Source organism: Neltuma alba, unplaced genomic scaffold (assembly GCF_004799145.2).
Source record: "Neltuma alba isolate B1F8T4 unplaced genomic scaffold, ASM479914v2 tig00008091_pilon, whole genome shotgun sequence".
NCBI lineage: Eukaryota > Viridiplantae > Streptophyta > Magnoliopsida > Fabales > Fabaceae > Neltuma > Neltuma alba.
Window position 1 is genome coordinate 6284 of NW_021634944.1, and position 72089 is coordinate 78372.

The window sequence follows — 72089 nt, forward strand, 5'->3', positions numbered from 1 at the left end:
GTTAACCAATTTCAAATAACATATCCCATTTAAAATGCAAATTACAACCTGAATCACGGCAAAGAAGCTTAAGGATACTTCTATTGCTGACACTAAGTTTTGACAATCACAAAATTGGAGGTTTATAAACAAGTGATCCAAGAGACCAGAATCCAATTTCCTTGCAAACCCAGAAAGCTATTTATCAGAGGTTAAGTGAGTGAAAAAAGAGTCCATTTAAGAACATCGCAGGCCATAACTTTAGAATTGGAAGAATCAAAAATAAGGGAAATATTTATGAATCTCCAGTACTGTTGAAAAAATGGACACTACTCCATTCAAATTTTGACAGGCAAGCAATCCAAGCCTAATATATAGCTTCCAATTCAATGTAAGATGTAAAACTAAACCACATGGACCCATAGAAAAGGCAGTAGAACCCCAAATAGGAAACTCAATCAAAATTTGAGCAAGTTTATCACCAGCATCAACCTAACAAACTGATCACTGTTCTATAAGAGCATATTATATCACGCCAATGAAGAAGGAGGCGAGCATATATGGATATTGAAGAAACAGAAGAGAAAATTGACCAGAAAAATTGGAGGAATTAACATGAGCAACTGGCTTCACGCAGGAGTTGCCCATGTTGAAAGGGTCTTCAACTCCTCCTTCTCCTTGGTATTTAGACCAAACCAACGAAACCCAATGAGGAAAATCGGAGAAGGAAGCCAAAGATGAAAGAAACAAGTCTCTAAATGAGATTGAGAAGTGTTGATGTGAGCAAGAAAATGAGGCGAAATTGTCCGCAACAGGGCCATAAATATTGCACCGAAGTCGCTCACTGAAGAGGAAGCGTGGCCGGTGCGGGGAAAGTTCAAGCCGTTGAATGAAAATAATAATAATAATAATAATTTAGTCGCCTCTCTCTTTTGATCCTCAAAGTTCCAGTAATACCGGCCAAACTCATTACCACGTTTGGATTGAAGAAAATGAAGCAAGAGATAAAAAGAGTACAAATGGTTGATTCTTTGCCTATCAATACAAACATGGCATCGATAAAAGAAGGGAAAAAAAATTGAGATGGGTCCTACCTGAGCGTGATTAATAGAAATTGTGGAAAGAGACTCCATTGCCATCTTCAACCCAGTGACGTGGGGCAATGAAAAATCAAAGCTTGCTTAGAGATTAGGAATATTGTTTTTGTCTGCTTTTGATAATTGAGATTTGAGAATCAGTGAACTATGCTGGAGGCGGCGGCTGCAAAAGCTTTCAAGGGGATTTCGAGTTTCCGCCCTCCTTCCGGGCAACCAACAAAGCTTATCTCTCTCAATAGTTTTCAAGTTTGAACTTTGAAGCTCCTCAGTCCTCACGTGCGAGTAAAATTCTGATGGTTAAACAAAATACAGCAAGATTTTTTTCCTGGAAAAATTATTATTCTGAAAAAAAAAATCAAAAGTTTTTAACTTCAACGCATTTCTAAAAAATATTCTATCACTCATAAATCCCGAAATTAGTGATAAAGATAATTCGGTTATCGCGATAATAATTTCTTATTTTGGTTTTTCAACATGATTTTTCTGTTTTTCCCCCTTTTTTTTCCCTCAGCCAACTTCTTTTTCCTTCTTAGAATTCATTCTCATCTTGCCCACTTTAGGGGCAATGAAGTCTTGATAAACCTTGAGAACTAAAAATGATAGAGTATAAAAGTACTAACCGCATGATTCAATTAACAAGAGAGATATACACGTTTTTAATCAGATGCCTCAAAGTTTGAATATGAGAATGCAGTCATATTTTTTCTTATTTTATACTCTTCGGGTTTTTAATATAAAACATATTTAACTAATTTGATGAGATTAAAGAAGTTAGGTAAGTTAGTTAGTTACAAAAAATATGATGGATTTTTTTCTAAAATACCATAATCATCTTCCTTAATATTCTCTCTCCTTCTTCTATTTGATTATGGTTGAAGGAGTATTCATAGAAGTAATTTAGAAAAAACTGATAAATACGAAAAATAGGTCTTATATTTAAGACCAAAGTCAACTCAATAATTAGGTCGTATATTAAAAATAGGAGGAGTATAATTTAAACATACACATATAATGTGAACATCATACTCGAATTTGAAGCCGCGTCTAATAAGCATGATGAGATGTATTATCATTGGGATGTAATTAGCGATTCACGTGATCAAATCATATTAAATACTACCGATTATTAATATAAGATCTTATTTGAATTTTATTTTAATCCTAATTATAAAACTTCAATCCACTTTTTCTTTCATATTTATATATTTTTTTCCAAGGTAATTCTTCTAATAATAGTAGTTCTAATTAATACATTTGATTAGTAAGAATATTTTAGGAAAGATAATACTTATTTATTAAAAATAATTAATTTAACTTATTTCCTTAATCTTCTCAAATTAGTCAACTAGTTCTTATAACTAGAACCAAAAATAGTATTTATTAAAAAAAATAAAAATGAAATAAAATATAGACGCACGGCCTAGCCCTGTCTGGACTTGCCAACGCCGCCATAAGCCCATAATAAGATTAATTAAAAATTTTGTTTAATCATCTCTTTTCTTTCGTCAATCCTACCACGACCAATATTAAGATATACCTTTTGCTTACTCTCAATCTTCTACATTATTTTATTTGGCAAAACAATTTCAAAAATTATTTCCACATGGCTCATAATATATATATATATATATGATGTGGTTGATCTGCTGTTGAGTTGGATATAAAATTTTATGTGTTGAGTTTTCATTTATAATGCAAAGCGTCAACAACAAAAAAATACACACAAAAAAAATTATTAAAATAAAATAAATTAATGAAAAGACCAACATTATTGTGTGGAATCTTTTCATAGCGTATAATGTAAATTTAAGACTTCGCAAGGCAGAAATTCTTGCCACTGAGACAATTGGTCATTGATATTTTGTGGACTTGACTTCTATTCACAATGGAATAGACCTCTTCACATTCTATGTCTTGACTGATTCTAGCTTCATCACTCTTTTTCCCCAATCCAGCCCATTATTATTATCAGCTTGGATGCATATTAAATTGGGAAGACAAAGTCAGTTTACATAGCTTGGATAGATTTATTTATAGTCATCCTGCTACTCACCATCAAAGCCTCATCTGCTAACTATCTGTCAAGCTTAACAAGTACTACATCTAGTCTTTAATATAATGATTAACTAATTAATTTAGAGATATTAAGAAAGTTATTAAATTACTTAATTATAACATATACGAGATAATCTCTTTAAAATACTTATATGTATCATTAGATTATATATTAATTTATAAGAGTGATAAATTAGCTAGTTTGGAGGAAAACAATAAATATGAATATTTTAAGATAATTTAGTAACTTTTTTTAATATTTATAAATAAATCAATTGAGTCTTATATTAAGCGCGAGAGTTGATATACCAACCTCACAACATATCATGTGTCTAAATTTCTTGAGTCAATAATGCATACTTCCCAATTCGAGTCACAATAACAATCAAATTTTGCTATGATGATCCTTATAATTTGAAATTTTAAAATTCTGTCACTATAATTCTAAACCATTTTAAGATAAGTCCCTTTGATTTTCCAACATTGACAAGTTACTCCATGATTGGAGAAGTATCTATATTTTGTGTCAAGAGATTAATCCTTTTCACTAAATGAAAAAATTCTCCTGTCAAAGAAAAGAATTAATCCACATTGAGTCAATATCGCCAAACATTTTTTTTAAATTCTTTGGAATTTGACATGGCTAATAAGCAACAACATAATAACAATATGCTCAAAATTGATAAGAAAAAGTTAAAATAAATTGATCAAGAGCCAACATTTAATAGTAGTGTGGAATTGGACCATCCCCCACATCGGCTAGACTTTCAATTTCCCTGCTTAGACTAATTCTTCATTTCTTTTCTATTGTCAATATCAATTACTACGGTGTTTAAATAAAAACCAAACCATAATTTTAAAAGTAATTTTACAGTACACAAAGTAAGTATGACCTTCGGTCCTAATTATAAGAACTAGTTGACTAATTTGAGAAGATTAAGAAAGTAAGTTGAGATAGTTATTTGTTCTAAATAAGTGTTGTCATTCCTAAAATATTTTTACTAATCAAGTGTATTGGTTAGAACTATTATTGTTAGAAAGACTACTTTAAAAAATATATATATAAATATGAGAAACAAAGTGGATTGAGATCTTATATTTAAGATCAAAATAAAAGTCAAACAAGGTCTTATATTAAGTATGAGAAAAATTTTATCCTGACTTGTCCGAAAATATTTTTTTTATTTTAAAAAAATTTTAGGGTGTCCTCTCAAGAAAATGAAACAATATAATAAATTTTATTTTATATTTGGATCGATTAGATATTATAATTTCCTTAAATTATATCCTATTTAAAATTCTTGACATGAACTTGAAAACAAATGCATTTATCCAATTTTTATGGCAAAATATGCCAATCATAAGTTATAGATAATCTAATCTGTTTTAGACTTATATCTAATTGTGTAAAACATATGAAACTATATTTTAACAACCAAACGAATATTCTCTTATATTTATTTATATGGAGTCTCAAGCAAATTGCATAATGTTTTGACTCTAATGAATAAGGTAGGTATACCTTTTTTTTTTTTTTTGACCAAGAATAAGGTAGGTATACCTTAAATAATGCTACTTCTAGTCTTAAATATAATACGCTTCCTTAGTAATTAAATGCTTTTTTAAATAAATAAATAAAAAGATACCGCTTTCATTAGATAAAGAATGGGGGGGAAAATTTAAATGTATAATAAGAGATGCCAATCATCAATTAGGGGAAGATTTAACAGTAATAAACTCTGTGATAGTTTAACTAATTTTATTAGGATGAGATGAGATTGTATATTTAACCGAAGATCATAGATTTCATTTTGATATTTTACGTTACAATCATTAATTGTTTTGAATGACTCCTCTAGTCCTATTTTATAAGACAGAGAGAAATTTTTTTTTAATTTTATTTATAAATCATTTCATTAAATTTTTAGTATAAATATGCTATTTTGTTATTTATTTATTATAGTGTACATAGTTTTTTTAAAAGGTGTGCATGTTAAATAGAGATAATGTTAAAAAGTTATTATATTTTAATGAAAAGTTAATACAGTTTAAATTTTTTCTTAATATGAGTAAAATATACTAAAAATGTTTTATAAATAAGACTTCAAAAGTATTTTAAAGAGTATTACATCTCATTGACTTTTTCATTTTCTTATGACTAATGCGTGTCTCAATGTTGTCTAAATTAGGACAACCAAATGAGTTGAATTCATATTTTTCAAACACCATTATTATTGGATGGGACAAGACTTAGATGAAACTAGAAATTTCTCTGCCGTGTGATGCACGGACTAAAATATTTAATTAATTTTAAATTCTAATAAATTGTATTATTTAAGATAACTCAAGATTTATTTTTTATAGAAGTGTGTTTTTTTTTTATTTCTTCAGATTGTATTTGAATTAAAGATGTGAAATTTAGGGGAAATATATGAAAATTTAAAATTATTTATTTATCTCTCCATTTAAACCCCAATTGACATATTATTTTATGATACTTCTCATTTAATTTAATATATTCAAATCCCAATTAAAATATTATTAAAATTCAAAATTAATTATTAATTTCTTCATTTGAGCCTCCATTAAAATCTCATTTAATAATGATACTTCTCATTTAATTCAATATACCCAAATCCCAATCAAAATATTATTCAGATTTTATTATTAATTGAATATATTCAGATCTTATAATATCATACCCGACCCGTTTTAAACGAATCGGGTATTACAAGTTTTTAAGAATATAATTGATTGATTGATTGATTGATGATGATTGATTGATGTATTTTAATTATTAGGGAAAATCCCAAAAAAGGTCCTTGGAATATAGGAAATACCAGATTGGGTCCTTAAATTTCGAAAATGACAGAATGGGTCATTGACCCAATCTGTCATTTGTGAAATTCAGGTGAATTGACAATTTTGCCCTCATTTATTCATTCACTATAATGATTCAAGGAATCACTATAATAGTTTAGGTGTTACCTAGATTCATATAGCGAATAACTATTCACTTTTTCATAGTCAGGTGTCTTGTTATTAACTACAACTAATGCTGTAATCACTAGAACAATGTAAGCATTACCTAGATTTGTATAGAGAATAACTACTCATTTTTTCATAATCAAGTATCTTATTATTGTCAGGTACCTTATTATTAACTACAACGAATCTTGTAATCACTAGAACAGTGTAAGCGTTACCTAGATTTGTTTAGAGAATAACTACTCACTTTTGCTCAGGGGCAAAAATGTCAATTCGCCTGAATTTCACAAATGACATATTGGGTCAATGACCCAATCTGTCATTTTCGAAATTTAAGGGCCCAATCTGGGATTTGGCATATTCCAAGGGCTTTTTCTGGAATTTTCCCTAATTATTATGTCAAATTAATACTTAAAATATTATATTGTTTTTATTTTGTTCTCTGGAATTTAAAACTAATAATTTTTTTTCATGAAATTTGATTTTCTTTTGGTCTGCCTAAATACTTTTAGTCCTTAAAGTAATGTTTTTTCCCCCTAAGCCTGTTTCAAATTTGTTAATAAAGACATTTTGCTATTAAAAAACAGTTCTTTTAGTCCCTGAAATCACTCATTTTCAATTTCAAATATTAAAACTAAAATAGAATCAAATTTTAAAAACTAAAAATAATATTAACTCCTGTTTTTATATGAATTTAGGATTAAATGATCATAAGAAAAAAAAAATAGGACAAATAACAAACTGTGATTAAGAACTTGACAGTCCCAATAAACTTGATTTAAGTTCTACCCTATACGATATCAAATTAAAATACATGAGTTTGGCCGAAAAGACAATTAAAATACACAATATTTTATTATTGGTCAAATTCAATCATGTTTAACAAGTAAGTGTTTAAATCAGCCCACCATTTACGGAGCCGCCGGCTTAATTAGGATAATGGAATGAATTAGTCTCATTCCCTAAATCTTTAAATTAATAATAAATATTATTGCATTACTTACAAGCCATATCTCCATATAAATACCTGAAGAAAATCTTCTGATATCATGTCCCATTAGCTAAATTAAGACATCCCAATGAGCTGAATTTAATTTTCAAACTCAATCATTCAATGTGAAATTAAATATACAGGCATTTATCGGTCAAACTCAAACAGTCCAACTTATTTAATTCGATTGAGCAGCCATGAATTCATAGCAAATAGCAATCATCTTTACATATATATTTTAATCTATCTCTATACAAGATAGAAATCTCAATAAGTCAGCCTATATTTATGAATCATATAATCTAATTTTTAAATTTCTAGCATGTACAGATTTTTATATAAGAAAAAATTAATCTGAACTTAATAATCAATTAGTAGTACCATACTGAATCCACTCGTTCTTTTTAAATCTTATCCCTAGCATAAAAAAATTTTTATAAAAAAATGAGTAGTGCTTATTATAAATTGTTAATTGAATCATTAATAATATCATTTTTTTAAGATTGTTCCTATTCAAAATTTCGTGTAATTTTAATTCATGGTTAGAGTATGAATAAATTTGAATTTTTTTAAGTTAAATGACTTAATTACCTCTCCTTAATCATAGGTGAGATAATTGAAGGTTGACTTCCAAAATAAATTGCTTATCAATGGTATAGTTTTGATTGAAGACACTATCCATGTTCTTCAAAATTATGCTTATGTGTGAACATGATGTGCTCAAACTAACTAAATTATCATTTTGTGGGAGATTCTTTAGTTTAATCCTAAAAAAATGGCATGTGCTATATGATATGTTACATGGTTAATATAAAAATGAATAAATTTATCCATCTTTAATAGTCATGCATGATGTAACAAGACTTTTTGACAAATGAAAGAACCTTTCTTGACAAAAACAAAAGCCTTTCCATAGGATTGAATTGAATAAATAGAAATCAACTGGAGTTGGTATACACGTACAACTTGAAAATAAGCGAAATCAAATCCGCGATCTCTCACTTATTGAAAAACTTTTTCATTTCATTAAATCATAAAGTTATTAGCATTTAGACAATAAATTAAATTAGTTTCACATTATATGGGGCTTATGAGCCATATTATTCATAACTTGTATATATATGGTATAATTTGGTGCATATTTTACATAATATTTTGTATTAATATGATATTTATATTCATTATTCGTAAGCATAAAATTATGTAGAAATAAAAAAAATTAAGAACTAATAAATATCTGAGATACGTACTATTTTGGGACAATGATAAAAAAAAAAAGAAGTTGGAATTTTGTAAATGCCAAACAAGGAATATCAATAAAAATTTGTTGTCATTTGTAAATTCAGACTTGTCAATACTAAATAAAATTGCATTACCAAATCTGATTTGGAGTTTATAATTTTTAGCTTCTTTTTCTGTCATTCTCCCTACTATTTTTAAGTGACGAAATTCTTCTTGGAAAAAAAGAATGTAAAATAAACCTAATGGCATATGAATTATCAGTCATAATAGACCAATGAGACAAAGGTGATTAGCTATAACTAAAATTTTTGGTTTAGGCATTTGTGTTAGCCAAAGAGCACTTTCATTTAGAGCTGACTGTTCCATAAGCACGCGCCAGGAGGACCCTATGTGATATGGACCGCTTTTGGTGTAGCCCATAAAATGAAGCAAGAAATTCAATTAATGGCCCACAGGCCCCATGACAATTATTATTATTATTATTTGAAAATTTAAAGACCTAAAAATATTATTTATAATTGAAAAACCAAAAATTTCAAAAGTGGACCAAGGTTTTTGGTTGAAATTAATTTTTTTTAATTATTTTTCATCAATGGATTTTTATTTTCTTTACATGTTGAGCTTTGATTTTTTTTTTGGGGTAATTATCATCCAATATTTTCAATGCCGAAGTTGGATATTTTCATTAATTATTTTTAATATTTTCAGAATTAACAAATTAAAAAAAGTTTTAAAAATATCAGAAATTAGTTTTGAAAAAATCAAAGCAAAAAATTGAATGAAAATGAGTACTACAAATTAGTAAACATTAATTTTGGGAAGATCAAAATTGAGTATCAAAATATTAAAAAGTGTTACTGAAATCCAGAAAATTTTTAATCTCAACAAGAAACCTTGATATTTTTAAAAATTTCTAAAATACACTGCCTTAAATAATAATTAGTATATTTAGAAATTATCAAACATCAGTTTCCAAATTTGTTTTTATATATGGCTCTTATTTTGGGTCACCCATCATGTTTCTTTCTGCGGTTCATATTTATACAAAAATCACAGACCAAATTGACAAAGGACATGTACTGAACTTGATAGCCCACAATTATTTATGTCCTTTGTGAATGATTAAGAAAGGATTGCGGAAAGTAGATATAGTTAAAAGGGAAAAAAAAAAAACATGTTTAAGGTACGAGATAATGATTCTTTTGTTATTTGTGGCCATAAGAAAGAAAGAGACGAAAAAGTAAAAAAAAAAATGTGAGAATGATTTGTAAATTTAAAAATTGGGATCATTCAAAGTTGAAATGGCACATGATATAACAATTCAAAACAAATTAGGGTTAAGTATTTCCATTAATCTTAAATTACACAAAACCAAAATTTTGAAATTATTAAAAAAAATGGAAGAGAAACTACCATTCCACACAAACATTTAAAATTCACAACTTGAAATTAAAGTTTTTAATTGAAATGTGAATGCCGACAACTTAACTTTTTCTTAAAAAATTCTAAAAAAAATAAGAACCTGACTACAATAATGGAGGCAGACGAAAGAACCTGACTACAATATGATATGTTACATGGTTAATATAAAAATGAATAAATTTATCCATCTTTAATAGTCATGCATGATGTAACAAGACTTTTTGACAAATGAAAGAACCTTTCTTGACAAAAACAAAAGCCTTTCCATAGGATTGAATTGAATAAATAGAAATCAACTGGAGTTGGTATACACGTACAACTTGAAAATAAGCGAAATCAAATCCGCAATCTCTCACTTATTGAAAAACTTTTTCATTTCATTAAATCATAAAGTCATTAGCATTTAAAAAATAAGTTAAATTAGTTTCACCATGTATTATGTGGAGTTTATATGAGCCATATTATTCATAACTTGTATGTATATAGTATAATTTGGTATATATTTTACATAATATATTATATTAATATGATATTTATATTCATTATTCGTAAGCATAAAATTATGTAGAAATTAAAAAAAATTAAGAATTAATAAATATCTGAGATACATGCTATTTTTAAGTGACGAAATAAACAGAAATGACACATCTTCTTGGGGAAAAAAAAAAGAATGTAAAATAGACCTAATGGCATATGAATTATTAATCATAGTAGACCAATGAGACTAAGGTGATTAGCTATAACTAAGATTTTTGGTTTGGGGATTTGTGTTAGCTAGAGAGCACTTTCATTTGGAGCTGACTATTCCATGAGCACGCGCCAGGAGGGCCCTATGTGATATGGACCACTTTGGTGTAGCCCATAAAATGAAGCAAGAAATTCAATTAATGGCCCACAGGCCCCATGACAATTAGTATTATTATTTGAAAATTTAAAGACCTAAAAAATATTATTTATAATTGAAAAAACCAAACATTTTTGAAATTTCAAAATTGGACCAAGGTTTTTGGTTGATATTAATTTTTTTAATTAGTTTTCATCATTGGATTTTTATTTTCTTTACATGTTGAGCTTTGATTTTTTTTTTGGGGTAATTATCATTCAACATTTTCAATACTTATTTTTAATATTTTCAGCATTAAAAAAATTTAAAAATTCATAAAAATATCAGAAATTAGTATTGAAAAAATCAAAGCGAAAAATTGAATGAAAATAAGTACAAAAATTAGTAAACTTGAATTTTGGGAAGATCAAATTTGATTATTAAAATATTAAAAATTATTACTGAGATCCAGAAAAATTCTAATCCGAAAAAAAAACCTTGATATTTTTAAAAATTTCTAAAATAAACTGCCTTAAATAATAATTAGTTTTTTTAGAAATCATCAAACATCACTTTCCAAATTTATTTTTATATATGGCTCTTATTTTGGGTCACCCATCATGTTTCTTTCTGCGGTTCATATTTATACAAAAATCACAGACCAAATTGACAAAGGACATGTACTGAACTTGATAGCCCACAATTATTTATGTCTTTTGTGAATGATTAAGAAAGGATTGCGGAAAGTAGATATAGTTAAAAGAAGGAAAAAAAAACATGTTTAAGGTACGAGATAATGATTCTTTTGTTATTTGTGGCCATAAGAAAGAAAGAGACGAAAAACTAAAAAAAATGTGAGAATGATTTGTAAATTTAAAAATTGGGATCATTCAAAGTTGAAATGGCACGTCATATAACAATTCAAAACAAATTAGGGTTAAGTATTTCCATTAATCTTAAATTACACAAAACAAAAATTTTGAAATTATTAAAAAAAATGGAAGAGAAACTACCATTCCACACAAACATTTAAAATTCACAACTCGAAATTAAAGTTTTTTAATTGAAATGTGAATGCCGACAACTTAATTTTTTTTTTTTAATTCTAAAAAAAATAAGAACCTGACTAAAATAATGGGGGCAGACGAAAGAACGATATTGAATTAGTTTCCTTTTCCTTTTGGTGTGTCCCACTCACTCCAAGCTGAAAACATTAAATACCCAAACTTGTGACTTCTTTTGTCCTTACAGTCCACCAATGCAGGATGCCATGAACAAATTTCCTCTAGCAGTGTGACTAATGCTTCGTCAAAAATCAACATTGTTGAGGCAATCAGCATCTTTTTTTCTTTTTCTTTTTTTTTTTAAGCTGAGTTGAAGCAATCAACTTGACCTCTAGAAGTTGTGATGATGATCATAATCGTTCATGACTTGAAACTTCTTATTAACAGGAATTGGCAAGTTATTTTTTGTCATGTTTATAAAAACTCAACTCTCTAACTAGTTATTTAGTGCGACTTTCACATAGGTTTGATGTTAATTTTTATATCCTTGATCAGTGATCACCCCTCTCCTTTTTCATAGGAGGCAGACGGTAATAAAAGAGTTCAGGCTTTTATTTTTTTTGGTTTATTCCGTTTTGAATTTATCTAGTTACAATTATTGTCATTAAAAAAAAAATCAACACTATTGGGATCAAAACTTATATCTTAAGCAAGTCAAAAACATAAGTATTGAATTGCAATGAATTGTACTTAAGACACCATGTTATAAATAAGTTAAAATTATAAGAATTAAAATAAGCAACTCAACCGACAAATTTGTTTATCACTCTAAAAACAGTCTAAAATATTAGTTTTGTCCCTCATGATAAAGTCTCTCATATCTTATCCTTGTTAGATAAATGTTCGGCATTAAGAAGTTATATATAGATATATGCAACACCAAGGTTATGATAATTCTTTAGCACCACTTGTGTTGTGATTTTACTAGCCACTTGGTAAAATTTTGTATTTCAAATTGAACGAATGGTTTCCTGTTAAGTGTACATAAAATATAAATAAAATTATCCGTAACATCTAATGGAAATAAATATATAACAAAAGCGAGAGACAGAGGATATAAATTAAAAAATACATATAGTTATACATTGTAGTGAACAAAGATGAAATCAAGAAATTGACTATAAAGGTTGCATTGTTATGGAAGCATAGAGGAAAAATCCCTAAAAGAATACCTTAAAAATATTAAAATCACAAATCAATGAATCCAATTTTAGTAATCCTAAATTAATTTCCATGCATTGAAATGAAATTTTGAAATGATATATTTCTACCATAATTCTCCTCACTTTAAAAAAACAAAAACAAAAACAAAAATGTCACCTCAACACTGTTGCTGGTGGCCTGCAGCTAGAGCTTTGACACAGTAGCTAAGATTTTTTCAATAAAGTTGGCTAATAAAATATAGTAAATAACTAATAAATTGTAGGAAATAGTTAATTATTTGTTGTAAGTATTTAAATGTGACATTTGTTAATAAAGTGTAGTAAATAATTAATAAAATGTGGTAAATTTCTATATGTGGCATTTGCTAATCAAGTGTAATAAATATTTTGTTTATATATCATAAGCTAGTGACTACATTTCATTAGCTATATATTACACTTCATTTGCAACGGAGCTCCAGCAACTAGCTGCTAAAGCGAGTGTTGAGGTGCCTCCTTTTTTTTTTTTTTGGAAAATAAGTAAGAAGCAATAAGGTGAAAAGAACAACATTTCAAAATTCCATTTGAATACATTAGAGCTAATTTGGGGTTATTGAAACTGGAGCCACTGACTTGTCATTTAGATGTTTTGAAGGTTTGTTTTTTTGGGGGGATTTTTTCTAAATCAAAGTTTCCAAAAGAAGCAAAAGATTATGCATTAAACTAGAACACAAAAGGGTAATATTACCTCCGGTTCTTAATATATGACCTTGTGTGACTTTTATTTTGATTCTAAATATAAGACTCCAATCCACTTTGTCTCTCATATTTATGTATTTTTTTCTTAAGGTAGTCCTTCTAACAATTGTAGTTCTAGCCAATACACTTGATTAGTAAGGATGTTTTAGGAAAAGACATCACCTATTTATTACAAATAACTAACTTAACTTCTTTTCTTAATCTCATCAAATTAGTCAACCAACTCTTATAATTAGGACCAAAGATAGTATAATATAATATGTAGTATTTATATATTATGAATGATATAATTGGTTTACTTTTTCATACAAGGTAACATCTTATGGTTTAGCTATAAAACTTGATCGATATATACCATAAGAATAAAGAAAAACATCATTTTTATCAAATATAAAGGGAGAAGTATTATGCTATATAATGATTATGACAATAAAAAATTTAAAAAAAAAAAATAGAACCAAATTATATTTTATTCTTTGACTGCCAAATCCAAATTGCCAGTCCCACCAATCATAAAACGTTATTAGCTGTACCTCCCATTCTGGGCCATGAGATTTGTAGGAAGGCTGTTAGCTAAAGGGCACTGTCAAGCAGGTAAGAGTGTCCCAAGAAGTACATGTTGGGCCCAAGCAAATAATGGACAGTTTTAGTATGGCCCATGAAAGAAGTAGCCAAGTAAAGTGGGCCACAGGCCCAGTAGAAATTATCATTTCAAAGAGAAAATTATTAGGTAGAAATTATCATATTTAGTACCCAATATTGTCTCTTACATGTGTCTAGCCAAAAAAAAAAAGTAAATCCCTTGTAGTTTTTTTAAAAAATTGAGTCTTTATAATTTTCTTAATTATTGGTACTCATGATTTGTTAATTTGTAAGCAAAACGATGTTGATGACATGGTCTTCGCTCAACATACTCCTGGTTTAACTTTACCTCATGAATCTACATAAAGTCAAAATCAACCAATTTACAGATTATATATAGATGCAAGGAGATGATTACCAGGATAATAATTTTTTGTATTAATAATAAATTAATTTAATTTCATGGTTTAATTTTTAAAATTCTCTTTTTTATTTTGTATTTTGTGACAACTTACATTTCTCTTGTAAGTCAATATTTACATTAGTCGCATACACAAGTGTCTATGATTGAAAAAATTGTAAGGATCCAATTATTAAAAAAAAAACTTAAAGGATCTGTTTGAAAAAATCACAAATATAACAACCCATGAATTAAATTTTTTTTTTTTAGTTTGAAAAAAGGGAAATCAAATGTTTTTTTTTTGGGTTATGCGGCTCTTATTACTATGTGTTCTAGAGGTTGTTCCTTTTTGAGCCCATATATGGCAAAAATCAGAGGCCAGTTTGATAAGGACATGTACTGAACCTGATGGTACACAATTTGTCTCTTGTGATTGATTGAGAAAGGAGTGCGGAAAACAGAGAACAAAGAAAAGACATTGAATAAAAAGGCGTGTTTGTATTAAGGTACAAAGATTCTTCTCTTTGTGGCCTTGTGAGAGGAAAAAGCAGAATATGCTTTAAGAGCATCACCGTCCGAAGCCTAAATTGGAAGAAACTTGTGCCTCAAAATATTTTCATTTTAGCACTGTACTGAAAGATTTACGGGGTGTTTTAGATTATATTAGAAGTACTTTTTAAAAATATTTTTTTTATAAATTGAGATAAATTTATTCATATATTTACTTCATATACCATAAAAATATTTTTAGAACTATGATTTTGTTTCTATCCAAATACTCCATAAATTAAGAGTGTCTCTATATGCCTGCACAAAATTTGAGGAAAGAAGGACAACATGAGCCATAATATTTAGAGTCGGTAATATGGGTTGAGCCTAAAGGTCAACCCGTCAACCCACCAAGAAGTAACAGGTTAGGTTGATAAAAATCAAACTCGTTTTAAAATGGATCTTTTGAGTCTGTAACCGTTAAGACCAAACCTGCGGCGGGCTAACCTGCAGGGTTGGTCGGTTGGCCGGTTTTATTTTTTATTTTTTTAAAAAAAATTTCTCCCTCAAATATAATTATGTTTACTCCTTGGGTCCTTTATCTCATTTTTATTATTTAAAATTACCATAATGTGATATATTTTTTACTTTATATTATAAATTTTACTTGTGGCAAAATTAGTTGAGCAAAAAAAATGTGATTATAATTATGAAGCTTAACAAACTAATTTTACATCTTCCTATCATTATTCGAACTATATCAATATTGAATAGTAGTTCATGGTTGAGCGCTTGATAGTGATTTGTAATATTGTGTTTGTATTATTATAAATTTAGATTTGTTATGTTTTAATTTGGGATGTATGTTTAATCATTTATGATAATAAATCATGTATGCTTATAGTAGTATTTTGAAATGTTTGGAACTTTGGATTTCATATTTTATTTATGATAATTTCTATATACATATTTTATTTTAAGTGTTTAAGAATTAGAATAAATTTTATTAAAAGAAAATAGAATGCACAAAAAAATTTTTTTAAAAAAAGTGACAGGTTGGCGGGTTAGTCTTGACGAGTTGGGTTGAAAAATTATCAGCCCGCTAGAAATCGGTCTTTTTAGGACCAGCCCATAGGTCTTTAAGCCTACCACAGGTCAACCCATAACTGGCAGGTTGGCCCATATTGCCGGCTCTAATAATATTCATATATTATGATTAGTATAATTTATTAAATATTTTATTTTACTAGCTGGTTCTATTATGGTATTGTACAGAGGTTGAAAAATGAACCGTGATCTTTGTAATTTGTAAATATAGTACCACTTGTTATAGATATAATATTTATTATATTAAATGAATTTATAGGTATTACAAAAATTTTGAAAATGAGTCACACCATTTGTCATATTTTATAAATAACGTGGATTGATATGAACCTTATACTTCATAAATGGTTGGTTGGCATTGATACTGATTTTTCATTTTAAGTTTTGAATTGTAGTTCTTATGTGTAACAATATTTTGGGTCCTTTAATTTTTTAGGACAATTTAAACTTTAAGATTTTTTAAGGAAACATGTTCAATGTGAGATAATCTCAAATCCTCAATTTTTGTGATATTGAAGATAGTGAAAGAAGAAAGGAGATAATAATAATGATGATGGTGATGTTTTTTGTTGTTATGTGACAAAAATCAACCATAACTGCCGTATTAAAATAGTGCAGAGGGTAAAAGTTCCTTTAAGCGGGACCAATTGATTACGGATAGGCAGTTCTGGGGTAAGAGGAAGTTAATAATTTTAAGCTAAAAATAAACAGATGACAATTTTTTAGGTAAAAAGTAGACAATGTTGACTCTCAATATGCTCCCTCTAAGCTGAATTTAGTAATTAATTTGTAAATATTAAAAAATTAATTATGTTAGTTATTTTTAATAAATATATATTGACATTTTAAAAAGATTCTATTTAATTGGGTGTAGTATGACTAGCCCTTATGAAAATTTTTCTGTACAATCAACATGAATATTTTGAAAAGAAATTATAAATTTAAAAAGTAAAATTGGGTGATGGGTTATATTTAAAACCAAAATAAATTTCCTGTCAAGCTCCTATTTTCAGAACTGAGGGCAAGTAAATCAAGAACATAATACAAGTTAGAATGAATTTGGTGTAAGAATTTATTATTCCTCAGTTCACGAGTGTATGAAATAAGACGCCTGAGCTTCCTCCTCTATCTGTTATTACAATATTATAAGTTTATAATAAATAATATTGTTCATAAGTTATAGATAATGCAATTCATCTGGGGATCCTTGCAATACCAAAAAAAAATGTCTTGTTTCAAAAATACATCTAATTATTTTTTGGGAAAATTTAAAAAAAGAAAGTCCTAAAATTATCCTTTTTCAATTCAGCCGCTTAAGAATTGAAAATGACATAGAAGGAAATGGTGCCTGATATAGTATTTTGTAAATATAGTTAAATGATTAAAATATCTTTGTATTATATTTGGAAAAAAATACTATCAAACTTGTCATTGCTAGTATATTTTTTGTCATTGTTTGTTCAACACTTATTATTACTAATTCATAACTTACTAATAAATAACTTTTTATTGCCAGCATATTTATTGTCATTTGGCTGTTTAACACTTATCATTACCAATTTAAAATTTATTAATAAAATTTTTAATATAATGATATTTTAGTTATTTAATTATATTTACAAAATACCATATTAGGTACCACTTCTTTCTCTGTCATTTTTAACTTTTAAGTACTTGATTTAGAATATTATATTTTCTAACTTCTTTATTTATCATTTTCCCTTATTCTTTTCGCTTCTAAAATTTTCCCAATTTTCTAAGATTTGGTGGAAGATCCAACAGCATAAGCTATCAAAGATTATGGTTTTTTAATTTTTTATTTTGGGTCAAATAAAAAATGGTGGTTCCACCAAATATAAAGTTGTTAATGTCGAAGTATGGGCACCAAATGAACTTTTGATAAAAAATAAATTATTGATTTTTTACAAAATTTTTTCTTTTCTTAAAAAATTAAAAGGGTCCCCACAACAAAATATTTGTTGGTATTATTTCAATTAAAAATAATGTTTGAATAATTAAACGGCTATGATCAATTCTTCGAAGACCAAATTGAGAGGGCTGTATATGCAAGTTCAATAAAATTGAAACATTTATGTAATTTGCAGTTTTTTTTAATGAACCACAAGAAATTGCACTTTGTGGTCAATTTCATCGCTTATATAATAAGTCTTCATATATAATTTTTGGCCAGCAAGTCTTCCTGTGTTTGGTGGCTACTGACAACATATATTAATATGAATTCTTGTTCAGATTTGTTTACTTACCAATTATACTAATTAAATATGCTATTAAATTTATTACAATCTAAAAAAAAATGCTATTAAAAATTTATAATATTGGGACCACGTGAAAAATGAAACATGGGTCACTATCAGTAATTTGGCATTTAACCCAAAAGGATTCCTGTCATGTGATAATTACAGCTAATCCAAAACATATTACAGATAATTACAAAATATAGAAACTCATTATGGTAGGGTTATCACGTGACTTTAATTTATCACTAAAAAAAAAAAAGACCCACCTAATAAGTTCTTATTAATCCTTCGTTTGAGATTTTCATAAGGTACATTTAATTAAATTTTTTCGATTTATCAGGTGTTTTCTGCCCAATTTTCAATTTTTTAACTAATAATAATACTATAAATCTGAGAAATGAATTAAGGGTTTTACGTAATGAGATAAATTAGTCAATATGATGCATGCTTATTTTATTTTGAATTTTGTGGATTTTAATGTATTATTTTTAAAACCATGTATTTAGTTAGTTTGCATATTTTACATAATTTTAATTAATAATATTAAACATTTTATTACTTAAACAAAATTTTTCATGATGTTAAAATTAGGCTAAAATGTGGGTTTTGAGAACAAAAGGAGCTCTACGTAATAACTTTTGGCAAACCTAAAGCAAAGTCATTGTATTTTACTCTATATATGGTTAAAAACAAAAATAGCGACATATAAGAATCAAATAACTAAGCTATAGATATTAAAAAATTATTTAAATTAGTAATTTGTAATAAATATATTAATTTTTTAAAAATATTTTTTATAATCATGTGCATTGTAATTACTTCTCAATAGATACCTCTTAATATATGCAGTCAATGGGATTCTTTACCCAAAAAAAATTATAAATTTATGAGACAAAGTGAATTTATATTTAGAATTAAAACAAATCCCTTATAATATTTCTATATTTAAAACTTAAGATAGTATTTTAGTTTAAATTTAAAATCTTTACTTGATGTACTGTCTATTAACATAAATTTTTTTAGTTAATATTTATTAAGTTCAATGAAAAAAATGTATCCCTTTTTATTTTTATATTTTAAAACAATACATGTTTATACATTTAAGTCTAAAAAAGAATAGGTTATATTATAACAATTAAAATCAAGTCTATATATATAATATATTTTTTCTTAAACTCAGATTATTTTGGAACCTCGGGGCATCAACATGTGACTAATTGGACCACAATTGGGAAAAGGAGAATCATTGACTTTAATGGGGCAATATGAAACTACGAATAGGAAAATATTAGGACCACAATTACATAAGTTTTTTTAATGAATGTTTCTATTGTTTAAAAACATTGCATGTGGAACAGATTAATATCTTTTTTTTTTTTATATTCATACATTTGCACAGGTCCATTTAAAACCTTTTTTTGGGGGCAAAAAAAGGCTTAAAATTATTTTGGGAGAATGGCATTTGAATACCCCTTTAAGGGAATAAAAACCTCCTTTAACATGTGTAGTTCATAACAAAAGGTTTGGGGAAAAAAACTATAAAGTTAGGGACGAAATAGATAAATACCTTACATTTAGAAGCAAAACAAAGTGCCCAACTAGTTTTTATACTTAAAATTTGAAGAAAAATAAAACGTCGAAAATAGATTGGAAATACATGGAATGTCAATGGGGAAATTGAGATAGCCTAGTTTGAAACAAAGGGACATTTTAGTTAACTCAATTTATTTTAAACTTCAATGGACAAAAAAAGCATGCATTTTTACAGTAATTTTAATAATTCGTGGTCATTATATGTAATAAACTCTCTCATACGTGTCTTCAAATGTTAATTTAGCAATACATGGTTGGAAGGGTCATTTTGATGTGATGAGAGATCATATTAATTCGTCTGTAATCCTCAAAATCTATCTTCTAACACAAGGCAATGTCTTAATCTTTAAGGATTTAACAATTCATATTTGTAGTTTTCACCTTAAAAAGACATCACAAAAAATATCTTGTTTCACAATATCATATAAGATTTTCAAATATATAATAAAGTAATCCCAACTTGACAAAAAGATTAACACATTTTAATTTACTGTTATTTTTTAAACTGTAATTTTAATTTAATTTAATGTGCATGTTGTTGATTAATTTATTCTCAGGTGGCCAAGGAAAGTGACACGTTAAGAATTTTTGCTCTGTTGTATAGTGAATAAGACATATTTTCTTTTTCTTTTCTTTTTAACCATCATAACACAATTTCAAATCAATTACACTGCGTTTCCTACACATAAATATATCACACATTTATAACGTTCCTATAATTGTGCGTTGAGACATTTTCAGGGTTAATAGATAATGTTTGATACGTTGTATTATTCCACAAATAATAATATAATCATGATATTAAAACAACTTAAGTTGACTAGTCAACACACCAATGAACCAATCCTCTAAGGTTAATTAGATCAAAAGTTTTGGATATCATTTTGAGTTAAAAAAATAGCAATCCATGATGTTTATCATTTAGTGAACTTTGTTTTGTGGCATTATACATTATTTGTTTAGGCGTCCTTAACATAAGACATTGTCTGACTTTTATTTTAGTTCTAAATAAAATACTTCAATTCATTTTGTCTATCATATTTATGCTTTTTTTAAAGTAGTCCTTGTAATAATAGTATTCTAGCTAATATACTTAATTAGTAAAGATATTTTAAGAAAGACAACACCTATTTATTACAAATAACTAACTTAATTTATTTCCTTAATCTCTTCAAATTAGTCAATGAGCTCTTATAATTAGGACCGAATGTAGTATATAATTTTTTAATATATTTTAATTAAATTATATTATTTTAAATATAATTGGATTGATTCCGATTCAACTATAATTAGACCACTATCTCTTAAATCACTATCTTTGGCCAATTTAGTAAGCTGTTTTGTCATTTTTTAACCCAAAAAAAGAAAACAAAGGTGCCAAATGTCAAATCTGATGGCTTTTTTAGTACTTTGAATATAAGTATTTTTCATTTGTGGTTCTTATTTAGAGTTTCTTCTTTCTTTAGGCCAGTGGTTCTTCTATGAAGTTTCAGTATTATAAACTAATACCTATGCTGATCATGTTACGTACGTACCCATAGTTTGACAGCGATCCATATTATTTACAGGTTCTTTTATAATTTTAGATGACGTGCATAAACATAGGCGTTAAAATTAGATCTAAGTCTTGCTTCCATAGTTAGTTCATCAGTATCTAATTTGCTGAGAAATTTCATAGAATATGATCACTTTGATAATGGATTAAGAAAAATAAATTAACAAATTAGATGGATTAATGGTTCGACTAGTTCAAGTTTTTTTTTAACTTTTACATTTTTTCTAAATTTTTTTAATGATGTTACTGATGTATAAACAAACTTAATACTGTTAACTTCGAATCTATGTTTATTAAATTGCTGAGACTAATGGTGTCCACAGAATAAAATTGTTTGAAACTATTGGCAACAGAAATAAAATCAAAATACTAACAAGGTGTTGGTTAATATAGTAAGTAGTCTCATATCAATAAAGAGAACTCAAATCTGAATCTTAGGAAGTGTACTTGTTGGAAAAACTTTAATTGTAATACTTCCAACCCGACAGAGTTATAAAAAAATCCAGCTTAAAGTGGCTTGAGGATATGCTTAGCTATTAAAAAAAAAAAAGAACCAAAATGAAAATAAATTATAAGAAACAAATAGTATACTAACCCCTTTTTTGTGACAAAATTTTAGGAAGGAAATTAGGCTCACCCATGAGTTAAAGGCAGAAAAACTAAGAACCTATTTGGTTCAACCCCATTACAGGTGTGCAATGGTAATTTTTATTACATTACCATAAATGACTTGTTTGGTTGGATTTAATGATGGTAGAAAAGATTACACATTTTTTGGTAATATCTATTCATAAGGGAGATCCTATGGATGCTCATTGCAGATTTGCAGTTTTTATGAAATGTCTATTCTGTCCTCAATAACTTATGTAAAAAGACAATATTTGCCCTTCAAAAACAAATCTCATTTATCCACAGAATCTCTCACCACGAGTTGCAACTTCGTCTTATGAGATGTCCTCCTAATCGATGATTATTTCTTTCCCTCTGGATCTGATGAGTCCCTACAATTCTTTACTAGATATCGTTCTCATCAAAGCATCGCTACCAAGAGAGTGTATTTTGTGAATTCAGTAGTGTTCAATAGAACCTACCTTCTAATTCAAGAATCTAAACCCCGCTCCATAAATCAAGCAAAATTATGATTGAATTCATATAATTGAATATTATCAGCGGTCTGCAAATTTGGATTAAAAAAATTAAAGTCATACAAAAATCTAAACTTTCTGTGAATATATTTTTTTCTCAGCGCCTAAGGGATAGGTATTATATTCCAGGAGCTAATCATATTGAAATCAATTCAATCCAATAGTTTTTTTTTCCAAAATTTACTCATTTATTTAATAATCATTAGAATAATGAAACCTTCAATCATGGCGTGCCACATCGGTATTGCAAAATAGCTTTGATGGTGGAACAAGACTAGAAGAGAAACGTAAGCGCCATGGTTTAAAGACGAGGATGCTGATGTGAATGAGCATAATGAGGATATAATAGTCTTTCCGTTATATATTAATTTTACATAATTATTAAAATTAACTTTATTGCACCTCTCTTTAAAGAAAATACCAAATGCTGTTTTTGTAATTCATATTACATTGCATTCCCATTACATTACACTGCACCTCACTTCATGATATAATGGAGTTGAACCAAACGGGTCCTAACTCTTGACTGCAGTCATACATAGCGTTTTAGTTTAAACCAGAAGTGGTAGATGTGGAGAATCATTACATATTCTGGTTTCAAATATGCCTCCCCACATTCCTCAATGACCTCAGGAATCAAACCCCCTCCCTTCTTGATGAGAGTGTTTACCCTTTGACTACTAAATCCATGCTACAATGGGTTATACTAACCCTAATTTAACTAAGTTTTAATATCTTTAAATTAAAACATGAGGTAGTAATAAAATTTTCCGAAGAGGAGCTTTTTATTTATTTATTTTTTCTTCTATGGTTATATGGGGGCATATTTGAACCCGATTTTTTTGGTCAAATATTTGAACCCGATTAAACGGCATGGTAAAATAAGGAAAACCAAAGCAAAGTCCCAATTCGAGCCATTGACATTATTTGACAATGTTGGAGGTCAACCTCCGCGAGCAGTGAATCATTACTTCCACGTGAGGGAAAAAAGTAATAAATGCAAGAACTTGACCTGGCGATTGGAGCTTGGATATAAAATCTCCCCCAAAATCACGGAAGCTTCCAGAACCTTAATCATTTTTACCCGCTTTCCAACCTCATTTATTTTCTGTCTGCCTCGTCAACTGCTCCCATTTATGCCATTCTTCAATTATTGGTTATATTACATTCACTCTTATCCACATCCCTGTGTCACCATCAAATATCAAATAAATATTACCCTACTTATTGAAAATTTTGGTTTAATTCTGTCATATTAATTATGCTTTAAATTATTTTTATTTAATGCATTATCTTCCCAAATTTAAATGATTGAAAGTTAATAATTCAAATAACCCAATTTGGTAAATTAAAAAATCAGTTAAAATTAATTGAAAATAATAAATATGTTAAAATATATAATTTTGTAGATATATTTTTATTTATAAAGATGTAAGTAAGAAAAAATAAGTAAGAGAAATATGCAAAAGACAATGTATAAGATAAAGATGCATATAATTAATTTTTAATAAAAATAAAAAATTATACATTCAGATATTTTCAAATGTAGCTCGTAAATAGAAGTGAATAGAGTATCATAAATTGTTGACGCATTAATTATAGAAAATTCACTTAACTCTTTTTTTAAATTTTTATGGATTACATTAAAGAAGTCTTTTATGTTTAAGTAAGAGGGGTTACTGTTGGCCAAAAAAAATGTTAGAGAGGCTACTATATAGTTCGAGGAAAAAAAGAGTAATATATAAAAATAAATTATTCATCAGCAGGGGTGAGATTTAGTGCCAACGAGATTTTTAATGAGATTTTTTTAAAGTGTTGGCAAAGAAAATGAGATTATTTCAAGTGCAGCCTCTTGTCATTACAATATTTATTTGGAGATTTTATTATGTTTTGTGTGTAACTTTTTTTCTTCTTCTTGTATATAACTTTTTTATCGCTTAGATATTTTTTGGTATCTTTTTCAAGATGTGAATGATATTCCAGAGAATTTTAGATTATTATTTTTCAAATACATTTCATGGAAAAAACTATTTGATATACCACTATTTCAATATTAGATATATTTATAAATTTGAGAGATAAAGTGTATTAAAGTCTTACATTTAATTAGGATCAAGGCAAATTCTTCTGTTAGTTTTTAAATTTAAAACAAGATTAGGGGGATTGCAAGTCTTAGAGAAAATCATTATGAAATTCACAAGAAAAAATATAATTATAAAAAAATCTTAATGACATGTGAAAAATATGAATCTTATTGTTATTTATTGTATTAGAACTTATCATTCAATTATTATGAATTTTTTTATAATTACATTGTTTTTTAAAATCACACCATGATTTTTTTCCTAATTTTTATTATTAGATGGACATCCCAATCACCGTATGTATTTTATAGAGTTTAAAAATGATTTAGTGCTTGTTTGGAGGGGTTTATCAAAAGCACATTTACGTGAAGCAAAATTTTTCACATATTTGCCTCATACACTTTTAATTATGATTAAAAAATTTCTTACACAGTCCATTCTTTATTAATTTTTTTCTTCCTTTGAGTTTTGGCTTTATTTTAAAAACATTTTATGGAAGCTTTGTTTTTATTAAATTTAAGAAGCATGGGTCTCTCTGCCATGGGCATGAATGTCTAGCCAATAAATGAAGAATTTATTACAAAAAGAAAAAGACAAAATGTAAGAGACAGATTATTTTATGACATTGAAAAAGTTAAAAAATATTATATTTCACGCTCTTTTCTCCAACAATTATATATCTTGTTTCTGCTGTCATAATGCCTTTTGCCATCAGTAAATTAAATGGCCCTGAAATTTATTTATTTATTTTGGTAAGGAATGGCCCTGAAATTTTAATGAATGTCACTTTCGTATTGTTTTTCCCCATAAAATATTTCAAAACAGTAGAGAATTTTGTTTCACATGTCTTGTAGTTTTCCTGATTAAAAAAAGCCTATCGTTTTTTTTTTCTTGTTTTTTTTTTGTCAAACTTTAAATCCGGGTTTTTAGCAAAAATGCATCTTTATCTTTTAGTTTCACACCAGCTTTGATTTGATCTTTTAATTTTATAAAGTGGTTTTTTATCCTCTAATTTTGACACCATTAGTTTTTTAACAAAAAATACCGCCATTGAAATTTTAAATATTGACAAATAGTATTTTAAATGTTGACATGTCAAATTTAACTTTTAAAAGTGTGTCATATTTCTTAAAATTAACTAATTTATTAAAATTTTTTAATCTAATCAAATTAGTTAAACATGTTTTATATTAAAAACATAATGAGTATTATCAATAGTAAAAAAAGAAATAAAATATTATTATTTGAAACTAATGTTATTAGAGTTAGATGATTGAAAATATACTTTGTGAAACGAAGAGAATAAACAGATATTTTGTCTAAGATGAGAGGACCAAAAATATATTTTTTTTGGTCAAAGATTTTTTAATTGTTGCTCACTTACTCTTTTAAAATAACATTCAAATCGCTGACATTTCATTTTCTTTCTATCATTTAAATACAATTTTTTACTATCTTAAATATTCTGAAAAATAAATCCAAATATCAAAAGATAAATTTGAACTTCGAAGAAGTAACATTAAAAATTGAAAATTAATCAATATATCAATAAAATATATTAATTTCTAAACAAAACAATGTACAGGAAAAGAAGTTATTATTATTATTATAATAAAATACAAATAAAATTTAGAATAAATTATTCAATTACGTATGCCGCAATGCCTATTCTAAGACGCGTAAAAATTTTAAAAGTTATCTTTTGTTATTATTATTATTATTATTATTTTTGGCTTACCAAAGTAAAATGTCAAGAAGAGTTCAGATAAAGCGACTTTCCATAAAGCCAAAGCCAAGGTAAAAACCTAAAAGTCAAAAGCATTGTTAAAATTGTCATAAACAATTCATTGTTAACAAAACGTGTCATGTTAAGACTGGATCGGACGCAAATAATGGAATGTCATCGTGCAATTAATCTTTTGTTGAACTTAATAATTAATTATTAATAGTTTATATATTTTAAAATGAATTTTAATAAAAAAATGTGTGAGTTGCTTCTCTCATGATCAGCCACTTTACTTTAATCTACTTTTAGTTGCTTCAGATTTTAACCCGTGTTGGATTTTAAAAGTGAGATCACAAAATATGCTATGCCAAACAAATCAAAAGATTTGAAGCTGCCTTTTAATATTCAAAAATATTTTACATATTTCTATGATTATGATTCCAAACAAACTTCAAAACACATCAAAGTAGGTACACAACTTTATTATTAAAATACATTTATAGCAATATTTAGATATAACTAACTACCAACAAATCCACAATTCAACACTAAAATTCATAGCTACTATGCTTTTTATGGGATATATGATACCACTTCCAATCCTTAATGTAAAAACTCGTTTGGCTTTTATATTTGATCATAAATATAAGATCTCAACCCACTTTATTTCTCATATTTATTTATTTTTTTAAGATATTCCTTGTAATAATAGTAGTCTTAGCTACTACACTTAATTTGTAAGGATATTTTATGACAAATAATATATTTATTACAAATAATTAAATTAATTTTTTTAATCTACTTAAATTAATCAGTTAACTCTTATATTAAAGACTCAAGGTCGTATCAGTTCTTTGCCAAACTGAACTAACAACATAAAAGACATATGAGAGAGTATCTTGTTTGGGTAACAAGGTCCAATAGCAAATAAGCAAAGAGGTGGGATAACTTTTTGGCCACTTGAGAGGAATATGCTCTTATAATAGCAATCTTGTACGCATTAGATGCCATCCAAGTGATGGGTCAATTGTAAGCAATAGTGGGGAATGTAACTACATGTGTTCACATATTATGGGCAAATTCCTAACTTTCTCATCATACTCTTCCCTTTCCTTTTGGCCTCATCCCTTTTCATCCCAACATTAATTTCATCCAATTAATTATTATAATCTATTTGTGAATCTAATATTTAGATTTAAATTTAAATATATAACATCATTATGCCCTATTTATATAGAGAGACATAAACACGTATATAAAAGTATGCCTGCTAGTAAGGTTCAAAATATATAAAACTATTCATATATAATCGTGAGATGAGTAATATTTAAACAAAAAGGACATTAATCCACAGATGAATGAAACGTTTATGTTTCATTTTAAATTTTAACACAAAATGACGTTGTTTCATAGTTAATAAAAAGAAAAAACGAATCAATTTGATTAACCAGTTCAAAAACTCTTGATCGAGCCAATCAAAAAAGTCAACTCATTAGTTTTTGGCTGACCCAAGTTAAGTTTTAAGATAATGTATGCTTTCTCCGTCCTTTATTATAAGATCCAATTTTTCAATAGGTCAATTTCCTTATATAAGATTCTCTTTGGGTTTGTTTGAGCATTTAATGCATTATTACCTATTTACCCCTAACTTAATATATTTAATATATTATCTTTCTTCATTTATCTCACTATTACTATCTCACATATACCTATTTATATATCAGGGTATATTTGGAAAAAAATTATATTTGTTACATATTAATTGTTTTAAACTAATTTTAAGTGTTACTGTACAATTTAGTTGAAAAGATCTTATAACAAAAGACGAAATAGTATAAGAGAATAACGAAGTTTTAGACTTAGTAATTAAAAAGAGAAACGGAGACGCAATCAAGTTGCGTTTGGTAGCCAAAGAAGATGTTCTTGTGTGGCAAAAGGTTCAGAAACGTTTGATGGGAGAAGATTTTTTTTCCAATTAACTACTCATGAATTTTATTGCTTTAAAAGTGCGGATGATTCGTATTTAGTTAAAATTAAATTTGAAATATATAATTATCTATTTTTTTCCCTTCTCAATATTTTTTTAATTATAACAAATTTAGATCTTTTAAATTTAATCAGAAATGTTAAAATCAGACGTGCATTGTACACGCATGTCCGGTTAGAGTTACAAGAGATTCCAATTTTCTTTCAATCTTAACGAATTGGCTGAAAAAGAAATAGAGACAATTCGTAAAACAAAAATCATTTACGTCAATTTTGTTTTCGTCCTCATGAAAGCAGAATAAATTATTTTTTTTATAACAAATAGTTTTTTTTAAAAAAAGATATTGATGTCATATTTTGTATTTTTTATTTTTATGTAATTTTTTTATTATCTAAATTCCGTTTTTCCTTCCATTATTCCCAAAAAAACTCGATGAAATACCTTTTTTTTTAATCAATAGTTTAAACTTTAAATTATTCATATATCTTACCCTACCTTTATTGCTATTACTAGAAATCTTGGCTTTGCATGAAAATTTAACTTTTATAAATCATATGAAGTGAAATAATTTAATCATGTGAATGGATAATAAAAATAATTAATATATAGAATAAGTGTGCAAATATACATTTACGCATATTAAAAAGCAAATACAGATTATGTGTGCAATTTACTTTTCCTGTTTACTCCCATATTCTCTTTTTTTTTTTAAAAAAAAAGATTTCTTTCTTTTATTGGCTCTATCAGATATGATTTATATCTCTATTTATTTATCAAATGAAAGTAGAGCAGTGAATTTTGTACCTTTTCCCCAATCCTAAATAAGTCATTATTTTTGACTTTTTTTTTTTTCACAAACAAAAGTTCAAGTGAGTTGGTTCCAAAACTTATAAGGGTTAGAGTATGCGTTGACGCTCATATAGCGCTTATGTAGTTACTTGCATATTACCTATTAATAAGTTTTTTACGTTAATAGTGAGGTTTGAACTTATAACTTTATTGTTATGAGTTAGTTTGGACATTTATGTCATACATCTAGCTATATTTTTCATATTTTATATTGATCAGTAGAAAGCTAAATTACTCTTGACCAAACATAAAGTAGAAGAGTGTTTTTTCTAACAATATTCTTTTATTATGTAAGAAATCATAAAATTTAGATGAGTTGTCACGACACTCCTTAAAATTAAAAAAAAAACTTGCAAAAACATTTATAGATTGCTTACAAATAAGATTTTTATATCAGAAACAAAATTCAAAGTTAAAATCTTGTGAGCTATTAGTAACATCCTTATGGTTTGTTGACTTCTCTTATTTTTTTTTTATATAACATATCAATATTAATTACACTTATTTTTTTCGAAAATGTTATAAAATGAGAAAATTAAAGTGTGGAAGAAAAAATATAACAGAAAGAGAAGACATTGGAAGAGGAAGCAAATGAGCATTTCTCATTCATTTAAGTCAAAATAATTCAACACAAATGAGTCACCCCTAAATGAATGAGAGATTCAAATTTTTGTCTTTCTATTATATTCTCTCTTCCACACTCTACTTTTCTCATTTTTATAACAAAAAAAAAACACTTCTTTTCCAATTATTTTGTCTCTTCCTTTTTTATTTGCAATGGAGCTTTCATATACGAAATTTACAGATTTTCATTTTTTTTAAACACTTAATTCATAACGTAATATCAATCCATTACATTACAAAGGGAAAAGAATCTAATTGTTTTTGTTACTTTTGCTTACACCGGTTATCTTCAACAGAATAAGAACTAATGCTAAAATAAATCTAATATTAAATTTCACCAAAAACATAAAGCTAATATTAAAATTATTTTTATAAATTATAAATTTTTTTGAAAAGGGTCTAATAAAGCAAAAGGAGAATATCACAAAAGAGTCATAGAAAGATCTAAAAAAATAATTGTTGAATTTTAAAATTTCAAATTAGAATGAGTTACTACACTCGTAAAAAAATAATTACACTCGAAAAGTAAATGACAGCTTACTTTTTTAGTAATTTCTGATTTAAAATTTGGAAATTCAACAGTATTTTTTTTAGAGATTTTTTTAAGAATTAAATTAGATAACATAATTTTTAGCCTCAAAACTTTCTTTTAACTATTGAAATTAGTTTCTAAATTTTAACTTAATATGATTCCTGGTCAAAAAAGAATTAACATGATCAGGTCCCTGTAATTTGTTCGGATAAAAAATTACAAAGATTGAGTTACATCAATTTTTTTTTTGAGAAAACGAGTTATATCAAATTGGAAATTACAAAAATCGAGTTGTTTCAAATTAAGATCCTATATAAACTAAGTTACTCTTATTAAAAATTTAGGATTGGATTAATAATTAAAATAAATTAAGAATCAAAAGTTGTATTTTTTCTATTGAAAGCTTAACTTTCTTGGGGAGTATTGAGGGCCATTCCATTGCATTTATGTGAATCCGTATAGCTGGTGGCTGTTAGAAGCGCCAGCAGTCTACCCATGCACGCACGACAAACTCATGGTAGGACCAAAGTCTTCTTATACCTCTTATAATATAATATATATATATATATATATATACTCCTCCGGTCTTTAATATAAGACACATTTAACCAGTTTGGTTGGATTAAAAAAGTTAGCTAAGTTATTTAATTATAAGAAATGTGACATGTTTTTCCTAAAATACCATAATCATTTTTCTTAATACCCCTCTTCCTTTTCTATTTAATTATGATTAAGGGAGTATCTACAGGGATAATTTAGAGAAAATCGATAGATATGATAAATGAGTCTTATATTTAAAACCAAAATTAAATCAATAATTGGACGGACCGGAGGAGTATATATATTTGTTCATTCCTTTCAGGAATCGAATTGGTACTGTAGGATCGGTAAGCTTTTTAGTTTGTTGATCAAAATACATTCTCATAACATTTTGACAAAGCTTTTTGGGGGAACAATAGATTTGCTGCGAAAAATGAGGAAAAATTAGTAATCAGATGCGATTGGATTAAGCAAATGATTTTTGCCTGATTGTGGGGTAAGTTGTTGGTGGGTATGCCTTAGAAAATCATAAAATTTTTCTCGGCTTTTGCGTAAATTCAAAAGCCGAAATACTGTTTGTGTGTGTTTCCTGCCATTTTTTCATTCATCGTTCGTTCGTTGCTCTTCCTTCTTTGTTTCTTCATTCCTTCCATATCTTCTTTCTTATTTCCGTAACGCTCAAAGTATATATATTCTCTCCCTCTCTCTCCATCTACCTGCCTAGCCATCTTCTTGTCTCTCTGCACTTTTCACTGTTCTTCTTTTTGCGCTTACTTGAATCTCAAGCTCTTGTGTAGGATTTTGCCCTGTGGAGCTGATGTGGTACTAAACTTTTTGATTCGGGATTTTTTCTGTTTTCTACCATCTGCATCCCTTTGTTACTCTCAATTTGTTCATTTCTTGAACGGAATTTGGGCTTCCCCCCGTTTCTTGGATTTTTTTTTTATTTTTTAAAGTGTGAGCTTTTGGGATTTTCCCTCCATTTCAGCACTTGAGATCTAATTGGTTCTCTTTCGTGTTCCTAATTTGAGGTTTTGGGAGGTGTTTTTTGGTTCTTGAGTTTCTCTTTCTCCAATTGGTACGGCTTTCGAGTATTTCGAAGATTTTTTGTTCCTTAATCTTGGAACTCTGTTCTTTGCGGTGGTTTCTGTGAATATTTTGTGAACAGAAGATCTTCAATGCAGATTTGGACATTGATTCTTTTATTACCAAATATGTAATAATCATAATAATTGCCCGGAAGAACGTTGTGTTAGTCTTCCTTCTTTTTTCTTCTTCTTTTTTTTTCAAAAAGTTCAAATTCGAGCTGAAAGCCAGTTGTGGTGAGTGGTGACAATCATTTTGTTGGAGGCTGTTTGACAAAACTTGAGGTTACTCCTCATCCAATCTTTGTTACTTCGTTTTCCTGTAACTTAAATCTCGCGTAAAGCCATTTCTTTGAACATTGAACCCAAAAAAAAAGTTCTATTTGACTTGGCTATGGCGTTTCATTGTACATTTGTGGCAGGCCTATTACTTCGATGTATATTGCAGGGTTTTACTTTCTTATTCTTCATCCTTTTGGATAGCACTGAGCTTATGAATTTTTACTTTCTTTATTCGCTCCTTTCTGTTCCTTTCTTTCTTACTTTCTTTTTTGATCACCTCTTTCTTCCTTTCTTTTTGGTAGACTAAATTCTCTTGTTTCTTCTGCTTCATTATTCTTTTGAGTGCCTTTGAGTTAGAATATTTTTCATCTTCAGGCTTCTTTTACCCGAAACACGGTCTTCCTGGGTCTCTATGTACTCCTTTTATAATAGGACATACTGTTTATAGAATTTTAACAGCATTAATTGCTGACTTCTTCGTTATATGAATTTTGGAGCTTCAGCTTTAATTTATTGTTCGAATCATAAGGAGTGGCAGCGTTTCATAAACCACTCATCCTAATTGAGCACAAAAGATCTGTTATAAGTTTCGCTTTCATTTCTACTTCAATTTTTGATAAACTTTATCTAGGAATTGAAGTCTGGTATGTACTTTGGGCAGATTCTTAATAAGAAAGCAATATTTCCGCTGATTATTAAGTTCAACAATCGTTGAAGATGAGTCAGCCTAAAATCAAGCGCCGAGTTGGTAAATATGAGGTTGGAAGAACTATAGGTGAGGGAACATTTGCAAAAGTGAGATTTGCAAGAAACTCAGAGACTGGGGATCCTGTGGCTCTCAAAATTCTTGACAAAGAAAAGGTTCTCAGGCACAAGATGGCTGAACAGGTAGTTTAAGATTTACTGCTAGTTAAATTTTCTTCCCCTCCATTTTGTATCAGTTCATTCAATTTACAGAGGGCTTACAGATTTGTATCATAACTGTTTTTCCTGTCTTTGAAGAGCTTTCAAACTGTTGACAAATCTATCATTAAGTTTTAGGTGTTTGTTTACATAGTTAAGTTGGTTCTTGTCCATTGTATGGGAACTTTATGTTTAGCATATATTCTGTAGGAAAACTGATCTATACCCTCACGAAATGAAGTCAAATCTCTTGAATGCTTTTTAATGTGATTTTACAGATCAGGCGGGAAATTGCAACAATGAAGTTGATCAAGCATCCACATGTTGTTCGATTATATGAGGTCTCTCTTTCACACACGATCCCCTCTCTCTCCTCCCCTGCCCCCCTTACCTTCCTTTCCTAAATCAAGTCTTCTATTTAATACTTGGCTTATAAATCTAGACACATACTCTGTTTAAAATACAAAGAACTGTCAACTCTCTATTTGACAAAATATTATTGTTGTCCTGATCATAAACTATGTCATATTCTCTTGGTGCTTGCATTCATCTCTTTAGATTCTGCCAGCCTGAAGAAGTTCTTCTATTAATAAAAGCAACAACTTATGGATATGCATAAATTTGTTCAGAACTCCACTTTTCATTACGACTCTTACTACAATTCCAGAGTTTTTTGTATCCTGACAGTATTCAAAGCCGTTGGAGGCTATGAAACTTGAAAGGTCTTAAATTGTATTTAGAAAGAACTAGGAAAAAAAAAATGTTCTGGAACTGCTGCCTGTTATCTTTGATGAAGTTACATGTTTGATCATCGGACACACTAAGAGGTTTGACTAAAACATTATTTTGAGTTATTTTACCTAATCAGCAGACCTTTTCCTTTTTTCTGTGTATAATTTTATCAATTATTTCCTGTTTCATCACCATCCAGTTCTCTTTAATTCATAGATATTGTTGGTTTTCTTCTCTGTTTTTGTCCTGTCCCGTTTAATCCATTCTTTCTTCCAAGTAAATGGTTAGAGAAGAACACAGCTAAATCTTATTGGTAAAGATTCTATTTCAGGCCTACGTAGACGAGTTTTCATATGACAAATGTGTTCGTAAAATGGATAAGAATGGCAGCATCTGGTCGAATAAAGTGCCTATGATATGACGAATAGTCTTTAGTCTATATTCTTGCACTAGGCATACCAAATCATTAGTTCGTTTACAGAGAACACCTTTGACCTCAGAAATGAATGAAATCTGATATTTTACCTGGGCTTCCAACACTTCCTCTTCAAGACCTTCTTCATAATGATCCATGGTCATAGGGAAAAAAAAAATCTTATACAAAAATATTTGACAAATTGATTCCGTTGCTCCTATGATTTGGAGTACTGCTGACAATAAAAGGGAACAAAGAAATAGATTCCCTTTGGCCATTTTTCAAATTTACTGTGGTTCTGACATGTTTGCCTTTCATCTTGCATTTCACACCGGTCAAAACTCCAAAAAAGTAGTAAAAAACTTCAATTGTCGGAAATCAAAGGATTTTACCTTATAAAAAATTATCATGATTTGAAACCTAGCTATTCTCAATGTTCTGGTTACTTTGTTGCTAGCTTCCATTCATGATATTTTGTATAGCTGAACTACATGATTCTTTTTCAGGTCATGGGAAGCAAGACTAAAATATACATTGTATTGGAGTTTGTGACTGGTGGAGAGCTTTTTGACAAAATTGTAAGCAAGCCAGTCTATATTGGTCCCATTTATTTAGTGGTTTTTCTAGTATTTTTTATTTGCTCAAGAGCAATTCTGAGGAAAAGAATAAAATAGGGACGGGGTTGTATTCACGAAGCTTATGATACTATAGTTCTATCCGTCCACCACAATTATTTTCCTATTCTTATGTTATCATTATTGTTGATAGGCTTGCCTTGAGTTTTAGTCCCTAACTGTTGTTGAAGAGTTAAAAATGTGATGTATATTATTATTGTCCAATGGACTTTTTATTAAAGGTAAACCATGGGCGGATGAAAGAAAGTGAAGCGCGTAGATATTTCCAGCAGCTTATAAATGCTGTTGATTATTGCCATAGCAGGGGTGTCTACCACCGAGACCTAAAGGTAGGACCTACTCTCCGGTCTTAACAGAACAATTTCACTTTGATATCAGAAGAAGTAATCTCTTACATAGCTGTCATTCTTGTTTAACAAAATTGTTGCAGCCAGAAAATTTGCTATTAGATGTTTCTGGAAATCTTAAAGTTTCTGATTTTGGTTTAAGTGCTCTCTCCCAGCAAGTCAAGGTAATTATGTTTCATTGGTTTCTGAGGTTTACTTTTCATTGTTATTTATCTTTGTTCAATGTAGTGATATTCTTGCTGCCAAGTCTACTGCTAATCCTTACAGAAAAAGAAAGTGAATCAGAAAGCAAAATAATTGTTTTGCTTAGCTTGGAAAAGATACTTTTTAAAAATTTATTTTTAACATATCTGTATATTGGGCAGATAGCTTGCTTTCAACACCATACATTAGCATATCTATATATGCTTGAATTCTGTATTGGCAGTCTTTTTAAGTGGAACTGGTAAATGATAATGCAGGTTTAAGTTAGACCTTGTTTATTTTGGTCGGTGTTGTAAAATTCATAATACTTTTTTGTACACGACTTCTTCCTGTTATTGTCTTGTCTCGTTTCTTGGTTGCGTTGACCGTGTCCTGAAGTCTTAGCCTAAATATAAGTAACTTTTCAACTTTATCCCAGGAAAACTCCTTCTTCTTCTGCTTCTTCTTTTCCTTTTTTTTTTTGGAATCAGAAAGATATGGTTATTGAGTTATATTGTCTCATTTTTCTCAACTGATACTAGAAGTGAGCTAGAATTCCTCAAATAAGCATTGTTGTATCCGGTCTCAGAATCTGGTCGCTCGTCCACACCCATGTAGAGTAGTCTTTTTTTTTGGGTGATAGTGTAGAGTAGTGTTGATAAAACAGTTTCAATGCTATCTCAGAGGCCATGTTGCATCTCACAGTATGATGTGTTGACAGGATGATGGACTGCTGCATACTACATGTGGAACGCCAAATTATGTTGCTCCTGAGGTGCAAACAAATACTGTCCCTTGCTACTTTGTTGTGTTTTTGTGTTTTATAAATTTCAACCATGCTATGATAATAATATGCACTCTTTCTCAACAGGTCCTTAATGATAGAGGCTATGATGGGGCAACTGCAGATTTGTGGTCATGTGGGGTGATTCTCTTTGTATTGCTTGCAGGTTACCTGCCTTTCGATGAACCTAATCTTGTGAACCTATATAAAAAGGTGAGCATTTGTGATTTCTTCTGCACAATTTTCCTGTTGCCCATTATGTTTCTGTTTATTACTTCCTTTTCCTGATCCACAGATCTCAGCTGCTGAATTTACTTGCCCCCCTTGGCTTTCTTTCAGTGCCAGGAAACTGATCGCTCGAATCCTGGATCCAAACCCTGCAACTGTAAGAGAAAGCATTTGATTTTCTAGCTGTTTCATCTACTGTAAAAAAAAGGAATTTTTTTCCCCCCTGAAAGGAAAAGCCGTTTCCTGTGGGCTGAGATTGACTTAGTGGCACCATATCAACTTAATTTTGTGAAATGTGTAAAAAAGTAGACGTTTCAGAAGCATTTAGGGAAAAAATATGAGAGAAAAATGGAGGACTTACAATCCTGTCTTGTCTTTTACTATTTTAGTAGTCTGTTACATGCCTCACGGTATGCATTTCTGATTTACACTCAATGACAGCGTATCACGGTATCGGAGATTCTAGAAGATGAATGGTTTAAGAAAGATTACAAGCCTCCTGTTTTTGAGGAGAAAGGAGAGGGCAACATTGATGATGTTGAAGCCGTCTTTAAAGATTCCGAAGTATGTCGAAGATGATAAGTACTATGATTACGGTATTGACTTCTGTCAGTTATGTGACGACTAATATAAAGGGGTTTTTTCATGTTCACAGGAGCACCATGTGACCGAGAAGAAAGAAGAACAGCCAACACCTATGAATGCATTTGACTTAATCTCCATGTCCAAAGGGCTGAACCTTGAAAATTTGTTTGATATAGAGCAGGTTCACAACTTTACATGATGAGATGCTTTTCTTGTATTGTTATGGAACTGTAGATTTGCTGAATGAGCACCCATTTCTTTGCTTCTGCTTCTCAAGCATACGGTAGTAAAAAGATTTTGGAGGAAATCTGTAGAAGCGAACGGATTAATCTGATCATGATTATACTTGAATTCAATCATACAAGTGCATCAGTGCGGTCCCTTTTTTGCTATGCATTTGCCATGTGATATAAAAATAGGAAAATTACGCAATCATTTGAAGTAATGTAAATGTGATATGGGAATTGTATTACTTCTTGGGTAGATAATGGGACTGGTTAACTTTTGTCCAAGGCATAATCTGATTTAGGGAGGAAAAATTTTCTTTTACTATGCCACCTTGAGCAGAATATGAAATTTTTTGCTTGATTACTATTTGAATTTTTGTATTCTGATGTGAATTGTTTCAGGGATTTAAAAGGGAAACAAGATTCACTTCAAAATGCCCTGCCAATGAGATAATCAACAAGATCGAAGAAGCTGCAAAACCTCTTGGTTTCGATGTGCGCAAGAAAAATTACAAGGTAACCCAAAATTGCGGAACTCATTATCAACTCACACTCAAAGAAAAACTTGATCTATAGTTAGTTTTTATGTATTTGAACCCACAGATGAGGCTTGAAAACGTAAAGGCTGGAAGGAAAGGAAACCTTAATGTTGCCACAGAGGTACATAACATGAGTTTTCTTTATATAATGAAGTGTAACACAATTTGTCCAGTTTGATGTGTATGATGTTTTATATTTTAAGCAGGTATTTCAAGTGGCACCTTCCCTTCACATGGTTGAGGTGAGGAAAGCAAAAGGTGATACGTTGGAGTTCCATAAGGTATATCATTCTTTCTCTTTGATTTTTTCATTCACCAGGTCCTTGATTGCTTGCTATAATTTTCTATTCCCTGTGCATGTGAGAGAAGCTAGCTTCACTGTTTATTACGTATGAGGTTTTTAGTCTGAAATTTATTTCACTGGAAAGTAGAAACCCGTGCAAAATGATATAGCAAATTATTATATATGTCCCTCAAAAGTACATGTTAAATTTAGTCCTTCAGGCTTCAGGGATAGGTACCAATTTGCTATCATTTGACTCCATTTCTTTCAAAGAATCCACCACTATGATCTTGGAGTGAATTTTGTTGAAAATTATTTTAGTCAACTTCAAGACCAAATTATGATAATTATCTTTCAATGACTGGATTGATCAAACATAGACTAGGGCCGTGTTTTGCTGGTGGACTGTTCTTTTTGCTAGGTGCAATACAATAAGGATGAAAATCAGACAGATTAACTTGGAAATTGGTTCAGAAATTGGATGTTAGTGATGAGATCATACTTCTTTCTGGAATCTAAATATAAGTTTACTTGGAATATTATCAGAGCATATCCACACAAACCTTCGATGTAACTGAAAATCAAATTTTTGCCTGTCCCTGTCTGCAGTTTTACAAAAATCTATCGACAACTCTCAAGGATGTCGTCTGGAAAAGTGAAGATGATATGCAAGAACCAAAGTGAAATCATCGATATTGTTGTCAAGCGTTGTTTCTTCATGGCTTATGATGCTGTCATTTTTCCAGTTTCCTGGTTTAATTTTCCCAACAAACTACCTTGTTGGAGGTTTGATTGGACATATATGATCATCATCACATGGCTTTCTGGGTTATTATTGTGAGAAAGCATGCATAATAGTTCATGTAAGTATTGCCAGTCAACAGCTGAATCATGTTAATGAAACATCTGTAAATCATATGCATGTATTGTCAGTCACCCTTTATGTCGTTCGTTAGTTTATTTTCCTTTACTGCTAGCTTTCCCTACTGTGAAAAGTAAGGATAAAATACTTTTTCCATTAATTTAAATAATAATAAAAAGTATAATATAATGGACATTGCATAATTCAAATGTCGCGTGAAGAAAGTGAATGATCTTCACTTGCTAGTGCTATCAAACTGGGCCTTTGTAGAGGAAAAAGGAAGAAAAGGAAAAACACTTTTGTGTTCTTTTTTGAAGATATTTTTAATCCAATGACACAAATTAATGAAGGTTGGAGGTCATGAAAGGTGTTCCTGACAAAAAATGAGGTTCATAAATGCTTCATTAATTTATGTAGGAATGAGATTAGGAATTTAGGATGAATAAATAATTTTGGCTTGAAATGGCCTTAAGATAGTAAGTGGAGGAAAATTAATGTTTTTCCATATGATCAAACCTAATCAAAATGTTTATATTAAAAAAAAAATTACTGTTAATAATATCCCAGTGCTCTCTAAATTTACTCTGTATAAATTGATAAATTTTTTGACACATAAAGAAAGTCATATTCTATGAAGAAAATAATTATTTTTTTCATAAATTATTCAAATATTTTGCTTGCAAAGGCTTTCGCCTCAGTCCTTCTCGAAGTTATCCTCATTTCTTGGAGATAGAGTTTTATTATAATTTCATTTTCTTCTTTGGTCAATGATTTTATTAGAATTTTTTATTTCGACGATATCCATTCGTTTTGGCTTGCTTGTTTGCTTCCTCCTCCGACCACTTATTATTAAAATTTGTTCTCTCCATGATTGAATTTCGTACTGTTCTGGAGAATGGAGATTTCAGTTTCGTTTCTCTTAAGATTTTAGCATCTATAAATATTATTTTATTTGCTCATGATTTTTGTTTGGAAGAGGGAATGAAAAGGAGAGAGAAGGTCTTTTTCCGAGTTCTGATGTGTGGATAAATGGAAAAAACATGAAAAAATGAAAAATGATTTTTTTTTTTACACAAATCACAACGATAATAATACCTCGACTTAAATATAGAAATTAGATATTAAATATGAATATTTTTTTTAGTGGGAAGTCAAACTTTGATTCACCACGTTTGAAAGAATTATTTCTTTTTGTTAGACTCAATCATAGTTGGTGATATTATAATGACTTTAATTATAATTTGTCTTTAAGGTCAATGGTGCTTGTGGTACTATCAAATTGATAAAATTAATTAGCATTTGAGTCTCTCTCTAAATACTCTTGGCCACGTTTACGTGTTGAAATGAAATACGTTGGGAAAGAATGTTACGTGACATTAAATTAATTAAAATTTGGACTGGTCAAACTCATCGTAATTTTGATTGTTTTGGTCCAATTCTCTTGTTTATAATGTTTATATTTTAATTTAATTCCAATAACATTTTCTTTACCTTTCAATGATTCAACATTTACTTTAAATTATTTAAAAAATGTTATCCCTATAATATCCTTGCATTATTGTTTTATTACAACTAACTAATTAACTAATACATGATATTACCAAATCATATTCTAATATTATTTATAACTCACTCATCCATTATATCTTCAGAACTTCACACTAAAAAAAGCCTTAACTCTTAGTAAATTAATTTTTTTAAGATATGTACATATTGAATCAAACCAAACTAAATTGGATGAAAGTACTCCCATTTAACTAATTTGATTAAATTAAGAAAGTTAGGTAAGCAATGTAACACATTTTTCCTAAAATATCATAATCATTTTTCTTAATACCCTGTTTTCTTCTACTACTTAATTATGGTTGAGAGTGTATCTATAGGGATAATTAGAGAAAATTGATAAATATGAAAAAATGGGTCTTATATTTAGGACCAAAATTAACTCAATAATTAGGTCTTATATTAAGGACCGGGGGAGTATTTAGGTTTGTTTCATTTAGTTGATTGGATTACACCGTCCTAATTGATACCAATTAGGCCTAATTTAGCCAATCTTTTTGTTTTTGGGCCAAGTCAAGCAGTATTTATAAATTCTGTACAAATCTCAGTGGGAAATCCATCCAAAAATTACAACAAGGTTAAAGTATGTATTTGATCTTTTAACTTTATATAAAATTTTAATTTGGTCTCTTAACTTTAAAAAACATATATTCGATCATTTAATCCTAAAATTGTCATGCTTAAATGATAATTTTTTGTAACAATCATAGTTGTTTTAAAAATTAAATTCAATATGTTAACATTTGAAAATGTTTTATCAATATCTAAAATCTCAATGTATCATTTTTTTTGTTAATAATTTTAGAGTCAAAGGACTAAGTATAATTTTTAAAGTTAATAAACTAAATTGAAACTCGTTATAAAATTAAAAAATTAAATATATACTTTAGCTTTGTAACAGTTATTCAACCAAAATAATTTAAATTTCAACAAATAAAACCAAATGGACCCATTCAATTTGGTTGGGCTCAACATTTTTGCAGACCATCCAAAGCTCATGATATGTATCATTCAATATTCACTTGTTTACTCAACATGCATTTTTTATTGCGCTTTTGTTTATAAATAACCACATTGGAATTTTACCAGCAGGATATAGTCATATATCATAAATGGAACTGGTCTCTAAAAGTATTATCACAAACCACAATATTTAGTTTCAATTCTCAAATTACAAATGAATAAATGTTAGACATATTAATTCAAAAAAAAATATTGAAATTAAGCCGATACTTTCAAAAAAATGAAAGTTGCCAAATTTCAGGAGGGCAGAACGATAGCCATCATCAATGAGTGGCGCATTGATTTAAATTGCCATTTATTTATCTTTCTTTGATCAAGATATAATGATATTATGTTATATTTTAATGGGTAGGGATCAAATGTCTCTTCAAAATTATTTTGATTTGATCCTTATTTAATTTTAGAAAATTAAATAAATATATAGCCTTATTTATATATATTGAAAAAAACTAAATCCTAACATTCAATTTATATATTAGATCCTATTACTAAATTGATATGTTATAATAATGTTTCATTATTATAAATTCAATGAATTTGAGGAGTTAATTCTGTGCCTCTTATTTTGTTTTGTTTGATGCATAGGTGATCCAAAAATCATTTGTTTGAATTTTGTTTATATAAGGAGACTAGCTCTTTATATTTATTAATTTATTGCTATATTCTAATAATTAAATATCACATATACAATTAACAAGTTTGAAATAAGAAATACGAGGGCAAAAAAGAAAAAGAAAAAATGATTTAAATTTTTGCAAATAAATGTCATGAAAAAGTTGAAGTTGATAAAATATTATCATTTCGTCTGCTAAAGTCATTATAATTTTGATTTTTAGCGCCAAATAGGATTTCTCTTTTGCCCTACGTGCCCCCAGTGTTTCTTTAAGATCTATTGGTTTGACATTTAATAAAAGCTATGTTGGCCACAACACCTAAATTCTCTAAAAATCTAATAGATTTTCCAACTCTTCTGTAATGCTATGCAAATTCTGTTGACAATAATACTTGCAGAAAAACGGTAAATCCAAGTCGTGTTCTATGGACACTGTCCTTGAGAGTTATTCTATAATAACTAGCAAAGCAAGAAGCAGCACTCCCTGAGATTAAACGGATTCTTCTTACAAAAGCAGGGTGAGCAGAATAGTGAAAGATAGGAGAACTCAACGGGATAGAACAATAGAAGGAGGGAAGAGAGAGTTGCTTGAAAGCTCAAAGCTCAAGGGGTTATCATGAACTTCACTCTCATGCACCTTTGATAGGCCGTGAATCACAATATCATTAGGCACATTTAAATGTGGCTAATGGAAATTAACTCATAAGTAAGTGCGATTTTAAGTAGTAATTAACTTGTTTAGTGACTATTTAAGGTAAGTAAAATCTTTGGTTATGAACATTAAAAAGGTATACTTGTAATAAAATGATATATTAATTAGACAGATATCTCTAATAAAATGCTCAGTATTACATTTGACTCGTGCATAAGAGATGACGGTAAATTGCTGGATTTGTCTCCAGTGACTCATTGTGCGTACGAGTCCACTTTTTCTTTTGACTCATTTAGTAATCCAAGATTACTTATCACTTAGACTCTCATAATTCCAAGCAGTGCGGGACTCTTCATTTGACACACTCACACATTATTTACAACAAGATACAATATCTAGAATTTGAAATTTTATGAAAATAAATGTCAGACATGCGTAATTTTTTTTGTTAAAAAAAGGTAATTTGTTTTCGAAGACAACGAATTTTTTTTTTTTTTGTAATTTCTAATTTGATGTGTAGCAATTTCATCCACAAGATTGTTGTCATATTTTTTATTAGGTCTAATTTTGTTAAAATTTTTTTTCCTGTATCAAGTATTTATGAATTTTGTACAAATCTAAGTGGAAAATCCATCCAACAATTAAAACAATTATTCAACCAAAATAATCCAAATTTGAACAAATAAAATCAAAATCGACCAATTCAATTTGGTTGAATTCCAACATCTTGCAGACCATTCAATATAATGAGCTTTGGATGATCTGCAAGATATTCACTGTTTTGGATGAAACTTACATAAATTAAAGTTGTCAAATTTAATAGTTTAGCCAACTCATTATTGTTCAAAGTATAGATACTTCTCTTAATAGAAATTTAAATCTTAATTTTTCACTTTATAAGAAACTAGTCCCATTCTACTAAATTTAACCCCGGTTGGGAGTTATATTACTGTTGTTTTTGCTAAACACAGATATTATCATATTAAAAGAAATCCTATTTAGATATTATCGGGTATTGAATGTGAGCACTTCTAGTAATGATTCAAACTTACGTTAGAAATATAAAAACAAATTCTGGTAAAAAACTTAGGATGGACCGGGTGTAGTATTATCTTGGGCTGTAGTGGGCCTCGTCCCCTGCAACGTGAAAATTGTGGCTCAGTATTCCTTTTTTAATTTTAATTTTAACTTTAACTTTTTGTTTTTGGCCATCTCTGTTCTCCTTTTGTTTACCTGCCGTCCTCTTCTTTGGGCGTCGCACCCAACTGGCGATGGGTGAATCACCTGTATAGAGATCTTTCGCCTCCATTCTCGGTATGTTGTTCTTCTTCTCTCTCAGGTTACCTCTAATTCTAATATCAACTAGTAATCACTTCGAATTTTATTTTATTTTTTCACTTTTTGGGTTCATTTCTGTGCGCAAATGATTCATTCCTTAATCCTTCCGGTCTCGGTGGGGGAAGCAGTGCTTGGTGATTACTTCACTGCCAAAGATTATTCATTCAACAGTGTGAATTGTCTGAGTTTTCGTTTCAATGAAAAATTTTGGTTTTAAGAATCACTTGTGAGGGCTATTTAGTTACAATCTGAAACTTACTCCTAGATGGTATCGATCTTATTGGGGATTGGGGTGCCGGAAACTGACATCAAGTAAAACTTATGATTATGATAGGGACGGGGTTGTATTCATGAAGCTTATGATACTATAGTTCTGTCCGTCCACCACAATTATTTTCCTATTCTTATGTTATCATTATTGTTGATAGGCTTGCCTTGAGTTTTAGTCCCTAACTGTTGTTGAAGAGTTAAAAATGTGATGTATATTGTTATTTTCCAATGGACTTTTTATTAAAGGTAAACCATGGGCGGATGAAAGAAAGTGAAGCGCGTAGATATTTCCAGCAGCTTATAAATGCTGTTGATTATTGCCATAGCAGGGGTGTCTACCACCGAGACCTAAAGGTAGGACCTACTCTCCGGTCTTATCAGAACAATTTCACTTTGATATCAGAAGAAATAATCTCTTACATAGCTGTCATTCTTGTTTAACAAAATTGTTGCAGCCAGAAAATTTGCTATTAGATGTTTCTGGAAATCTTAAAGTTTCTGATTTTGGTTTAAGTGCTCTCTCCCAGCAAGTCAAGGTAATCATGTTTCATTGGTTTCTGAGGTTTACTTTTCATTGTTATTTATCTTTGTTCAGTGTAGTGATATTCTTGCTGTCAACTCTACTGCTAATCCTTACAGAAAAAGAAAGTTAATCAGAAAGCAAAATAATTGTTTTGCTGAGCTTGGAAAAGATATTTTTTAAAAATTTATTTTTAACATATCTGTATATTGGGCAGATAGCTTGCTTTCAACACCATACATTAGCATATCTATATATGCTTGAATTCTGTATTGGCAGTCTTTTTTAGTGGAACTGGTAAATGATAATGCAGGTTTAAATTAGCCCTTGTTTAGTTTGGTCGGTGTTGTAAAATTCATAATACTTTTTGTACACGACTTCTTCCTGTTATTGTCTTGTATCGTTTCTTGGTTGCGTTGACTGTGTCCTGAAGCCTTAGACTAAATATAAGTAACTGTTCAACTTTATCCCAGGAAAACTCCTTTTTCTTCCTTCTTCTTCTTCTTCTTCTTCTTCTTCTTTTGAATCAGAAGGATGTGGTTATTGAGTTATATTGTCTCATTTTTCTCAACTGATACTAAAAGTGAGCTAGAATTCCTCAAATAAGCATTGTCATATCCGGTCTCAGAATCTGGTCGCTCATCCACACCCATGTAGAGTAGTCTTTTTTTTTTTTTTTGGTGATAGTGTAGAGTAGTGTCGATAAAACAGTTTCAATGCTATCTAGGCCATGTTGCATCTTACAGTATGATGTGTTGACAGGATGATGGACTGCTGCATACTACATGTGGAACGCCAAATTATGTCGCTCCTGAGGTGCAAACAAATACTGTCCCTTGCTACTTTGCTGTGTTTTTGTGTTTTATAAATTTCAACCATGCTATGATAATAATATGCACTCTTTCTAAACAGGTCCTTAATGATAGAGGCTATGATGGGGCAACTGCAGATTTGTGGTCATGTGGGGTGATTCTCTTTGTATTGCTTGCAGGTTACCTGCCTTTCGATGAACCTAATCTTGTGAACCTATATAAAAAGGTGAGCATTTGTGATTTCTTCTGCACAATTTTCCTGTTCCCCATTAAGTTTCTGTTTATTACTTCCTTTTCCTGATCCACAGATCTCAGCTGCTGAATTTACTTGCCCCCCTTGGCTTTCTTTCAGTGCCAGGAAACTGATCGCTCGAATCCTGGATCCAAACCCTGCAACTGTAAGAGAGAGCATTTGATTTTCTAGCTGTTTCATCTACTGTAAAAAAAGGAATTTTTTTTTCGCCTGAAAGGAAAAGCCGTTTCCGTGGGCTGAGTTTGACTTAGTGGCACCATATCAACTTAATTTTGTGAAATGTGTAAAAAAGTAGACGTTTCAGAAGCATTTTGGGAAAAAATATGAGAGAAAAATGGAGAACTTACAATCCTGTCTTGTCTTTTACTATTTTAGTAGTCTGTTACATGCCTCACGGTATGCATTTCTGATTTACACTCAATGACAGCGTTTCTGATTTACACTCAATGACAGCGTATCACGGTATCGGAGATTCTAGTAGATGAATGGTTTAAGAAAGATTACAAGCCTCCTGTTTTTGAGGAGAAAGGAGAGGGCAACATTGATGATGTTGAAGCCGTCTTTAAAGATTCCAAAGTATGTCGAAGATGATAAGTACTATGATTACGGTATTGGCTTCTGTCAGTTATGTGACGACTAACATAAAGGGGTTTTTTCATGTTCACAGGAGCACCATGTGACCGAGAAGAAAGAAGAACAGCCAACACCTATGAATGCATTTGACTTAATCTCCATGTCCAAAGGGCTGAACCTTGAAAATTTGTTTGATATAGAGCAGGTTCGCAACTTTACATGATGAGTATGTTTTTCTTGTATTGTTATGGAACTGTAGATTCGCTGAATGAGCACCCATTTCTTTGCTTCTGCTTCTCAAGCATACGGTACTAAAAAGATTTTCGAGGAAATCCATAGAAGCGAACGGATTAATCTGATCATGATTATATTTGAATTCAATCATACAAGTGCATCAGTCTCGTCCCTTTTTTGCTATGCATTTGCTATGTGATATAAAAATAGGAAAATTACGCAATCATTTGAAGTAATGTAAATGTGATATGGGAATTGTATAACTTTTTGGGTAGATAAAGGAACTGGTTAACTTTTGTCCAAGGCATAATCTGATTTAGGCAGAAAATTTTCTTTTACTATGCCACCTTGAGCAGAATATGAAATTTTTTGCTTGATTACTATTTGAATTTTTGTATTCTGATGTGAATTGTTTCAGGGATTTAAAAGGGAAACAAGATTCACTTCAAAATGCCCTGCCAATGAGATAATCAACAAGATCGAAGAAGCTGCAAAACCTCTTGGTTTCGATGTGCGCAAGAAAAATTACAAGGTAACCCAAAATTGCGGAACTCATTATCAACTCTCACTCAAAGAAAAACTTGATCTATAGTTAGTTTTTATGTATTTGAACCCACAGATGAGGCTTGAAAACGTAAAGGCTGGAAGGAAAGGAAACCTTAATGTTGCCACAGAGGTACATAACATGAGTTTTTGTTATATAATGAAGTGTAACACAATTTGTCCAGTGTGATGTATACGAGTTATATTTTAAGCAGGTATTTCAAGTGGCACCTTCCCTTCACATGGTTGAGGTGAGGAAAGCAAAAGGTGATACGTTGGAGTTCCATAAGGTATATCATTCTGTCCCTTTGATTTTTTCATTCACCAGGTCCTTGATTGCTTGCTATAATTTTCTGTTCGCTGTGCATGTGAGAGAAGCTAGCTTCACTCTTCATTACGTGTGAGGCTTTTAGTCTGAAATTTATTTCACTAGAAAGTAGAAACCCGTGCAAAATGATATAGCAAATTATTATATATTTCCCTCAAAAGTACATGTTAAATTTAGTCCTTCAGAGATAGGTACCAATTTACTATCATTTGACTCCATTTCTTTCAAAGAACGCACCACCATTATCTTGGAGTGAGTTTTGCTGAAAATTATTTTAGTCAACTTCAAGACCAAATTGTGATAATTATCTTTCAATTACTGGATTGATCAAACATAGACTAGGGCCGTGTTTTGCTGGTGGACTGTTCTTTTTGCTGGGGGTAATACAATAAGGATGAAAATCAGAGAGATTAACTTGGACACTGGTTCAGAAATTGGGTATTGGTGATGAGATCATACTTCTTCCTGGAATCTAAATATAAGTTTACTTGGAATATTATCAGAGAGCATATCCACACAAACCTTCGATGTAACTGAAAATCAAATTTTTGCCTGTCCCTGTCTGCAGTTTTACAAAAATCTATCGACAACTCTCAAGGATGTCGTCTGGAAAAGTGAAGATGATATGCAAGAACCAAAGTGAAATCATCGATATTGTTGTCATGTGTAGTTTCTTCATGGCTTATGATGCTGTCATTTTTCCAGTTTCCTGGTTTAATTTTCCCAACAAACTACCCTGTTGGAGGTTTGATTGGACATATATGATCATCATCACATGGCTTTCTGGGTTATTATTGTGAGAAAGCATGCATAATAGTTCATGTAAGTATTGCCAGTCAACAGCTGAATCATGTTAATGAAACATCTGCAAATCATATGGATGTATTGTCAGTCAACCTTTATGTCGTTCGTTAGTTTATTTCCCTTTACTGCTAGCTTTCCCAAACTGGGCCTTTATAGAGTAGAAAGGAAGAAAAGGAAAAACACTTTTTGTGTTCTTTTTTGAAGATATTTTTAATCCAATGACACAAATTAATGAAGGTTGGTTCCTGAAAAAAAAAATGTGGTTCACAAATGCTTCATTAATTTATGTAGGAATGAGATTAGGAATCTAGGAAGAATAAATAATTTTGGCTTGAAATGACCTTAAGATCGTAAGTGGAGGAAAATTAATGTTTTTCCATATGATCAAACCTAATCAAAATGTTTATATTAAAAAAATATCACTGTTAATAATATCCCAATGCTCTCTAAATTTACTCAATATAAATTGTTTTTTGACAGGGTTATATTCTATGGAAAAAATAATTATTCTTTTTCATAAATTATTCAAATATTTTGCTTGCAAAGGCTTCCACCCTAGTCCTTCTCGAAGTTATCCTCATATCTTGGAGATAGGGTTTTATTATAATTTCATTTTCTGGTTTGGTCAATGATTTTATTAGAATTTTTTATTTCGACAATATCCATTCGTGTTGGCTTGCCTGTTTTCTTTCTCTGCTGATCACTGATTATTAAAGTATGTTCTCTCCATGATTAGATTTCGTACTGTTCTGGAGACTTCAGTTTCGTTTCTCTTAAGTTAAGATTTTAGCAGAGAAAAGGTCCTTTTCTGAGTTCTGATGTTTGGATAAATGGAAAAAAACATAGAAAAATGAAAAATGATTTTTTTTAATACAAATCACAACTACAATAATACCTCTCGACTTAAATATTGGAATTAGACAATACGAGCTTTGTTTTTCTTTAAAATACTACTCCTCCGGTCCTTAATATAAGATCCATTTAACTAATTTGATTAGATTAAGGAAGTTAGGTAAGTTAGTTAATTATAAGAAAAGTGACACATTTTTCCTAAAACACCATAATCATCTTTCTTAATACTCCTCTCCCTCTTCTACTTGATTATGGTTGAGGGAATATCTATAAGGGTAATTTAGAGAAAATTAATAAATATGAGAAATGGGTCTTATATTTAGGATCAAAACTAACTCAAGAATTGGGTCCTATATTAAGGACCGGAGGAGTATTAGATACTAAATGCGGATGTCTCTTTTAGTGAGAATTCAAATATTGGTTCACTATGTTTTGAAGAATTAATTCTTTTTATTAGACTTGATTCTAGTTGATGATATTATAATGGCTTTACTTTCATTGTAATTTGTCTTAAGGTCAATGGTGCTTGGGCTACTATCAAATTGACCACGTTTACGTGTAGGAATGAAATATGTTGGGAAAGAATGTTACGTGACATTAAATTAATTAAAATTTGGACTGGTCAAACTCATCGTAAGTTTGATTGTTTCGGTCCAATTCTCCTGTTTATAATGATTACGTAGAGGTTTCATTAGAAAATAAAGTTTATATTTTAATTTAATTTCAATGATTCAACATTTACTTTAAATTACTTGAAAAAAAAAAGTTATCCCTATAGTATCCTTGCATTATTGTTTTATTACAACTAACTAATAGATGATATTACGAAATCATATTCTAATATTATTTAATATTTTTTTATAACTCACTCATCCATTATATCTTCGGAACTTCACACTAAAAAAAGACTTAACTCTTTGTAAATTAATTTTTTTTAAGATATGTACATATTGAATCAAACGAAACTGAATTGGATGAAAATATTTCGGTTTGGTTCATTCAGTTGATTGGATCACGCTGTCCTAATTGATGCCAATTAGGCCTAATTTAGCCAATCTTTTTGTTTTTTGGCCAAATCAACTAGTATTTATAAATTTTGTACAAAGCTAAGTGGGAAATCCATCCAAAATTACAACAAGGCTAAAATATGTATTTGATCCTTTAATTTTATATAAAATTTTAATTTAGTTCTTTAACTTTAAAAAAACATACATTTGATCATTTAACCCTAAAATTGTTATGCTTAAATGATAATTTTTTGTAACAATAATAGTTGTTTTAAAAATTAAATTCAATATGTTAACAGTTGAAAATATTTTATCAATATTTAAGATCTCAATACATCATTTTTTTGTAATAATTTTAGAGTTAAAGAACTAAAAGTATAATTTTTAAAGTTAATAAATTAAATTAAAACTCGTTATAAAATTAAAAAATTAAATATATACTTTAGTTTTGCAATAGTTATTCAACCAAAATAATTTAAATTTGAACAAATAAAATCAAATGGACCCATTTAATTTGGTTGGGCTCAACATTTTTGCAGACCATCCAAAGCTCATGATATGTATCATTCAATATTCACTAGTCTGCCCAACACGCATTTTTCATCGCACTTTTGTTTATAAATAACGACATTGAAACTTCACCAGCAGGATATGGTCATATATCACAAATGAAGCTGTCTTCTAAAAGTATTATCACAAATCACAATATTTAGTTTCAATTCTCACATTACAAATGAATGAATGTTGGAAATATTAATTCAAAAAAAATTATTGAAATTAAGCCGGTACTTTCCAAGATATGAAAGTTGCTAAATTTCAGGAGGGTAAAACGACAGCCCTCATCAACGGGAGTGCAAGAAGAGGCGTCACTGATTTAAATTGCCATTTATTTATCTTTCTTTGATCAAGATATAATGATATTATGTTATATATTAATGGGTAGGGATCAGATGTCTCTTCAAAATTATTTTGATTTGATCCTTATTTAATTTTAGAAAATTAAATAAATATATAGCCTTATTTATATATATTGAAAAAAACTAAATCCTAACATTCAATTTATATATTAGATCCTATTACTAAATTGATATGTTATAATAATGTTTCATTATTATAAATTCAATGAATTTGAGGAGTTAATTCTGTGCCTCTTATTTTGTTTTTTTTATATGCATAGGTGATCCAAAAATCATTTGTTTGAATTTTGTTTAAATACAAAGAAACTAGCTCTTTATATTTATTTATTTTTTGCTATATTCCTATAATTAAATATCACACATACAATTAACAAGTTTGAAATAAGAAAATACGAGGGCAAAAAAAATTTTAAATTTTTGCAAATAAATATCACAAAAAAGTTGAAGTTGATAAAATATTATCATTTCGTCTGCTAAAGTCATTATAATTTTTATTTTTGGTGCCAAATTCGGATTTCTCTTTTGCCCTACGTGCCCCAGTGTTTCTTTAAAGATCTATTAGTTTGACATTTAATAAAAGATATGTTGGTAGCCGCACCTAAGTTCTCTAAAAATCCAGCGGATCTTCCAGCTCTTCTGTAATGCGATGCAAGTTCTGTTGACGATAATACTTGCAAAAAAATGGTAAATCCGAGTCATATCTTATGGACACTGTCCTTAAGAACTATTTTACAATGACTGGCAAAGCAAGAAGTGACGCTCCTTGAGATTAAATGGATTCTTCTTGCAAAAGCAGGGTGAGCAGAATAGCAAAAGACAGAAGAACTTAACAGGGTAGAATAATAGAGGAGGGAAGAGAGAGTTGCTTGAAAGCTCAAAGCTCAAGAGGTTATCATGAACTTCACTCTCATGCACCTTTTATAGGCTGCGAATGACAATATCATTGGACACATTTAAACATGTTTAATGGAAATTAACTCATAATTAAGTGAGTGATTTCAAGTAGTAATTCATTTGTTTAATGACTATTTAAGATGAGTAAAATCTTTGGTTTCGAACATTGAAGAGGTATACTTGTAATTAAAATGATATATTAATTAGACATATATCTCCAATAAAATGTCCAGTATTGCATTTGACTAATGCATAAGAGGTGATAGTAAATTGTTGGATTTGTTTCCGATGGCTCATTATCCGTGCAAGCCCACTCCTCTTCTTGGCTCATTTAGTAGTTTAAGATTACTTATTACTTGAACCCCCACAATCCCAAATAGTGTGGAACTCTTCTTTTGACACACTTACACGTTATTTACAACAAGATACAATATCTAGAATTTGAAATTTTATGAAAATAAATGTAGAGATATGTAATTTTTTTGTTAAAAAAATATCATTACCTTTTGAAAACAAAAATGGTCAAAACTTTGCCTTAATAAAAGGTAATTTGTTTTCAAAGACAACGATTTTTTTTTTGTAGTTTCTAATTTGATGTGTAGCAATTTCATCCACAAGATTGTTGTCATATTTTTTTATTAGGTCTAATTTTCTTAAATTTTTTTTTTTGCTGTATCAAGTATTTATGAATTTTATACAAATCTAAGTGGAAAATCCATACAAAAATTAAAACAATTATTCAACCAAAATAATCCAAATTTGAACAAATAAAATCAAAATCGACCAATTCAATTTGGTTGAATTCCAACATCTTGCAGACCATTCAATATAATGAACTTTGGATGATCTGCAAGATATTCACTGTTTTGGATGAAACTTAATTAAATTAAAGTCGTCAAATTTAATAGTTTAGCCAACTCATTATTGTTCAAAGTATAGGTACTTCTCTTAGAAGAAATTTTAATTTTAATTTTTCACTTTATAAGAAACTAGTCCCATTCTACTAAATTTAACCCCGGTTGGGAGTTATATTACTGTTGTTTTTGCTAAACACAGATATTATCATATTAAAAAAAATCCTATTTAGATATTATCGGGTATTGAATGTGAACACTTCTGGTAATGGTTCAAACTTCCATTAGAAATATAAAAACAAATTCTGGTAAAAAACTTCGGATGGACCGTGTGTAGTATTATCTTGGGCTGTATTGGGCCTCGTCCCCTGCAACGTGAAAATTGCGACTCAGTGTTCCTTTTTTAATTTTAATTTTAACTTTAACTTTTTGTTTTTGGCCATCTCTGTTCTCCTTTTGATTACCTGCCGTCCTCTTCTTTGGGCGTCGCACCCAATTGGCGATGGGTGAATCACCTGTATAGAGATCTTTCGCCTCCATTCTCGGTATGTTGTTTTTCTTCTCTCTCAGCTTACCTCTAATTCTAATATAAACTAGTAATCACTTCGAATTTTATTTTGTTTTTTCACTTTTTGGTTTCATTACTGTGCGCAAATGATTCATTCCTTAATCCTTCCGGTCTCGGTGGGGGAAGTGCTTGGTGATTACTTCACCGCCAAAGATTATTCATTCAACAGTGTGAATTGTCTGAGTTTTCGTTTTAATGAAAAATTTTGGTTTTAAGAATCACTTGTGAGGGCTATTTAGTTACAACCTGAAACTTTCTCCTAGATTGTATCGATCTTATTGGGGATTGGGGTGCCGGAAACTGACATCAAGTAAAACTGATGCCGAGGTGATCTTTATTCATTATCCATTCCATTTGTTGTGGTGGAAGTCTTACCTACTTTAATTTTGTTTATATTTACTGTATCAAACCTAGGACGGTAACGAAACAGTGAGGAAAGGATAAATGAGGGTTGGTTTGTATTAAACTTATATAATCTTTTTAAAAAAAAAACTTCTTTTGGTTTATATCATTAGCGTACCTCATTCAAGTGTTACGTCTTTTTCTGCTCGAGTTATTTTTGTCAGTTTTGAAACTTACGAAATTGATTATTTGACGGGTTTTTTCTCCCTTACAGCTCCTTGGTGCATCATCTGTGATCTGCGTTTGCATCAGATATGGCTGGGACACGACTAGTTCAGGGCTCAACAGTGCCAACTGCTTTGTCTTCGTCGTTATTAATCTTACCGGGGAATTCTCTTAAGTGCACTCCTTATCTCCCGCCTAGAACTCAAACAAAATTCAAGAGTATAAGGGCTACGTCTGCTGAAGCAGGACATGGTCAATCACCATCTATTTCTGAAACGAAGAGTCCACTTGCAGTTATTTTGGATGTACCTCGTACTATTTGGAAGAAAACATTACGCCCATTAAGTGATTTTGGGTTTGGTCGTAGGAGTATCTGGGAAGGTGGGGTTGGACTGTTTCTTTTGTCTGGTACAGTTCTATTTGCACTCAGTTTGGCCTGGTTGAGGGGTTTTCAAATACGATCCAAATTCAGGAAGTACACAGCTGTGTTTGAGTTTGCTCAGGCTTGTGGTTTAAGCACTGGAACTCCTGTGAGGATTAGAGGAGTGACAGTCGGCAATGTCATTCGTGTGAATCCTTCATTAGAAAGTATCGAAGCAGTTGTAGAGGTTTGTTTTTATGATTAGCTTAATTATGCAACCATGTTTGCATCAAACTTGTTTGGATTTGCATTTCATTGTTTTGGTTGGTGCAATATACTAAATCTCTGTATTTTAATTTGCAGATTGAAGATGACAAAACAATCATACCCCGAAATTCATTAATTGAAGTTAATCAGTCTGGCCTTCTTATGGAAACTTTGATTGACATTACTCCTCGAGACCCAGTACCAACACCAACAGCTGGACCTCTTGACCAAGAATGTCAGAAAGAAGGTCTTATTGTATGTGATCGAGAAAAGATGAAGGGTTACCAAGGAGTCAGCTTAGATGCATTGGTTGGGATATTTACCCGTATTGGACGAGATGTTGAAGAAATTGGCGTTTTTAATACGTATCTCCTTGCTGAACGAGTTTCTTCTGTCGTTGAAGAAGCAAGGCCACTTCTTACAAAGGTGTGATGTACTATTCTATGTTAGTCATGCATCACTCATGGTAATAAATTGTTTCAACAGGATAGACAATTTTCTTTCCAGTAAAACCTGGATAATTTCATGATAGTAAAAAATTTTTTCTCTCTCAACCTCAAGTTGAGTCATTGTTAGGTGCAGCTTGTGATGTGTTAAATCATTACAAGAATGCCAATCCCTTGTTATCTGTTTGAAATGGTTGTATGAGAACTCAATTCTATTCTTCTGCTCCTTATATATATATATATATATATATATATATATGTATGTATGTATGTATGTATTAAATGTAGTGAATCAATTTACTATTAAATGCTAAATTCGAGTATTAAGGAACTTAGGAGATGGAGGTTGACATGTAGAGATATTTTGTCACATTCTGGGCATTTACAATCCATGCTCTTGTCCGTTAAGCATTCATAGGTAGCAAAAGGAAATAATTTTGGTCAGCTTGAGATAATCTGTTAAGTGACTTAGAATTTTGCTGCATGTAAAATCAGTTTAATCATCTAAAATGTGAGGAAATTATCTCAGTTAACTGTCAGTCCGTTGCTGTTTGGGTCGCTCTAGCAGTTTGTGGTGATACTACAACACTGTAATTATGGGCAAATAGTTAAACAAAATGATAATGAGAAGTTTCAGTAACCTTTCTGCTGTGTTTATATGTTCTCTAAATCTCTTTGGTATCCATGTACCTTATTTCTGTTGTTGGGAATTTACTCTCTTTCTGTGATTATTCGGTTATGCATTCTAATACCCATACTTTTGGCTTTGATGTAGTGATGTCCCAGATCAAAGCCATGGCTGAAGACATTCAACCTTTGTTGGCTGAAGTTCATGATAGTGGGCTGTTGAAAGAAGCTGAGAATTTAACCCGAAGCCTTACACAAGCCTCTGAGGATTTGAGGTCAGTTGTCTTACTCCAATATGCCTGCACACACGTAGCAGTGCGGCACATGGACATTAGTGTGGAAAATGACAACTAGCCTTTTAACATCTGACCTTGGAATAGATTGAGGAGATTTGGGATGAAGACGTGGACAATTGTTTGGAGTTTTTAAATGAAGTTATGTTGTTCTTGTCCTATGTTTAAGATAGACCCGATGCTGTCTATAATTGTTGTTTCTGCTCATAATTTTGTGTCCAATCAATGGCCTGCCTGCGCAAAAGTACGCAAAGATTGGATTTTGGGCCATGGGCGGTCTAACTATCATGATAACTAAATATTTTTTCCGTGGGCACAAGTTTTAAATGGTCAAAGTAGTAGCATTTCAGTCTGCAGTCTATGAATATCTTGATTGCTTGAAAACTCTATTTATTATTTGTAATAGGTATGTCATTTTTCTTTCTTTCTTTTTTTTTTTTTGAATTAGTAGTATCCACAGGAAACTTAAAAATCAGAAATAGGATGTTAGATTAGATTCCTGAAGACTTGTAGGGATATCTTTTAACTTTGGAGAAGGGTAAATTCATTCATCATGAGAGCTGATTTTAAAGAGTTCATTCACCTTTTATTTTACCCTGAAGTCCATTCTTGAAGTATGTGACAGCTGATCGATAGATCACATGTTTATGCAGAAGGGTTAACTCCTCCATTATGACCCCTGAGAACACGGAACTGATTCAGAAATCCATTTACACTCTTATTTTCACCCTGAAGAACATTGAGGTAAAGCCCTTTACAACAGCCTAGAGTTTTAATTGATGATGAATAACTTTTCTTTTGATGTTTATTATTGCAGAATATCAGCTCTGATATTCTTGGTTTTACTGGCGATGAGACTACAAGAAAGAACCTGAAAATACTTATCAAGTCTCTGAGCAGATTGCTCTGATGTTGAATTCCAACTAAAATAGAATATATCAGGTGATAAATTTTCTACGGAGTTTTTCATCAACCCCAACAATTGAGCAGGACAAAGCAATTAGTTGAGATTTTCGGAGTGTTTTTACTATACCTTAGTGCAGTATGTTACCGCCCAGGTAGCTCTGTCCTGCTTATAAATCATATATAAATTATGTTGGATGATGGTGATTTTTAGTGGTTTATCATTCCCCAGCTAAAATGCCTGTTGAAGAAGAATGCTATTACAGGTTTACAGCAGTCTTTCCATGGTGTTTTGTCGGTTGTGTCAAATTAGACATAGTTTGGATCAATGCTTTCACAAGTTTCTTGATGAATCACCTGCTTAATTCCAAGGATACACCGCTGAACATTAAATTTCTTTTCTTTGTGCAATTAGCCCGCGTGAATGCAACCAATATAAGGGGAAATTACCATGAGATCATGATAAAAGAATATAATTAATAAAAAATCTTGTCATTTCTTGCATCGGAATTTATCATTCATTTGTCATGAATTTTTTTTTTGGATCAGCAAATGAATCCTTTTTTTTTTTTTTATAGTTATATGTTTCTGGTGGGATCATTTCAATATAATTGCTGTTTGACATGGAAGTTTGTGCTTTTTCTGTAATATATTGAAAAGATAATTTTATACTCCTTTAGCTTCTTATTATAAGCTTTAAATAACTAATTCATAAATAATAAATTGTTAGTTAAAATTTGTTATTAAAAACAATAAATAGATTGGAGATATAGTTTTATTTTTAATTATGTTTTTATAATAAATGAGAAAAAAAAGAAAGAATATGTGCGGAAAAAGATGATAAGACAGAGTAAGATAAATGAGAGAGAATAAATAATTAAAAATAAAATTAAAAAGATATATTAAATGTTAAGATAAATTTCTAATTGTAGTTTATAAATGCATTAACTTTGTTTCTAAATTTGAAAGTTATAAATAGGATGGGAGTTGTAATCTTACCGGACAAAACTAAAACATGGTTGTGACCAAATCTACAGCTTGATTTTGCAATCCCTAGAAATGAATCTGTAGATATGATGGGCAATGATTTAGACATGTACTTTGCAAAATCAAAATATTCAGAATTGAAACATTGGGGTCAATGAATGTTGGTTTAATTCCAAGTTTGAATTTTCAAGTTCACGTAAGCATCTTATTTATGGGTAATTTACTAGTAATGAGCTCGTTTTGAGCTCTGACCTACCAAGATTTTCGTCAGCCTTTTAAATTTATCTTAAACATTTTGTCATTAAAATTAATGAACAATGATTTGGACTTGCATGTTAGCCACAAATTTTTCAGAAGAGTTAATTATTTTACTTTTCTCTATTCTATTTCTTTTGGAGGTATATTTATAACCGCGTAAAATAACCATTTGGGATTACCACGATTTGGCATTTCTTTTTTTTTTTTTGGGGGGGGGGGGAGGGGAGCAAGTCCAAACTTTCTACCTCCTACGTTAGAATTAAAATAGAAAATTTTGTAAGAAGTATGCTTTTTTCTTAAATAAATAAAATGAATATTATTTCTGGTTCTAATTATAAGACCCAGTTGACTAATTTGAGGAGATTAAGGAAAGAAGTTAAGTTAGTTATTTATAATAAATAGGTGTTGTCTTTCCTAAAATATCCTTACTAATCAACTATATTGGCTAGAACTATAATTATTAGACGGACTATCTTGAAAAAAAATGCATAAATATGATAGACAAAGTGGATTGGTGTCTTATTTTTAGAAATAAAATAAAAGTCAAAATGGTCTTATATTAAGAACCGGAGACAGTATTAAATAAGAAGATGTTTGGTTTTCATGTAACGTCTTTTACACTAAAAAAAAATGTTCCGGCCAAAAAACCAAGAACTAAAAAGGCTTGGGGAAGCAAACGTCAATGAGTTATGGTTAGAAGATAAGAAAGGTGTCAAGGTTGAGTTATGGGTAACGCTTCTGTTTTTGTTTTTCTTATTAATTTTTTTTTTGGGGTAAGGAAATTCCGAAAACATAAGTCAATTACCAATGGTCTGTTTGGTACGAGAAAAATGAAAGGAAAGGAAGGAGAGGAAAAATTTTAGTGAGTTCGTTTTAAAAAATTAAAAAAGTGGGCTTATAAAATTTTGATAAAGAGAAAATGTAAGATAAAAGAGTAATTAAAATTAATCAAAAAATTTTAACCCTACTTTTTCAATTTTTTTAAAATAAGCTCATCAAAATTTTTTCTAGCCTCTTTCCCTCCGTTTCCCTTATAGCAAACGGATCCTAAAGAATCAAATCTTTCAATTAATGAATTCAAGTACCTGTTTTGGTGCCCCTCTCTTGCACAAAAAAAAAAAAAAAACAAAGAAAGAAAAAAAGCAAAAAATAAAAAAAATAAAAAGAAAGAAGGAAAGAGAAAAAGATATAGAATTCAATTCAACATGTGTTCGTAGTCCGAGTAGGGTAGAAAAAGAATTACTCCTCTAATCCTAAATATAAGATTTATTTTGTAGTATCGATCATACTACACAGGTTTTATATTTAGAACTAAAAAAGTACTAGTTATAATAACATAATTAAAAATATACTGACAAAAAAAATTAAAAATATAAAACATTATTTGTAGGCGATACGTAAACACTTGTGTAACTATTTGACACAACTATAGGATATCATTGTCAAATTTCAGAATTTCAGTATCAAGCTCTCAAATTAGTTTGAATGGTCATTCTGAATAGCAAAAAAATAAAAATAAAATAGTTTTGATTTATGTTAAAGAAAAGTATGAAGCATCTGGAAGATAATAATAAATGGCATACAAAAAGACACTGGGGTGGGCCTGCATTCGGTGCTCATCAAGTGATGAGAAATCTGGACCGTCCAGATTTAATATTTTTAAATAATTATTTTAAAATAGAAAAAATTTTTTAAAAGCATGATAGTTAAGAGATTATCTTTATTTTTTATTCTATACCTATTAAAATAATTATTTTTAAAAAATAAAAAATAAAAAAGAAATAAAATCTGGACCGTCCAGATCCGATCTGGACGGTCCAGATCCTGATGAGCACTGGGTGCTCATCAGCTTGATGAGCACCCAATGCAAATCGCACTGGGGTGGGGTAATCAGACTGACCCACGAACAGGACGCGAAGATTATTCTTCACTTTCTTTTGGACTTTTTTTAAGACTATTAGTACATTATATCCTTAATATAAGACTCTGTTTGATTTTTATTTTGATCCTAAATATAAGATCCTAATCCACTTTGTCTCTTATATTTATACATTTTTGTTTCAAAGTAGCTTTTCTAACAATGATAGTTCTAGTCAATACACTTGATTAGCAAAGATATTTTAGGAAAGACAACTTTTATTTAGGACAAATAACTAACTCAACTTATTTCCTTAATCTCCTCAAATTAGTCAACTGACTCTTATAATTAGAACCGGAGATAGTATTATATAATTCCTTCAACTTTCCCACATGTAATTCCAATAATACAACTTTGAATTTAACCAAGAAAAATCAAGTCTATTCATTCCCCCCATCGGCCATCATCAGTCCACTTGCCCCTTTGTTGCCATCACTAATAGCTCTTATCTTTGACTTTTTCTCACATTTGACTGCCACGTTTGTGACATATATCAAACAACCATAATAAAGGGGTGTATCGTTTACTATTCTAAATTTTTATAATTGAGTTCATTGTACATTATTTGTAAATAATAGTATTATTTGATATAAACTTTATACTCCTCCGGTCCTTAATATAGGACCTAATTGTTGAGTTGGTTTTGGTTCTAAATATAAGACCTATTTATCATATTTGTTAATTTTCTCTAAATTAACCCTATGAATGCTCCTTTAACCATAATCAACTAGAAGAGGAAGAGAGGATATTAAGAAAGATGATTATGGTATTTTAGGAAAAACTTGTCACATTTCTTATAATTAACTAACTTACCTGACTTTTTTAATCTAATCAAATTAGTTAAATGGGTCTTATATTAAGGATTGGAGGAGTATTATATTAGCTTTAAATAAGCTTTTTCCCCTTTAGTTTTACTTTAACTTTCAATCTTTAATACGTTTCTTGATTATTTCTTTAAAATTTTTTGTATTATAAATTATACTTGCCATGTTTAAAATCCTAAATCCTAAATAAGAAATTTTTAAAAGAATGTGTTGTTACTTGCAAATTCAATATTGTCAAGACTTTATTAAAGTATTATTATCAAACCTAATTTGAAATTTAGTAATTTCAAGCTGTTTTATTCTTAATAAATTATTAAATGTAATAAATAAAATAGATACATTAGATTGTCAAATATTTAAAATTAATTAGATCATTTTATGATCTTTATAATTAATACATGCAATCAATACAATTAATATTCTTTTTTCATAAATATATATTTATGTTAACAAAAAGGGACAAAAATATAAACAATCATATAAGACTAATAAGTATAAATATGAAATCAATATTCTCTCGGTGCTTACAGATATATTTACAGATCGTCGACCAACAATATCTTAATATCGATAGGAGGATTTGAATCCATGATCTTGTGAGTTATAAATCAACTCCTTATCTTAGTAGCATTATAAAATCAATATAAAAGTTAATGAAAATGTACAGTGCTAGTAAGAAACCATGAATGTTGAGGCTTGTAGCTGTTACGACTTCAGGTCTCAATATTAAAAGTTCTTAAAAATTAAGCCTCTGCTTCCAAATGATTAAATAAATGTTTTGTCATCACTGATATTTTAGATTTAGATTGATGCAAGGGGGAACAATATGGGGCCAATTGAGGGTTAGAAACATATAATTTTAAAACAGATATAGTTCATTCTAAATTTATTTCTTCAAGTATGACCCTAAAATTATTGAATAAACTATACACATTCTTTTAAAATTCTGATACAATGACGTGAAAATTATTTTTTGAAAATAATTTAAAAAAAATAAAAAGTGTCTTATCAACAAAATTCCATAAATTGAAAACAATTATTAAAAACATGCACAGTTTATTCAAAATAACGTATGTTAAATGTAAAAATAACGTAAATATAATTTATTCAAAAACAAATGCTCTTCTAGTCCTTAATGTAAGATTTAATTAATTAATTTGAGTAAATTAAAAATATCAGTTAAATTAGTTATTGTATTATATTTATTTTTCTAAAATACTCTAATTATCTTTTTTAATTCTCTTATTCCCTCTTTTATTTGATTATTGTTAAGAAAATATTAATAAGGTTAATTTGAAAAAAAATGATAACATATCAAATAAGTCTTATATATAAAACTAACATCAATTTTCAAATTAGGTCCAACATTAAGGATCAAAGGAGTACTATGAGAGCTAGATAAATAATTTACAAAAATTAAGAAAATTAACTGAGTTAATTTATTTTAATAAATGAGTATTATCTTTTCTAAGATATCCTTATTAATCATAGGTATAAGTTGCCTTTTATGAAAATATTTTAAAATTTGCAATCACTATAGGTCCTTCATAGAGAAAATAAATAAATATTAGAAATAGAGTCGATTAAAATCTTATATGTAGAACTAAATTAAATTTGTAACTAGCTTTTATACTATGAAGCAGAGTTACTACTTACCAAGAGTTACTACTTACCAATCCTAAATATAAAATTTAACTAATTTATAGATATTAAAAAGTTAATTAAATTAATCATTTAAAAATTATATATTAATTTTTTAAAATATTTTTTTAATTATTTGTATTGAAATTACCTATGCGATGAAAATTTTTTAAACTTACATAATTTACAGGATAGTTTGGAAAAAATTATATTTAGATATGAAAAGAAAGAGAAATATAGGACAAATTTACTACTTTACGTTAATTGAAATATTGAATAGAAGTAATTGAGAAGAAAAAAAGAAAAAGAAAAAGAAAAGAAAAAAGGAGTGAGTGGGGCTCGGGGAACGTGATGACGCACTCGAGCTTGGGACATCCCTAACCCCATATAAATAGCCACTGCTTCTTGATTCGTTCTCAATTGTTTTCCACATCCTCCCGACAGACCACGCAGATCACAAACACACCATTTTCTTCCACTTTCTCTTTTGAATCCCTCATCCCCTCTCTCTCCCCGAAATGGCCGATCAGCTCACCGACGACCAGATCTCCGAGTTCAAGGAAGCCTTCAGCCTATTCGACAAGGATGGCGATGGTCTCATTTCTCAGATCCTTTCTTTATTTCATGTTTTTCTGTCTTTGCTTTCATTTTCTCGGGTGTTTTCTTTATCTTACTGCATAATTTTGCTTTGTGTTCTCCTTAGATCTGGTTGCGATTGACCTGCCGTTATGTATGTCGAATTTGCTCCCTGGCCTTTTGAAATTGACATAATCTGCGGGATCTAGGGTTCCTTCTTGTTTGACTTTTCGCTTTTGATTTGAGTTTGTCTATTTGTGGTGTGTGATTGTTGATGTGATGAATGTCTGTATTCTCTGATTCTATGCCTACGAAATTCTTTCACTCTCGCATTTCTTTTTAATCTCCGCGAGAGATTTGATTTAGCCTTGTGATGCGATCAGACGGCTTTTGCTGATGATCAAGTTGTTGCTCCTGATTTACGACAGTCCAATACGGAAAGGGCCTTCTAAGTTTAATGCATTGGATCAGCATTTTGTTTTCTTTTTCTATGGCATGTGCTGGTATTTCTGAGATGAAATAGCCCTGTCAATGACATTTGGATTGGACTTTTATGATTAGTCGATCTATGACTGTTAGTGTCATCCTGTTTATGAGAATTGTCATACTTCTGATCCGAAGGAGGATCTTTCTAATTGAATTCTGGCCAGCGTTACTGAATCTGCTAGGTAACAATTTGGCGAGAGCTTTTTCCTCTGGGGTTGGTGCTTGGGTTCAAGAATTATGTCCATTCATTTGAAAATGGTCGTCAAATGTAGTGTTTTCCAAGGAATTAGCTGTCGTATGGAGACTGACTAATTTGTTAGCTCTAGTGCTTAGTTAGCCGGTACTTGATTTAACAGCAGAAATGAGACAATTGGTTGTTTAGTGCGCACCTGCGTTGAAATGCCCCAATGGGCAATGACTTCCTTATATAGTCATTTACTGTTGGTCGTGAAAATGATGTCCATATCATTGACCAATGGTCATTAATCTCTATTATGTGGTTGCTTATAGCTTATAGGTAGACCTTCTCAACGAAGCTTCCTCTGAATAAGATTCCAATGAAAATATAACATGTGATAGTAATTCTGAAATTTATTAATTTATTAATATTCTGCAGGCTGTATCACTACCAAGGAACTTGGGACTGTGATGAGATCACTTGGGCAGAACCCAACTGAGGCTGAGCTTCAGGACATGATAAATGAGGTTGATGCTGATGGAAACGGTACCATTGATTTCCCAGAGTTCCTCAACCTTATGGCTCGGAAGATGAAAGATACTGATTCAGAGGAGGAGCTGAAGGAAGCTTTCCGTGTATTTGACAAGGACCAGAATGGGTTCATTTCTGCAGCCGAGCTCCGCCATGTTATGACAAATCTTGGCGAGAAGCTGACAGATGAAGAAGTTGATGAGATGATCCGCGAGGCTGATGTTGATGGTGATGGTCAGATCAACTACGAGGAGTTTGTCAAGGTCATGATGGCCAAGTGAGGGACCAATAGGCCAAAATTTGAAAAGAATTCTATTTATATTAGGATATCTTTATTTGGGGTGTCATTAGCGTATTTTTGGTCGGTTGGTTGGCTGTCTTTTCCTGTTTGCTGACATTAGTATCCTTATCCTACTTGTTTGCTCTGCACCTTCCCCCTTTGTTCTGTTCAGTAGGTTGGCTTAGCTTTGTTCCACCATGTATTGCTTTCTACTCTTTTTTGGTCATTATGAACCTTAAAAATTGGATGCAATTTGTGTTGTTGCTTCTGGGTGACTAGTCTTGTTAATATTTACTTATGTTGTCATATCATAGTTTCTTCTGGTCACTTGGTCTTGAACTAGAAGGATCAGGTTGTATCGTGAATAAACTAATAAACTAATAGATAGATGTTGACGTGGGAGGGAAACCGACCTGGTGTTTATTTCTTTTTCTGCATTCCCCCGTCTTTTGCATCTCTTACTACTTTCTCTAGTCCATAATATAAAACTTCTTTGACCCAACGACACAATTTAAGAGCAATTAAAAAAAATGGTATTCCAGATAAATTGACGCTTAATTGCATGAAGGGTATTTTGAAAAGGTACAACATGCGAAGTGCAATTGGAGGATGTGGATCCGATCATAGTGCTGTTCAGTAATATAATTGGATTGGGCAAAAACCTAAATCGGGTGGTCCCTGAAAATGCATTGTGCACTTCAAGCCTTGGGCTTTATTCTAGAAGTATCGGCAATGTCGCCCTGGATGAGGCATTGTTTGGGAAAAAGAAAAAAACTGTAACCCTATGCATTAATGGGCAAAAGCCACAAATCACGATCACCTATGCAGTTTTGGTCTCATCTGCAGTAGTCATATGATTTATAAATTCTCAACTATATAAATCATCTCAAATTCTATATAATTCATGAGCTTATTTAGTCTGATAATATCTCCCTGATGCTTTGTATGAGTTTCAAATAACGAAGTCTGTATATTAAGAAATTAGTTAAAAATAATAAATATGTTAGAAATGTATTTCTTTCTCTAAATATACTCTTATTTAAAGAGAATGTATGAGAAAAATGAGAGAAGAAGTGGGAACAAGTGATGTTTAAACAATTTTTTTTCCCTAAATATACTACTATCTATACTCCCTTTGGTCTTTTTTATAAGCTACAATATTTTCAATGGGTCTTGTTCTTTTTATGGACTACACTTTAGAGATGTTTAAATATTTAATGTATTTTTTTTTTTCATTTTACATATAAAAGAAGTCCATTTCATTAATTAATCATATTAAGAAATAAAATTAAAACCTCTCATAAAGGATCCTCAAAACTATGTTGCATAGATAATTAAGTAGCTTTCATATTACAATCTTTTTAAATTGAGATTATGTCATCATCTCTTCTACATGAATTTGTAGAAATGGAACCAAGACTTAAGTATGACTGCTAGAATCGAAAAGTATATATGGTACAAAATTCTTAAAAATCTTGGGGCGCTTTAAATATATAATGCCTGCAATTTGTTTTTATTCTTTAAGATGTAAAAGTTGAAGATGATTTCCAGCCCAAAATACCAACGAAGCATTCTTTTAATTTTATTCGTGGAACGTTCTAGTATTTGATTTTTGTTGTTACTCCCTCATCCCATAAATGTATGAACTAGCTGAAAAGTGTATTTTCATTTAAAATGTAACACTTTAATTTATTTTGTTTTTTAAATTTATAATTTTTTTTTCAAATTATTCTTATTATTAGATCAATGGGGGTAATGATTAAAAGGATATTTTAGATAACCTAATACATATTTATTATAAATAATTAAATTAGTTATTTTTTTAATATATACAAGTTAGTTATCTAGTTCTTATATTTAGAATTGGAGTATTTTAGTTTTTAGGAGGTTATAAATATTCCATATACGTATTGACATTTTAGCAGGAGTATAATCTTTTTTTAATTGACTTGTGCTATATAATCAACAACTTTTGCCCTTGAATCAACAAAGATAATGCGCATCCAAACGATTGCTCACCATCAACTATATTCACAAGTCCTTTATTCCTATTCCTACTGATCTTACTTATTCATCTATTATAACCTAGCATGAAATTTTATCATTGCTTCATATTTTTTCCCATACTTTAATCAAAGTTGTGTTCTTATCTTCTTTTCTTAGGATGTTTAGCAATTCTTTCTGCACTTTAACTTATTGTATTGTTTAAAACTCTTTTTTCTTAATATCATTGTGTCTTATCCGGGGGGGGGGGGACAAGATAAGACTTAAGAATAAGAGATGAGATGACTATCTATAGAAACTTTGATTTTTGCTTTTTTAAATGTTTTGTTTCCATTTTTTACCTCCTTTCTTATGGTTTGAGGATGAAACTTGATCCCCCCTCTCCCAATCCACCTCCTTTTCCTTTTATAATAATTGCCAACCCATTTGCTTGGTCTATTAACATGCCCTGTATTTTTTATATGACTTGTATTTATGTGGTTAACAAAATGAGGAGAAAAAGTGAGAAACATTCTAATGATCACAAATACAAGTGGATTCAGCATTATACCTTGAAAGAATTGATGAAACTAAGTTGTGAGCCCATACGCCGCGTGGATTCTGAAAACGTGACATTATATTACATATATTGATTTTTAAACCATAAAAAAATATTTTTAGTCATTCATTCATCAAATTTTTCCGAATTTTAAAAGGGTCAAAACTGAGTTGAAAATTGTTAAATTAAAGATAATGTCATTGGAGACTTGCAAGATTTTCAAACTTACAGCAAATAGCAAAAACCTCAACTTTGAAAATTGGCAATATGTCAATCACCATGAAGGAGCATAGCCATTGACACACCAAAATTAGGATTATTATATTTATACATGAATTATTCTGATAAGTTGAGAAATAGAAAAACATGATTATATATAAAATCCACATTTCAATCACTACATCCATCTATTGTTTCCTGTCTACCCAAAATGCATCATGTACATTCTCTTGTATGAATGTAGGATATCACAAAACCTTAAAGCTTAAAGCTGATGTATGCTTTTATCTTTACAGGCTGAAGCTACCCAAAAAAGAAAGGAAAAGAAAGAAAGAAGAGAATGAAACATAAAGAAAGGGATGTTAAATCCGTTGTATGTTTACTTTTGCACACTTTGTGGTTTGTAGAGGACCACTGTCACATACTTGGACTGGAACCTGTGGGTCAATCCAAGGGCAACAACAGACTGGGAGGCCGAGTATTTATGAGTGAAGACATGGTTTAGGACCACATGTTGAGGCTTGGAGTTCGAAGGGCTACCTACAATTGAGTTCTCTTTATTTAGGACAGTCAGGTGTAGCTGTGAAGGAACCGCCATTGGCTCTTTTGCAAAGTCTTCATCGGTTAGGGATGATTGACCATAGCTGGAGTCTGGAGATGGTGGAGCCTCAAATTCACTCACGCATTTGGGGTTTTCAGGCACGTAATCCTGCATGAAACAAAAGAAAGAACAATTCATGTCTAGATATACAAAAACAGAATATTCAGGACAGGGTAATAAGAACACACTTATCATAATCCGGAGAAGTCATGATGGGATAAAGATTACATTAATTATTGGTTTAATATGTATAGAAATCATATAGAAGGATGGACTTTATTTGCAAAACAGAAAGTTCAAAAAAATAATTCACTGTTATTTCATAAAGGGAAGAAAACGGAAGGCAAAAAATGATGCTTACATTAACATTGAGAAGATTGTAGATGTGGCCCATCTCATTAGCTACATGAGGAAGCTCTGGAAGATATCTAGGTTGGCCATCAACAATGAATTTGTAGTGATATATGCCCAATGGCAGGACCATTAGAACTGAGAAATCCTTGCCAGACCTCTGCAGTATCTTCCTGCGAGTAATACAAATGCACTTATGCTATAAAGTTCATTACTGAACATTTGCAACTATAATTACTTCCACGTTACAAACAATGAAGTTGGCATTACCAAAGTGAAAGTGAAAGATTCTAACCTATGCGCCCAATTATCCCAAGATCCCTCGACACAAACATGGCTACCACCATAATGCCATGTTATTATGACAGGAATTTGTCGCTCTTGAGGTTGATCAACAATTCCATGGGGGGTTTCATTCTTCCGTAAATGACTGAGAATAGGAGAGACGTTACCTCTAGGTGAAGGGGCAACAGCAACCTACAAAGAAAGACACTGATGATAAGTTGATAACAACGCATTTTTTCCAATATAAAAATTTAGAAAATAACATGTTTTTGGTGTTTCTTGATGGGCTAAGACATGAAAAGCCCAAAAGATGTAGCGACATATATAGATGTTGATATACACATATCACACACATAAACTGCTAGCAGGCACATTAGCCATTTCCATGAAGGAAAATGTAAAGTCAACTAGAACAGCAGCACATAAACATATTGCATACTACGATATATAACCTACGATCATAAGTTGAATCTTTAAAAAACTTCCATTTAAGTCGTATCATCTTATCCCCTAAGCTCAGCAAAGTTAATTCCAAAATCCATTTCAACCTTGTCATTCAATGCACAAGAGTTTCTCCAAAGCACATAACATTAAAGTCACAAGAACAGTAAGGCCAATAATTGAAAAAGCTTAGTTATAACGACATTCGTAAAGTCTTCTCTATGCAATCATATCACCTTCAAGTCAACATAGTTTCACGTATGCAAACTTTCATTAGACAATAGCGGGCCTTTCAATTAAAAAAAAAAAAAAAAAGAACTTGAACAGAGAGAATCAGATTTAGGACTTTCAAATCATCTTCCCATTGCAATATAAATAATAGAATAGAGGAACGTCTCAAAATCAGCATCTTTGAGCCTATTATGCGAGCAAAAGTATTTGTAGAGCTATGCTTGCACAAAAGGTAAGACCACAAGCAACCAATATAATCAGGAAAATAAAAACAGACAAGAGACAGAAAAGTTGAGACAACTGCCAGAAATATCATATCCTTTTTGATATTAGGGCCTCTAAAACCAAATGGAGGCTACGCAAAAAAGTAAACCAAGCTGAAATCCCTTCACCCATAACACACAGGCAGAGTGAGTGTGCAGGAAAAACAAATACGATGCTGGAGTAGAATTTAACCAATTCAAGCAAAATCAAAAATGAAATCATTCTTAAATAAGAAAGATATTTAATATTTCAAGGACATTAATTCTTACAAAATTTAATACCTATACAAAGTAATGTAATCGATTTTTCACAGATAATCATATTAATAAAGGATACGAGTATTCAATGATAAAGAAGCCATGCCTTCATGGCCAACCTTAGCAATGAACTTAAAAAGGCTGACAGAATCCAATTCCTAATAATTCCCAGAATTGAGAGTTTTCATCTTTATTTCTGTTTTCTGATGCAGCCGTACAAGCATCCAATAATTTAATTGTATTGTTTTTATAACTGAGGAAACGAACTGGCCAATATTTCAAGTAATTCAAGGGAATATGACAAACAGCTGGAGTTGCAAAGAACTGCATCCCACATTTGTGCAACAATAAGAAAGGCTACTGATACAATCCGTTAGAAAATAACCACTCATCTGCTGTTGTGGCTGCATGTCAGTTTGACAGAAAAAGTTAAGCACAGTTTCTGAGAGAAGATATGTATAAATAACACTAATTGCAATACATTTAGGAACTACTATTCCCAGATTGAATTCTAAATCAATCATGCTTTGTTACTGCATAAATTACCTTGCAACGATGCCATCTAATGCAGGGCAATACTATTGTCTTTCAAATCCTCACTCAGACATTGAAATTTATCCCTTGTCTTAAATGGTTCATTTTGAAAGCACTCATAAAAATGAGAAATAGAGAACTGTTTTAATTATTATTAGTATTGTGGATGCAAATACATGTGAGTTGCCATCCCATGCAAGGAGCAAGACAACACATTCATTAGTAAAAGCGGGTTACTAAATTAGCAATTGGCTTTTACTTTCCAGTTTTCAGCATTCACGGTATCATAAGCAGGGAATGACGCGAGTTCTACTCGCTGGTATCAACAAGAGCAAACAGCTATGCTGCAAAGCAATACCCATCAGGCCATCACATTGGATTTTACCATAGTAATTAAGGCACAAAATTTATTATGAAAACAATAGTTTTGAAAAGTAAATTTTTTGTTTCCGGCTATACCCTGAGAAGCTAAAATAAATAATGAAACAATGAATGACTTGTAAGAGAAACTGAAAATTTTTCATAATTTGGGCCTAAAAAATGTAATTGGAATCAGCAGATGTGTCATATAATGAGGGGAAGGAAATATGCTGACTTCAATTAATCATCCATGCTAAAATTTGTTTTTAAAAATGACTCCCACCTTGGAAAATGGAAAGTTTGAATGTTAATGAGTTCCTTTTAATTCGCTAGAAAATGATTTTTCTGCTCCCAACAGCCCCAAAACCTGAAAATTTGCACAATTGTTCGGAAGATTATGCTCTACACAGAGAGATTAGGGAGGGGAAATGCACATTGTTTAAAAGACTATACTCTTCTTAGCATAGAGATTATAAAGGATAAAGACCTGGCAAACACTTGTAAAATTTATATGTAGTTATTCATTCACTTTTAAAGATGAGGAGAAAACTAAAAGATGACGAGTTTGAACTGCTTTTATATATGTATGTATGTATGTATGTATGTATATATAATCACATTATATATTAGGAAATTGAAATAAGAAATCACTGACACCATAAGAAAATAAGCAAAAATCATATAGTGAATAGACAGTAAATCTGCTTATAAATAAGAATCCTACAAGAGTGGTTGGGGAAAGAGAGAAAGGTTAACTGGGGAACAAAAGTTCCTTGTCGAGTTCTCCTCATTGCAATGGATACTTGTAAAATAAACCATGTTAGGCAGTATTTTGTAGGCAGCATTTCTCATCTAGATTGGTAATATAGAGCGAAGAACATATACATAATTCCAGAAGTTCTTAACACTCAGAACCAAACCAAGGTTGCGGAACTATGACGACAGATGACAAAAATTCTGCAAATGGCCAGCAGTCTAAAGTGACAAGTTCCCAAGATTTACAGTGTTTCTGCTCTTATACTCTTTCAGAATTTTGATAACTCCATCCCATACATCCAATCAAAATTTCAAAACTGAGCCGCACTATTTTCAATCATCATCATGCTTATTATATAGAAAA

At 30.1% G+C, this 72089-nt stretch overlaps 6 protein-coding genes across 9 annotated transcripts in view; 4 read left to right on the forward strand and 2 right to left on the reverse strand.

The window, feature by feature from the left end:
• LOC114753717 (probable serine/threonine-protein kinase PBL2) overlaps window positions 1-875 on the reverse strand; it is a 4645-nt gene extending 3770 nt beyond the window's left edge. The window contains exon 1 of the mRNA XM_028942430.1: window positions 573-875. Coding sequence (XP_028798263.1) covers window positions 573-627 — 55 coding nt within the window. The 5' untranslated portion in view covers window positions 628-875. The remainder of the gene's footprint in view (window positions 1-572) is intronic.
• Window positions 876-31442: 30567 nt separating this feature from the next.
• LOC114753714 (CBL-interacting protein kinase 32-like) lies at window positions 31443-39216 on the forward strand. 3 transcript variants are annotated; one of them, XM_028942426.1, is made up of 15 exons: window positions 31443-31529; window positions 33062-33288; window positions 33582-33644; window positions 34957-35028; window positions 35307-35414; window positions 35516-35596; window positions 36337-36390; window positions 36487-36612; window positions 36695-36784; window positions 37069-37191; window positions 37283-37393; window positions 37842-37955; window positions 38043-38099; window positions 38185-38259; window positions 38871-39216. In XM_028942426.1, exons 2-15 carry the CDS (start codon window positions 33118-33120, stop codon window positions 38943-38945), a joined length of 1320 nt encoding a protein of 439 aa, XP_028798259.1. In that variant the 5' UTR covers window positions 31443-31529; window positions 33062-33117; the 3' UTR covers window positions 38946-39216. The 3 variants fall into 3 exon arrangements, with proteins under 3 accessions (XP_028798259.1, XP_028798257.1, XP_028798258.1); XM_028942424.1 differs by lacking the exon at window positions 31443-31529 and adding an exon at window positions 31639-31855; XM_028942425.1 differs by lacking the exon at window positions 31443-31529 and adding an exon at window positions 32299-32403.
• A 5579-nt stretch (window positions 39217-44795) lies between these two features.
• On the forward strand, window positions 44796-48741 carry LOC114753716 (CBL-interacting protein kinase 32-like). Its single transcript, XM_028942429.1, has 11 exons — window positions 44796-44936; window positions 45038-45118; window positions 45865-45918; window positions 46015-46140; window positions 46223-46312; window positions 46621-46743; window positions 46835-46945; window positions 47393-47506; window positions 47594-47650; window positions 47733-47807; window positions 48414-48741. Exons 1-11 carry the CDS (start codon window positions 44811-44813, stop codon window positions 48486-48488), a joined length of 1032 nt encoding a protein of 343 aa, XP_028798262.1. The 5' UTR covers window positions 44796-44810; the 3' UTR covers window positions 48489-48741.
• Window positions 48742-53637: 4896 nt separating this feature from the next.
• On the forward strand, window positions 53638-57481 carry LOC114753710 (protein TRIGALACTOSYLDIACYLGLYCEROL 2, chloroplastic-like). Of its 2 annotated transcripts, XM_028942421.1 has the most exons (6): window positions 53638-53718; window positions 54358-54916; window positions 55033-55362; window positions 56169-56284; window positions 56956-57046; window positions 57120-57481. In XM_028942421.1, exons 2-6 carry the CDS (start codon window positions 54398-54400, stop codon window positions 57210-57212), a joined length of 1149 nt encoding a protein of 382 aa, XP_028798254.1. In that variant the 5' UTR covers window positions 53638-53718; window positions 54358-54397; the 3' UTR covers window positions 57213-57481. The 2 variants fall into 2 exon arrangements, with proteins under 2 accessions (XP_028798254.1, XP_028798255.1); XM_028942422.1 differs by lacking the exons at window positions 56956-57046; window positions 57120-57481 and having other exon boundaries at window positions 56158-56239.
• A 5774-nt stretch (window positions 57482-63255) lies between these two features.
• LOC114753712 (calmodulin-7) lies at window positions 63256-65192 on the forward strand. The gene is made up of 2 exons (XM_028942423.1): window positions 63256-63427; window positions 64512-65192. The coding sequence occupies exons 1-2, from the start codon at window positions 63352-63354 to the stop codon at window positions 64883-64885; spliced, it is 450 nt and encodes a 149-aa protein (XP_028798256.1). The 5' UTR covers window positions 63256-63351; the 3' UTR covers window positions 64886-65192.
• A 2591-nt stretch (window positions 65193-67783) lies between these two features.
• LOC114753715 (SNF1-related protein kinase regulatory subunit beta-1-like) overlaps window positions 67784-72089 on the reverse strand; it is a gene marked incomplete at its 5' end in the record, with an annotated part of 4944 nt that continues 638 nt past the window's right edge. The window contains 3 exons of the mRNA XM_028942428.1: window positions 67784-68354; window positions 68608-68770; window positions 68893-69074. Of these exons, the coding sequence (XP_028798261.1) occupies window positions 68025-68354; window positions 68608-68770; window positions 68893-69074 (675 nt within the window). The remainder of the gene's footprint in view (window positions 68355-68607; window positions 68771-68892; window positions 69075-72089) is intronic.

Bases quoted from the DNA above. Each gene is read 5' to 3' on its own strand.
- LOC114753712 (XM_028942423.1), top strand. From the start codon at position 63,352: ATGGCCGATCAGCTCACCGACGACCAGATCTCCGAGTTCAAGGAAGCC. The intron at 63,428-64,511 runs GTCTCATTTCTC...AATATTCTGCAG, and splicing joins ATTCGACAAGGATGGCGATG to GCTGTATCACTACCAAGGAA.
- LOC114753714 (XM_028942426.1), top strand. From the start codon at position 33,118: ATGAGTCAGCCTAAAATCAAGCGCCGAGTTGGTAAATATGAGGTTGGA. The intron at 35,415-35,515 runs GTAGGACCTACT...AAATTGTTGCAG, and splicing joins TCTACCACCGAGACCTAAAG to CCAGAAAATTTGCTATTAGA. The intron at 37,394-37,841 runs GTTCACAACTTT...GAATTGTTTCAG, and splicing joins ATTTGTTTGATATAGAGCAG to GGATTTAAAAGGGAAACAAG.
- LOC114753716 (XM_028942429.1), top strand. From the start codon at position 44,811: ATGGACTTTTTATTAAAGGTAAACCATGGGCGGATGAAAGAAAGTGAA. The intron at 46,141-46,222 runs GTGAGCATTTGT...CCTGATCCACAG, and splicing joins TTGTGAACCTATATAAAAAG to ATCTCAGCTGCTGAATTTAC. The intron at 46,313-46,620 runs GTAAGAGAGAGC...ACTCAATGACAG, and splicing joins TGGATCCAAACCCTGCAACT to CGTATCACGGTATCGGAGAT.
- LOC114753710 (XM_028942421.1), top strand. From the start codon at position 54,398: ATGGCTGGGACACGACTAGTTCAGGGCTCAACAGTGCCAACTGCTTTG. The intron at 54,917-55,032 runs GTTTGTTTTTAT...TTTAATTTGCAG, and splicing joins GTATCGAAGCAGTTGTAGAG to ATTGAAGATGACAAAACAAT. The intron at 57,047-57,119 runs GTAAAGCCCTTT...TTATTATTGCAG, and splicing joins TCACCCTGAAGAACATTGAG to AATATCAGCTCTGATATTCT.